A 72,089-nucleotide genomic window follows, 5' to 3' on the forward strand; every position below is an offset into this window, starting at 1 on the left:
AGCATGAGATGTTGGATGCAAATATGCAGATGATGTTATGCAATGCAAAGGCATGTCAATCAGAATTGATAGATCCGCTTGAACATCTGTCAGGTTGCACTTCCTGGAGAGAAATTCACTGAGGAATATAATACAAGACCAAAACTCTGCTCCAGAAAATCGGGTTGGTTGGAGGTTAAGGTTTCCTGAATTTAGCCCACCCCTCACTGGTAGGTTCTAAGAACAGAAGGTCGTCAGCTTCAGCCCTTCAGTCGCGAATAATACGTTTACCACTGAAGGTTTGGCATTATTACGGGATAAAAGACCTCCACTGACTCCCCTCAACAGGACATCCTAAAGCAAGTTCCCAGTCTCGGGGTCCTCGGATTGATCAGCGAGAATGCGCCCACCAGAGCTAACATAATCACGTCTCGAAGGAGAGGCCTCGACTGAGTTCTCGGGAAATGGTCACCAGAGTCGACGATTTCTAAAGGAACATCATGTCGTTACGGAACATCCGTAGGACATAATATATCCAAGAGAAACCTCGTCTGGGTGTGGTTCTTCACGAACGACTTAACGTAGCAACATGCCACGCAAGCCTCATGATCATCCACTCTAAAACCTGTGTGTACACTCAAGCCTGGGTAATGGGCTTATCTCTCATAGAACATCCCATCCCAACAAACAAACAAACAGATCCAATAGATACAACAGATGCATGCAATCAGGTAAGCAAATAAATGTACAAAAGCATGAACACCCAATAAACAAGAAATCACACAAGCTAGGAGGGACTCGCTTAGGGAAGATGGACCAGCAAGAGGTCAACTTCTTAGTCCCCAGCAGAGTCGCCAGCTGTCGCAACCTGAAAAATACAGTGCGCGAAAAAACAACCGGCGAAAGAAAATGACAGAAGAGTCGCCACCGTGCGTTATTCATCCCAAAGGAGGGAAATGAAACGCTCGAAGTAAACCTGAAAAAGGAAAGGACAAGACGGGGTCTCGCAACCAAATCTTGGGTTCGGGAGTCGGTTATGCGAAGGGAAGGTATTAGCACCCCTACGCATCCGTAGTACTCTACGGGATCCACTTTTGTAGTTTTCGTCTAAAGGGTGTGGGTTTACCTAATGTGCTTATTTACTAAAAAGGTTAAGAGAAATGACTCGCGCGGATGTCGCATCCACTGCATACGTATCTCATTTGAATGTGAGAATCAGAGTCTTCGTAGCTCGGCTGACCTATGGGTTGGGGGATGTGTGCTCGCTAAGACATCGCGTCTTATGCCTACGTATCTCATCTGGCCTGAGAATCAGAGCAAAACATAGTTCGGCTAACTACGGGGTTATGGAGTGGGTTTTGGATGAACGACGTTACTACGCAATCTATCGGATGCTCGACCTTTGGAAACTTACTCGCCTGTAGTAGAAGGAGTAAACATGTGTTATGGAGAAGAAAAATCAATGAAGGGTTTGTTTGCATTGTAGGAACGCGCATGCAAAAGGGTAATGAGGATAAGACCTCATAGCTCTTAACCCTGGACAAAGGAACCTGCATAAAGTAAACACAAAAACATTGCCTCCTATCGAGGTCTTCCAGCTAGGAAAGCAGTAAAATGCGGGAAAAATGTAAAAGTACCACGCGGATAAAGATCCGAAGTAACAGCAATTAGAGGAATGGGAAACCCTGAGATCCTTCCAAGCTAACATCATCAAAGAAAGTGGGTCAGTACAGGTAATCAGAATGAACCTCCAGGGGTTATCCCACAAATAAAGTGGGAAACCACGCAAGTTATCCCTGCAAAAGTCATGTGAGCCCTCACAAAAACTCAACAAAAGGGTTAGTGAAACACCATAAGCATTTTTTTCATGGATAACAGTATGGTTTCAGAAACCTCAAACCCTGTGGCATACACTTCAGAAATCATGTGATTAAACATTCAAGGCATAGGTTTCACCCATTCATAATACATCACACATTTAGAATATTCAAAGTGAAGGCGTAAAATAATGGGAATAGGGCAAACCTGATTGGAGAGCTTGATTGAAATTGGGTTGCACCCGTGAGGCCCTTCAGGGTTTGGAGGCTGCTCTGAGTTCTCTGTCAGGTTTCTCTTCAGGTTTTGTCCAGGGTTTTGTTCCAAGGAAACCTCAGAGTATTTTGCTTCTCTTCCTTTTTCTCAAGTGAAGCCTTGGTATTTATAGACTGAATTTCATGGTTTTGTGGGCTTAAATGAGAGAGACCCAAGTCCAGAATTTTTTTATTATATTTTATTTATTTTTTTATTATTATTTTTATTTATTTATTTATTTTTGTAAAAAATTATGTTTATTTTTATTTTTATTTTTTTTCGTTTTATTTTTTTCATTTTTTTTCCTTTTTTTTTTCCGGATCTAATTCTGATTGACATGATGAAATGCAATATGAAATGCTAAATGAATGCATGAATGAGGAGGGCAAATTTTGGGGTGTTACAGGAGGCAAGATGCAGGGCCATCAAATAGGAAGAATCCATATCAGAACTTTAATCAGAGTCCTCCACAACCAAATAGAACTTTAAAGATTGGAAGACACCTTGAATCAGTTTATGAAAATGTCTATTGCAAATCAGAAAAACACAAATGCATCGATCAAAAATCTAGAAACGCAAGTGAGGCAAATTGTAAAACAACTGGATGATCAACAAGGAGGAACATTCACCACCAACACTCAGACAAATCCCAAAGAACATTGTAAGTAAATTACAATAAGAAGTGGGAGAGTTATTGAGGCCGAAGTCGGTGAATATCTAGAAAAAGAAAGAGTCGTGGTTGAAACACAAGAGGGAGATATAAAAGAAAGCGAGGAGGAGGTAGAAGAACAAAATAACAAGGAAACATTAGTTGAAAATAAAAAAATAAGAGAATGAGAAAAAAGTCAGTGGTGAGCGAAAATAGAAAAATCTAGAAAACGGAAAAAGAAAAGATGAAGAGTATGTTAGTGCAACATCTTTCGTATCCTCGTGCTCCTAACATGAAAGACAAGGAACATCGGTATGTTGGGTTTTTGGATATTTTGAATCGATTAAAAATCAATATTTCGTTTGCGGAAGCTTTAGAATATATGCCAAAATACGCCAAGTTCATGAAATAGATTCTTGCAAAAAAAAGTTATACAAATAAGGAGACCGTTCACTTAGATGCAAGTTATAGTGCAATTATTCATAGAACACTTCCATAAAAGAAAAAAGATCATGGTCATGTCACGATACATATCACCATAGGAAGCGTGAACGTAGGAAAAGCACCTACTAATCTTGGTTCAAGTATAAACCTGATACCATTATGAGTAATCAAGCAGATATGTGATCTGGAGATGAAGAATGCAAAGATGACACTACAGCTGGCCAAAAAACCCATCACACATCCATCTGGTATATCTGAAGATATTTTAGTAAAGGTAGACACATTTTTGTTTCCTATTGACTTTGTGGTGATGGATATTGAAGAGGGTGATGATGTTCCTTTAATATTGGGTCAACCATTCATGAAAACTGCATAAATGATGATTGATGTTGATGATGGAGTAATGAAGGTTCGAGTCCAAGATGAAGAAGTAAGTTTCAGCTTGTTTGAAGCCCTACAAAATTCAAAAGAAAAAGGAGGTTTCTTTAACATGGATGCCACTGGTGAAACAATCAAAGATTGGCAAAAGAAAAATTATCCACCAAAACAAGTTCCTTTTCTTATAGATAAATCAAAAAAGTTGAAACATAAAGCAAAAAAGTCCTCAAGCAAATTACCAAGGGGTTCTCCAACTTTAAAGGAGGATTGGAATTTCAAGGTACAAAAATCAAGACAATGTCTAGGTGGTGAGATTGAGCATCCCACCATAACAACTTCAACAGATCTATGAATTGCAATAACAGGCGTCGAGCTAACGATGTTAAACAAGCGCTTGTTAGGAGGCAACCCAACTTTTTAAGTATTGTAAGTTTCTTACATAATATGTTAGTAAGAGTGGTAAATGGCATAAAAGTTATGCTTTCAACCTTCTGAATAAAAAGTTGATTCTGCTAGGCTCGCTAAGCGGACGCATTCTCGCTTAGCCATATTTTTGTTCCCAGTTTGCTAAGCGAGCCCTCCATCTTGTTAAGAGAGAATATCTGAAGTCAATCAAAATAGCTTTAATTTCCATTTACTTCTAATAACCACCATCCACCATTTTTTTATTTTTTTATGCATGTGTTTTACTGTAAAATAGGGGCACTTTTCAAAACATTCATTTTGCATCGTTCCTAGTACTTTTTTAGTATTTTCTATCACAAACCTTAGCCCCTCTTGCACACCCATCATCGTAACTCTCTTTCAAGCTTCCATTTTTCAGTTTATTTCTCTTCAAATCTGCAACTTAGGTATGAATTTCTTGTTCTTATCTTTATTTGGATTGAAATAAATGGGTGATTTTGTTGGAATATGATTCTCGCTAAGCCATATTTTTGTTCCCAGTTTGCTAAGCGAGACCTCCATCTTGTTAAGAGAGAATATCTGAAGTCAATCAAAATAGCTTTAATTTCCATTTACTTCTAATAACCACCATCCACCATTTTTTTTCTTTTTCTATGCATGTGTTTTACTGTAAAATAGGGGCACTTTTCAAAACATTCATTTTGCATCATTCCTAGTACTTTTTTAGTATTTTCTATCACAAACCCTAGCCCCTCTTGCACACCCATCATCGTAGATCTCTTTCAAGCTTCCATTTTTCAGTTTATTTCTCTTCAAATCTGCAACTTAGGTATGAATTTCTTATTCTTATCTTTATTTGGATTGAAACAAATGGGTGATTTTGTTGGAATATGATTGATATGTGCAATGTTTGTGTTGATTAAATGTTCAAAACTTATGAGTAGAAAATGGTATAATATGCATTAACTATTTCCCTGTAACTTCACTTTTGTTAATTTCGTTATGGAAATTTCAAGATTATGAGCATCTCGCTTAGCGAAATCTCGCTTGAGCTCCTTACAACTCGCTAAGCAAGAATAGCAGAATGCACAATATATTTTTATTTGTCTGTTCTGACTTTTATTCTGAAATTTTACCATACTTGAGAAAATGTCTATAACCTTGCATTCATATGCTTAACAAATTTTCAGGAATGGATCCCCAAAAGAATTTGTCATCAAATAAGCAAATAACAAATGCAACCAACACCTCTAGGACCCAAGTGTGTTTTGATAACTCAAGATTCTTAGGTGCTGAGCAGGAGGAAAGGTTTAAGGAACTAGAAAGTAGGGGGATTTGGGCTGAGAAGAGATTTTCCATAAATTGGGAAGGAGACCACAGATTAATAGCTCAACAGTTGGAAATGAGGAAATTAGGGACTTTGATCAACCCACATTAAAATTTGAATTATGATGTGATTCGGGAATTCTATGTGAATTATATGCCTTTTGAAGGTGAAGACTTCTCGTTGACACCAATGGTAAGAGGGAGAATCATTCAATTCAACATAAACTCAATTAGTGAATATTTTGGAAATCCTATGATTGTAAGGGAATGTGGTTTATATCCATATGGTAAATCTCTCCACATTAAATTTAACATTGAAGATATATATACAACCATCTTGATTGAAGGTCGAAGTGTTCAGCTGAATGCTTTAGGTGTACCCATTAGATATCAGAGTGATAACCTATCTCCAGTTGCTTAAGTTTTCCTTATTCTAATCCAGCATAATATCATACCTAAAAGTCATGTTTCGACCTTCACAATGGATACTGCAAACCTCCTTTTCCACCTTGTCAAGGGAAGGCATGTGGATGTGGCTCATAGTATATTTGATGAACTCAAAATGGTGGTGGAAAGTGGTCGTCAACCAGGTAAGCACCTACAAATCCTCCAGCCCCAACTGACCTTAGTTATGGTGATTGAAACCCAAGGATAAGAGCTGTTTTTTCTCATACTTGGGACTAAAATGAGTCCAACCATAGAGTTATTATCTTTATGCAAGACTCTATGTACATACTTCAATTGTAGATAGGGAGACCTGGGGAGGCAAGCCATCAGGTGATGGAGCCATGAGCTTTCCGTACACACATTAACTAGCCTGAGGTCAGACCATTTTACCAAGGGGAGGTAGCACCTGCTGGTGATGAAGAAGAAGCTGAGGATGAAGAAGAATAATCTGAGGAAACATAGACAGGATCAAGTGAAGAATCAGATTAGGATATGGAAGACTGAAAAGCTCGCCATAACTGAGTGATATTTTTAAAAGCTTCCAGTCATTTGCATTATATCTCTTATTGCTTTCTATTCATTTTATCTTGTAATGATCAAACTGTTTATTTTGATGTGGGATATTTTGATGGTGTTTACACCATGACTTTTGGATAATGGTTATGTGTAATTAGTTTGTTTAATTAGGTTTATTTAAGTATTGCAACTAGTATGATTTCTAAAATTTGCAACAAATATTTTGTGTTTGTTTACAAGTTGGTCTTTTAATTTGCTTAAATAAGCAAAGAAGACTTAATCAAGTCTCAATTAAATCAACAAAATGCAATGGTAATGATGATAACTTTGGATGAATTGCACACAAGCAAGGTACATGCTTATTTATTTCTAGATTGTTAGCATGAATTTGAAATTTGTTCTTTATACAAAATCATTTCATGCATCATTTTTCAATAACATGTTTCAAGCTTGAATCACTTAGGTCTAAACCAGAAATTGTGAGGAAACCTTCCATTATTCACTAATATTCTCAGGATGACAAATAATTCTTGTTTTAACTCGTTTGATTCATGTTAAATCTTGCATTTGTTTTGAAATATGTGAAAGCATAGAAAGAATCAAGGCAACCTTTGATGTTGAGCAAAATCACCAAACCAAAAATAGCCTCATCTTACCTGGTGAATGAGTGAGAATCTGTAAACCCATTTTGAGCCAAATGTCATGAATGAATCAATTATAAACTCAAACAAATCACTAAGTAAACTACTTGGTGAATTTGTTATCTTTCATCCAAAAAAATCAAAAAGTTCATGATTGATCCATTCTAATTTTTAATTTGGAAGTCAAACCCTAAAATAATCATGATTAATGTCCATTTCCAAGAATGAAGAAGTTTTTATAAAAAAAGAAAGAAAGTTAGAATTGTTCAAGTTGGGGAGAGGTTGCTTCATGAACAAGAAAAAGAAGAAAAATGAAAAGGGAAAGAAATGAAAAGAAAAAAGAAAAAGAAAGAAAGAAGTGAAAGAAAAGAAAATAAAATGAATGATGAAATTGTTGCATCAAAAGATCTTGAGGGGTGGAAAGTAAGTAAGAAAATTTAAGTGTGAACATATGAATTTGTGTGATGCTCTTCATTAACTTTGGCCATTTGTGTTTCAATATCCTTATAAATGGCCATACTTTTGAAACTCGGCCAAATTACAACCTTTGAAAGTCATTTGTGATATATGCTTTTGTAATTTAAAGATGAATTGATTGGATGAATGCATGAATTGATATGGATGTTAGAAAGGTTATTGGATGCGAGTTCATTTCCCACATGTTTGCCATACCCTAAATTTTACCCTAAGTTTTCACTTGCATCAGCATATCATAAATCAATCCATTTTATTGTGCATTTTTATCAGTTAAAAAAACATTCATCAGGGTTCAGATAAAATGTTAGGAGCTCTGGCATTTTATTGGTCTTGATGACACTCATTCAGTTATCAGTTGATTGAGAAGTCAAAAGACTTGATTTCTAAGTCTCGATGCATCATTTATTTCCATTACATCATGTCTGAGAGGTTTAGAGGGTGACAATCAAGAGTATTGTCGTCATCTGAATCTTTGTAGGTTTTAATTGTGATGGAGAATCATAAGTAAATGGTCCAAGAACGATTCATTTGCATCTGTCAGTTCATTTACAATACGTTTTCATTGTGTACTCATCATATCATGCATTTTGTTTTGCATAATACTTAAAATATCAGCTAGATAATTTTTTCGGATCTACAGACAAATCGGTGGAATCGTTTCTCAATTGTACATCAATTTAGCGGGTGAATAATTCCAAAATTGAGCTTGATGGCGTAAGTATTCTTAATCTACGTTTTGCGTAGTTTAATCTGGCGTGCTTGTCATATTTTTTTGAAAAAATTTCGGTTGCGTTTCGGTCAGCCTAAGCCTTTTTTAGCCGATCATTTTTATTTCAAAATATGATCAAAACCTGTATGTTTCCGAAAAGTTTATTTTGTAGTGATCATTTTAATGTGTTCAATTTATTTTTTCGAATATTTTGGCGGCTGGTTTTTATTCTTTTTTTTGCCCAATTGTTTTTCATCTTTTACTAAAATAATCGAAACAATTATTTAGAATTATCTATGCTTTTGATTTAATTTGTATCCATGTTTATGCATTTTAAATTTAATTAGTAAAAAATGAAAAGATTATTTGTTTTTTAATTAGAATGCACCAATCACCACTCAATAATTGTCATTATTTTATTTTTTAAATTAATTAATTTTGAAACATCTGAAAATTGACACTTGGCTTTACTTAAGATATTTTTTTCCTTTTCTCTTTCTTTCCCTCCTCCCACGTGATCTTTTATTTCTCTCCATATCATATCTTTTTTCCTCTCCTTATCTTTGATAATATCTCTATTTTTTCTTGTCACTTGAAAAAGACAATATAAACATTATTTTTCCTACTTTTTCCTCTCTCTTGCTTGCTCTCTCTTTCCATATAATATCTTCATGCCATCAAATATCATCACACAAAAAAATCTAAACAAAAACTTCACTTTTTTTTCTCTCTCTCACACACAAGTCTCAAGTGAAAAAGGAAAGAGATATTTTTTCCTCTCACACAGTATTCTGGATAAACTTCATCATCCAATATCATCTCCACTCTTTTTTTTCTAAAAGACAAAAAATCATACATACACATTTTCTATTTTCACTCTTCATCCTCATAAACATAAGTTATCACTGAGTAACACAACCTCCATTATCATCAATAAGAATATCATCAAAAAACCACCATATATCAATACCATAACAACCTCATCAGCCTCAAACAAAATCTATTCCCCCTTTTTTTTAAAAAAAATTGGTAACAGAAAGTTATCTTTGTTTTATTTTATTGTTGTTTTGATTTTCTTTAAATTCATAGGAGAAACAAAAGGTTTTTTGTCCGGTAGTTTGTGGCTGAAAAAATGGAGGGGGTGGAGAGGTTTTGTACCTCTGTTAGGGTTACTTAAACTCATGAAGGAAGATATTTAAAATCTTTTGCTATTTTCCTCCCTTTAAATGTCTAACATGTCTAGATCTAAGTGGAAAAAAAATTATTTACAAAAATTCTCCTCATCCTGCTATCAACCATAGTCCATCGCCAGCCTTCATTTTGTCTCTTTCAATTTTTGTTTTTGTTGTTTTAGTCTCATTTCATATAATATATTATTATTATTATTATTATTATTATTGTTATTATTATTATTATTTTATTATTACTATTATTACCTTTTTATGATTTAATGTTATGCACTGTCAGTGTAAGAAGTTCTACACTGTCAATGGCATCACAATCATCCGCTTGTATTACTTTTTAAGTGGTTAAAATAAAAGTCAAATATTTTAAATAAATCAATGGTTGTGATTAACTGACAGTGTAAAAAAAATTACACTGCCAGTGTATATCAATTAAATTCATAATTATTATATATTATTTTTATATATTATCATTATCATTATCATTATCATTATCATTATTATTATTATTATTATTATTATTATTATTATTATTATTATATTTATTCATTTGTTATTTTATCATAATTGGTATTATTGTTGTTTGATTATTTATTAATATTGATTATTAATATTGTTATTGATTATTGTTAGTTTTATTATTATTACTATTGATTAATTATTCTTCAATTATTATTATCGTTGTTAATATTTGTTATTCTTGTTTGTTTATTATTATTATTGTTAATATTGAATTTTTTTGTTTGTTTATTATTATTTATTTTTATTATTTTTATTAATTATTAATTTTGTTTGCTTATTATTGTTATTTATTAATATTGTTGTTAAATATCATTACATTTTATTATTATTAATGTTAATTATTTTTATTATTGCTAATTATTGATTATTGATATTGCTAATCATCATTTATTATTATTATTATTATTATTATTATTATTATTATTATTTATTATTATTATTTAAATTGTTTATCATTATTGTTAGATTTATTTATTGATTAATTACTTTTTTGTTTTTAAACATTAAAAAAGAATTGATTTATTGATCCGTCGGTTTTCCACAGATGCGTAGCAATCTTAAAGTTAAAAATTCAATTTAACTTTAGAAATTACTTACACGCATAGAGTCTTGTTGATCGGCCTCAGATAAGGTGATTCCTACATGAATTACTTTACGATTGCTTAACACAATGTTAATTATGTAGTTCAATTTTTTTATTTTTACTTAGAGTCCCTTGGCTTTCTCTTGGGCCTTCTTACAACGAGATTCTTTTATTTTTTCAACTGTCTTTCAAAGCTTATATCATTTAATTATCGTATTGTATCCTCATTCGATAAATTGTACCCCCATTCTCGAAAATGTGTAATAAATTTACTACTACTTTATTGTATTAGTTGATTGTTAATTCAAATATTAAAATCAACATTTTGTAGAAAAGAACAAAAACAAATACTTGATCCAGCGTCGAGTAATTTTCACAAAAGTTAGAACTATGTCCATATCCACTTCTCTGATATTTTCAAAACCCTTAAATCATTCCATCTGTTTCAAATCAAAATGCAAATATAAAAACCTCAATCCAACATCGAGTGTGTTTTCCCTAATCAAATCTAAAAAACTTAATCATACTCAGACACTATTTCATTAAAGGTGAAAAGGGAGATGATCTTGAGCCTTCGATTCTTCTCCTTAATTACTTGGATACGAGTAGACTTACTCGATCATTCGAGCAATTGTCATATATTAAAAACTTCTAAACCCCCGCCACATCCAATCTATTTTCATAATCAAACTTTAAGTCAAACTCATTTTCATAACAAACTTAGACTAAAAAGGAGATGGTCTAGAGCCTTCTATTCCTCTCCTCGAGTACTTGGATACGAGTAGCCTTACTCGGACATTCGAGTAATTGTCATCCAATAAAATATGTTTTCCGCCCTTGTGCGACCCCGAAAACATTTCCAGAAAAGAGTATGCAACATCCATTTTGATGTGAAACTAACAAAAACTTCAGCCTCCAAGAGCGAGCAGCAAGTAAAGGTTTAATCGCTCAAATGTGATCCAAGCATCACTCTCTTTAAAAGCAATTCACACAGTAGTTCTCTTTGGGTAGAATTATGTATGCCTTGAGTTCTTCATAGCACCTGAAGATACGTAGGAGCAGGATTGCAAAATCTTGTCAGGCACATTAATATTAAAAACCCCAAGTCTCTCTTTTCTTCCTTTCTTTTTCTCACTCAGTAAGTAGAAGATAACAATTAAGATTAGCTAACACTCTATCATAAATCTAACTAAGTGGTTCCCGTTGAGTACAATGGATGTGAGGGATGTTAATACCTTCTCCTTGCATAATCGACTCTCAAACCTAATTTGGTTGCGAAGACCATTTTCTTTTTTGTTGTTTTTCGTGGGTTTTATCGATATTTTCCCTTTCCTCTTTTGGAATAAATAAAGTTCGGTGGCGAATCTGTTCGAACATCTTTTCCGCGAGCGTGCGAGCGCCTCGCGAAGGATTACGTTTTTTAAGATGCGACAATTGGTGACTTTGCTGGGGATTATACATGGCTTCATGCTAGAGACAGTCAAGCCTAACTTAGTTTAATTTGTGTTTGAGTGTTAGTTTTGTTAATTTATTTATTTTCTATCTTCTGTTGTTGTTATCTCATTGTGTTATTAATATATGTTATTTGTTGTGGTCCATTGGTATCATTAGGACTCTCAAATTATTGACACTTTATGAGATAGGCTCTCTACCCGAATCTGAGAAAAACCTTAGATTTAAGATGGTGGTTGTGTAGTATTGGACTGCAAGGAGCCTTCCTCGTTGGGACAATATGAAGAGCCCACCTAGAGTAGATTCTCTTGGAGATGTTATTGTCCGATGAGTCTTCGTCATGGTGATAATGTTTTCAAGTTGGATCGATGACTCTAGGGATCTTTTAGAACCTATTTTATCTTTGGTGGTTTTGTAATATTGGATGATGAGGAGCCTTCCTCGTTGGGACAATACAAAAAACCCGCCTAGAGTAGATTCTCTTGGAGATGTTATTGTCCGACGAGCCTTCGTCATGGAGATAAGGTTTTTAAGTTGGATCAATGACTCTAGGAACCCTTTTTTCTAAACTCTTAGAGCTAACCTGATGAGTGGGTTTCATGGGTACATAAAACTTAGAACTACCCCAATGTAGGAGGTCTACCTAAATTAGGTTGTTTTGTCATTCCTAGTGTTACCCCATATCGTTATCTACACATGACATTTCATTGCATCCATACGTGGCATGGCATTGCATTTTTGCATATCAAAAACAAAATTATGCATTTGCATATCATTTTCATCCAATATGCATCATGCATGTCATTGAACAAACAAAAGTTCATTCTACCTTATGTTCATAACCAGCCAGCTGATTACCCGGCACTTGCTCAAACTTGAAGCATGTCTCCAAGAGCTATAGAGGAACTCCAACAAGGTCAGAATTTGTTAAGAGAGCAGGTTAACCAGTTGAAAAGTAAGATGAGCCTGGTCATTGATATCCTATAAGCTTTGTTAGGAAAGGAAGGCAACCATGCAACCTCTGCTGCAACAACATTGGTTACTTCTCTACGTTCGTCTGGTGTCATCACTAATCAAAGGCAACCACGGGAAACCAATTTTCTAGTTCAAGACTATCTTCTTGGATGCCGTCCTCATCCCTTTCTCCTAAGGTCTCCTCATCAACATTCATTACCTATTCCCCAACCAAATCATAGGAATTAGGTTCAGAACCAGAAGCAGGCTCAGATCAAAACTCAAGTTGATCCAGAAAGAAAGCGCCCAAACGTTGAGTTCATACTTGTTACATACAGCCAGTTTCTACCTCATTTGATTCGAAGTGGGATGGTAGTACCTAGATTTTTGCCACTGATGCCTACGCCACACAAGCCATGGTACGATGAGAATGCTAGATGTGAGTTTCACGATGGGTCAGAAGGACATAACACTGAGAATTACATAGACTTTCAAAAGTTAGTACAAGAATTAATTAATGGCAAGGTTTTGACTTTCAAGAAGAACGACCCAAGCATGGACATCTTGATTACAAGGTCAGATAATGACGATGTCAAGGGAACCCAAAGACCCTTGAAAACTCTACCTATCAGATGGATGTCAAAACTCTGAAGGCTAGCATTGAGGACATTGGGGTCGTCATTAGTTCATCTCAAAATGGTCAAGTGATCACTACAAGAAAACTCAAAGAAGAAATAAGGTCCTCAAGAAGGAAGGAGATTCCAGAGTCTAGCAAGGGGCAACCACCTGAATTTTCGGTTCACTATCATCTGTCATAATCTTCTAAGCATTCGCAACAATAGCCTTTGTTTATTCCTCCTCCAATTGAGAATCAAAGTTACAATCGCCATCGGACAGGTCCCCTAAGGCCACCCCGGTTTGATCCAATTTCAATGGCGTACACTGAATTGCTTCCTTATTTGATTCAAAAATCTTTGGTGTTCCCCAGGAAGCTTAACCAGTTGGTGACGTACCCACCTAACTTTAAACACAATGCTATATGTGTGTACCATGATGGATCGTCAGGGCATACCACTGAGAACTATAAGGCCTTCAGGTACAGGGTACAAGAGTTGATTAATCAAAAGATATTGTCATTTGCAGATTCTACGAATGCGCTGAACAAACCCACACCATGGAGCTACAACATCACCACTAACATAAGAGGAAACACAAAAGAAGCAGGGAATGAATTCGAAGAGGTTGCAACTAATGAAGAATCTGAGAAAGAGGACTCAAAGGATTGTCACATCGATTCTGAAGAGCATGATAACCCCAACCTGTGGGTCGGGAAAGTTCGGTAGTTAATGAAGAAAGCAAGGAAGCTCATCCTTAACGCTAACAAAACATTTTGTTGCTTCATTTTATTTTATAATTTCCTTTGCATGTTGAATGATTATTTGCTTTTAAGTATTATTGCTTTCTTTCAATGGTAATATTAATGAAATGGTCATGCATTTTCTGAATCAATCATGTCGTATTCACTCATTTTTTTCATTTATATAAAAAAAACACAAAAAATATTTCTCCCATTCACTTTTCTTTATCAAACTTTTCTTTTAGCAAAATTTTAAGGGAGGATGATGAAAACAAAATACCCAAAATTACTGACAAGTATGCTTTCGAATAGAACTTTGTTGATGATGTAAGGTATTGTTTCAACTCCCAAACACCGAAGATACAAGGAAGATAATCCCTTGTCAGCCCCCTTGAGCCTAGAAGTTGGTGTTTCTTTCAAAATGAGAAAAACCCTTTATTCTGAACCTAGGGCAAGGTAGTTTTTAGTTAATTTGGCTATGCATTCAAAGTTCAAGAGAATAATGTTGAACACCTAGGAGGTGTAACCACATACTTGTCTTCACACACATCAAAGAAGTGTCCAAGCAATAAGAAAATCCAAAGGCATAATGGTTATTCCTCAGTAACCAAGGACATGGCATTCATAATCTTCCAAAGAAGAAAAAGAAAAATAAAAAAGTTTGCTAAGTTAAACACCAAGAAGGTGACTTAGGAAAAAATTAGGGCATCCCGATGGACTGAGAGTTCAAAATAACCAATCTAGGGAAAAGAAGAAAAAAAATAAAAAAAATTGAAAATAGGTGACCATCAAATCAAGAACCAAAGAGTCACTCAAAATTCCTGAACAAAATCAAATTTCTGTGATTACCAAAGACAGGTGATTGCCACCTCAAATGAATGATCGTCATTGAATCTTAAGCCAGCAGGTTCACACTTTCAAACTCTCTTGGAAGTTTAATGTGTTTGTCAAATTAACTGAATGTAAGACTGGAGATCATCATGAAGAAGGGGTGGGTTAAAATTAAATTTTGAGCCTCATATCCTTTTGTTCAAAACCATGAACCAAACCACATTACAACCCTCAAAAGACCTAATTGAAGCAAGGTATCTTTTGAAAGCATACTTAACAAGGTTGTGTTAACCTGACTCCTTCATGTTTGCTAATCATTTGTATTAGTATCATATCCCATTGTCTTTCGCTTTATGAATAAACCAGTGATTCATTCACTGTATATCACATTCATTTAGAATATGATTGATTTCAAAATTTGCATGAGCATTGCGTTAAAATTACCATTTTTTAATGAACAATTTTATTTGCAAATCGGAATTTAGCATCAAGGAAATTCTTCCAAAGAGAAGTCAACTTGGTGCAAGTCATTTCAAGATTCAGTGAATCTGGGGAAATCACTTCGAGACGCATCAGGTCTCTCATAGGCTTATACTGGGGCAAGCCATTTCCATAGTACAGTGAAGCTCGCCACTCCAAAATTCAGTCACTCAGGGGAATTCTGTTGTAGGATTTACAATACTGGGGGCACCATCTTACGGTAAGATTTTGGAAAGCAACTGTCAATTTCTTTTTCAAAGGCCCAACAGACAGAGGCATGATAAGTTCACAAGATGTGAAACATCTCAATGATCACTATGATCTGAGAAAGTCAGATTTCTCTATTCTTCGAAAGACAAGAGTTTCCAATTGAACCCTCCAGGCGGCAAAGCAGAAATCAAAGTTTTGCAAACCATCTTCATGGTGTCAAAACTATTCAAAGCCATTGGTGTCGGGGAATCAGAGCTTGATACCCAAAATGCATAAACTAATATATTCATGCATTCACATTCATTTTGCATATCATGTATAAAACAGATCATGCATAAACCTCATCCGAATTCAGCAACCTCTCAAAGAAGTTCAGTATAATCCTCAGCAGACTAAGATGCAAGAGATGTTCTCAAGAGTAGAATGGTTATTCTTGTCAGTACTACAGTATGTTCAGAAAACCATCAATATTGGTGATGTTTATCAAGATGGGGTTTCTTCACCAACAAGGTGATTGATGGTCTCCCATTAGAACTCTAGTGTCAACGGAATTTCTGCTTGGTTTCCCCAGTAGATATCTCCCTACAGAGTTTCTCCAACATTGTATTTTCTCAAGCAAAATTTCATAAACTCCCCAAGCGAGTTTCATACCAGCAGGATTCCTTAAGCAAGGGATCCCCGACAACTTTATCTTCAACAAGTCTCTTTGAAGTAGCTGTCTAAGATGGACATCTCTTCATAAGTTAGAAATCTCCCCAATGAGTCTAATGGACAAGAGTTCCATGATAGATAAGCTCTACTGAATATTTCTCAGTATATCTCCAGCGATTCTCCTGTGTGTCTATTTCCCAGAGACTCTCTTGTATTCCCCAATAGGTTGCTTCAATCAATCCTCGAAAGAGTTAGTGTTCCATGTTGATCTACTATGCGATGGAGCATTGGATTGGACCTGTCAGTTCGATATTTAAGAGTAATGTTAATCCTTTTGGATATCATTAATTTTTCATCCCTAACAAGTCTTTGGGATCTTCTCATTCCTCAAAAGAGTCTTCTGTCAGCCAAGAGCAGCTGAATATGTGGTTATTCCCCAAAGAAATTATTTTGTTTATTTCCCAACAATTTGCATCAACCAAGAGCAACTGAATGCATTAGTTTCAGCCAAGAGCAGCTGAATACTATTTATTTTCTAGATATTTTCTTCAACCAAGAGCAGTTGAATGCATTAGTTTCATCCAAGAGAAGTTGAATACTATTTTCTTTTCCAGCAGTTTGCTTCAACCAAGAGCAGTTGAATGCATTAGTTTCAGCCAAGAGTAGCTGAACACTATTTTATTTATGCAGTTTGCTTCAACAAAGAGAAGTTGAATGCAGTAGTTTCAGTCAAGAGCAGCTGAATACTATTTTATTTTCCAACAATTTGCTTCAACCAAGAGCAGTTGAATGTATTAGTTTCAGCCAAGAGCAGTTGAATACTATTTTATTTTCCAGCAATTTGCTCCAACCAAGAGCAGTTGAATGCATTAGTTTCAGCCAAGAGCAGTTGAATACTTTTTTATTTTCCAGAAGTTTGCTTCAACCAAGAGCAGTTGAATGCATTAGTTTCAGCCAAGAGCAGCTGAATACTATTTTATTTTCCAGCAGTTTTGCTTCAACCAAGAGCAGTTAAATGCAATAGTTTCAGCCAAGAGCAGATGGACACCATTTTATTTTATGCAGTTTACATCAACTAAGAGCATTTGAATGCAATGGTTTCAGCCAAAAGCAGTTGGGCACCATTTTATTTTATGTAGTTTGCATCAACCAAGAGCAGTTGAATTTTATTTTTTATTTTACAGTTTTTGCTTCAACCAAGAGCAGTTGAATGCATCAGTTTCAGCCAAGAGTTGCTGAATATGACATCTTTAGCCAAGAGCAGCTGAATATGATAATTTGTTCTCCCAGCAGTGTCTACCTTCAGCAAAGAATGTCTGAAGACCAATTGAGCATGTTACTTTGTAACAAATTCATCCCTGGAGATCTATCATCAATCAAGAGCAACTGAACATGATTCTCTCATCCCTAGTCATTTACATATCATCTGAGAAGTCAAGAGCATTTCTCAGTACATTTACATTCTGTTGGTGTAAGCCCTAGAGGCCAATACTTTTGGTACTTGTATCGAATTATTTATTAATAATAAAAGGCATTTTCTTTATTATGGTTGATTAATAAAGTCCCTGCAATAGATAGTCCGTTTAATGTATTAAGTGTGACTTAATCATGAGAACACATTAAACATAAGGACATTATTCTTAAAGTATCCGTAGTCGAGCTTTAGTGTGAAGTGGGATAACATTAAAGAATTAAGACTATTATGTTTGTAGACTGATGATCACATCTCATGGGTCATGGATAAAGAGTTATCAAGTCTTAAACATAGGTATGAATATTAGGAGTAATATTCATACCGGATTGACCCGCTATGAGAATACTATATAGAAAGTTATGCAAAGTGTCATAAGTTATTCTCATGGTGATAATAGTGTATACCACTCTTCGACCTGAAACCACTATGGACCCTAGATGTAGAGTCGAGTGCTTTGTTGCTGGTCCAACGTTGTCCGTAACTGGATGACCATAAAGACAGTTGATGGGTACTCCACAAAGCATGCTGAGGGACATGAGTGTCCTAGATGGAATTTGCCAATCCTGCATAACAGGATAAATGTCTATGGGCCCAATATTGAACTGGACAAGGGTGACACGGTCTATATCTTGTGTTCAATATAGACATAAGGGCAAAGGGGTAATTATACACATAATTATTATCACAGGAGGTTTTGTCAGATCACATGACATTTTCGTGACTTGGGTAGCAGTGATGTGTTGCTAGATACCGCTCACTGTTTATTATGTTAAATGTGTGATTTAATATAATTGCCAACGTCGCGAAAACCTACAGGGTCACACACAAAGGACGGATTGATGAGAAATAGAGTAACTAAGGAACACCTTAAGGTACGGTGCACTTAAGTGGGAGACGAAATATGGTAAGGTACCAAATACTTAAGTGATTTTGGCATATTATGAGATATGGGCCAAAATACACTTAAGTGGGCTTTTTAGCTTGAAGCCCACACAAGTGGTTCTATAAATAGAACCCCTTGGGTAGAAGCATCGTCACTCCACTGAGACTGAAACTCAAGTAGAGACTTGGAATTTCGTTTCCCTCTCTCTCTCACTCAAAGCCTTCATTCGTACCAGCTAGCACTGAGATTGAAGGAATCCGTTCGTGTGGACTGAGTAGAGACGTTGTCATCGTTCAACGTTCGTGATCGCCCCGTGGATCTGTATCCAAGGTTTTGATCGTTACAAGGAATCTGAACCAAAGGTTTGAATCGCCACAAGAGGTAACGATTCTATCACTGATCATGCCCATTCGTAAGGATCATTAAAGGAGAAATTTTTATATTCCGCTGCGCCTTGGATGGCAATTCTCCTTCAGTGGTATCAGAGCCACTTACGAAACCATGAATCTGATAACTATTTTTGTTCTGTAATAATATGATTAAAGACAGAATGAATCAAAAATTAAATTGAGATCGATCAAGTTACATATATATGATATATGTAATCCTTATGCAAAATACATTATATATGATATAGTGTTCTCGTTTCGTTCATTCAAACACTCAATGATTGTTTTCCTTTGAGCGATCAATGGTCGTTTGCTTCTTGATCCGACATTAGTATGGTGAAGCAATGACGTGTTGATCAATCATACTGAATTAACAATCGAGATGTGTTTGAAGGTCTGAAATTGGTGCATCAGGGTTAGTGAAGGCACAAGGGTTGTGTTGTCAGAAAGTTATGCGATTGGGGTTTGACTGCACAAGAGTTGTGCTTTCTAAACACTTTTTAGAACAGTGTTAACCGGTTAACGCATATGGTTAATCGGTTAACGCAATACGAAATAAATATTTTTGAGTTTTCAAACAGTGTTAACCGGTTAACGCTTTTGGTTAACCGGTTAACGCAAGGCGGAAAACAGTTTTCCAAGACATTTTCAAACAGTGTTAACCGGTTAACGCATTTGGTTAACCGGTTAACGCAAGGCAGAAAAGAATTTTCTAACAGTTTTTCAAACAGTGTTAACCGGTTAACGCATATGGTTAACCGGTTAACGCAAGGCAAAATTGACCAGTTCGGCTAACTCAATGCTTTAAAAGTATCAAGTGTTGATGCGAAAAGCGACATCGATTTTAAATGAATTGTTCATTAAAATGTGATGATCGGTCGTCGAGATTTAATTTGATTTTAATTAATTAAAGGAATTAATAATAATAATAATAATAATAATAATAATAATAATAATAATAATAAAGTGTTTATTATTGTCTTGTGGTGATCGGTTATGGCCTTAGTTTTCCTTTATTCTGCTTTGGGTTTTAAAATACGACCTGCGTGTCGTGCCTCTCTCTTTATCTCCCAAATGTAACTTCTTTTCTCATCTCACTCACTCGTATGTAAAACGAGTTTCTTTTTGTAATGTAATGATATGAAGAAAGCAAAGAAGTCAGTGCCAAAGGAGGACAACCTTGAAGATCTTGCTTGGAGAAGCTTAGATCGTTGTAGGTTAGCTTAGGTTCTCTTATTGGCTTTGGAGAACAATTGCACTTGGGGCCATAACTGTTTCATTATGTATGTATGTATGTTGATGCATGTGAATGTATGTTGATGCATGTGAGAGGAGATTTATATGATAAATAAGCCGGTGAGATCCGAAAAATTCTAATTCCCTCAAATTAAATATTAAGTTTATGCTTTCCAAGTTTTAACACTCATCAAGACTAGTATCGAATAATGTAGGTTTCGCCTACGCGAGGTGCATGTTCTATATTAGTAAGGTGCGATGGGATAATTGTAATATCCAACTGTTAAAGCAATGGGTCAAACTTAACTAAACAAATTATAATAAGATTATATATATGTTTAGAAGCAAGAGTTGGGAATGATCCATATGATGGATTGGAATAAGGAGTTATTCACCCAACTGAAATTTTCGAGAGTTGTATGAGATACAATTGGAAGGAGTTCCTACCTAAATAACCTAGTTTTGTGTAATCCGCCTACGCGGACTTAGAACGAAGTGAAATATGGATCTCGACCCACTAGAAAATCTTCCAACGGGATTTTTCGAATCAAATGATGAGGGTCATTTGTTTTGAATAAAATAGTGGGAGCATGTTTAATTAAAGGCCTAATTAAATATGTCCATGATACTTATATTTCCATTAATCCTTATGTAGATTACCATGACAACAAACACCTCTAACAACATATTGCGATCAAACCTTGAGAAGGAAAAATTGTCTGGGACAAATTTTCTGGATTGGTACCGAAACATGAGGATTGTCCTCAAACATGATAAAGGGAAAGGCAAGGAAGTTGCCAAACCCAAACCCACTATTGCTGCTTTGAAGCCTAGTGGAAGCATAGAAAAAGAAGGCACCTGCTTCCATTGCGGTAAGACCGCACACTAGAAGAGGAACTGCCCAAAGTACCTGGAAGATAGGAAGAATGGAGTAGAGACTCCAACTTCAATTATTTTTATTATTGAAATAAATTTATCTACTTCTGCATCATGGGTATTAGATACTGGATGCGGTTCTCACATTTGTACAAATGTGCATGGACTAAAAAGAAGTAGAGATTTGACAAAAGGTGAAGTTGACCTACGAGTTGGTAATGGAGCAAAGGTTGTTGCCTTAGCCGTAGGAACTTATGAATTGACTTTACCTAGTGATTTAATAATCCAGTTAGAGAACTGTTATTATGTACCAGCAATTAGCAGGAATATTATTTCCGTTTCTTGTTTGGACAAGTTCGGTTTTTCATTCATAATAAAGAACAATTATTGTTCAATTTATTTGAATGATATATTCTATGCTACTGCTCAAATGAACAATGGATTATATATCCTTGATCTTGAAATGCCAGTTTATAACATTAATACTAAAAGGATGAAACCTAATGAGTTAAATCCAACTTACCTTTGGCATTGTCGATTAGGCCACATAAATGAGAAACACATTTCCAAACTCCATAAAGATGGACTCTTGGACTCTTTTGATTATGAATCATATGAGACATGCAGATCTTGTTTAATTGGAAAGATGACAAAGTCTCCATTCACAGGAAAAGGTGAAAGAGCTAATGATCTTTTGGCCCTCATACATACTGATGTATGTGGACCACTGAACATACCAGCCAGAGGAAGTTTTCAGTACTTCATCACATTCACTGATGATTTCAGTAGATATGGTTATGTGTATTTAATGAAACACAAATCAGAGTCCTTTGAAAAGTTCAAAGAATTCAAGCACGAAGTACAAAACCAACTAGGTAAGAATATTAAAGCTCTTCGATCAGATCGAGGTGGTGAATATTTAAGCCTAGAGTTTGATGACCATCTGAAAGAGTGTGGGATCTTATCACAACTCACTCCTCCTGGAACACCCCAATGGAATGGTGTATCTGAGAGAAGAAATCGAACCCTGTTGGACATGGTCCGATCCATGACGAGTCACGCCGATCTTCCAAACTCCTTTTGGGGACATGCGTTGTTGACAGCAGCTTACACACTTAACCGTGTTCCATCCAAAAAGGTTGAGAAGACACCATATGAGATATGGAGTGGTGAGAAACCACATATGTCTTACATGAAGATTTGGGGTTGCGAAGTTTATGTGAAACGACAAATTTCAACTAAGCTTGAGCCCAAATCTGACAGATGCTTATTTGTGGGGTATCCTAAAAAAACAAGAGGGTATTACTTCTACAATCCTTTTGAGGGCAAAGTGTTTGTCGCTCGAACTGGAGTTTTCCTAGAAAAGGATTTTATTTCCAAAGGAACCAGTGGGAGGAAAGTAGAGCTTGAAGAAATTCAAGAATCACAAAGCATCGATACACCTATGGAGGAATTAGAGCAGGAAACACAAGTGGTTGTGGAAGAGCAACATGCTCAAGTAGAACAAGACCAACGTAGATCAAGCAGGATACGTCACCTACCTGAGAGATATGGATATCTCATAACAGATCAAGGTGATGTATTACTCATGGATCAAGATGAGCCTGTGACCTACCAAGAGGCCATAACTGGTCCCGAGTCTGAGAAGTGGCTAGAAGCCATGAAATCTGAAAATGGATTCCATGTACACGAACCAAGTTTGGACCTTGGTAGAGCCTCCTGTAGGAGTTAATCCTATAGGATGCAAATGAGTCTTTAAAAAGAAGACTGACATGGATGGTAAGGTACATACCTATAAAGCAAGACTGGTTGCAAAAGGATATAAACAAATTCATGGTGTTGACTATGATGAAACCTTTTCACCAGTTGCAATGCTTAAATCTGTTCGGTTTAATGTGTTCAGTTTATTTTTTCGAATATTTTGGCGACCGGTTTTTATTCATTTTTTTTGTCATTATTCAATGTTCGTGATCGCCTCGTGGATCTGTATCCAAGGTTTTGATTGTTACAAGGAATCTGCACCAAAGGTTTGAATCGCCACAAGAGGTAACGATTCTATCACTGATCATGCTCATTCGTAAGGATCAGTGATCATTTTAATGTGTTCAGTTTATTTTTTCGAATATTTTGGCGACCGGTTTTTATTCATTTTTTTTGTCCAATTATTTTTCATCTTTTACTAAAATAAATGAAACAATTATTTAGAATTATCTATGATTTCGATTTAATTTTTATCCATGTTTATGCATTTTAAATTTAATTTGTAAAAAATGAAAAAACTATTTGTTTTTTAATTAGAATGCACCACTCACCACTCAACAATTGTCATTATTTTATTTTTTAAATTAACTAATTTTGAAACATCTGAAAATTGACACTTGGCTTTACTTAAGATATTTTTTTCCTTTTCTCTTCCTTTCCCTCCTCCCATGTGATCTTTCCTTTCTCTCCATATCAGATCTTTTTTCTTCTCTTTATCTTTGATAATATCTCTATTTTTTCTTGTCACTTGGAAAAGACAATATAAACATTATTTTTCCTACTTCTTTTTCCTCTCTCTTGCTTGCTCTCTCTTTCTCTCCATATAATATCTGCATGTCATCAAACATCATCACACAAAAAAAATCTAAACAAAATCTTCACTTTTTTTTTCTCTCTCAGACAAGTCTCAAGTGAAAAAGGAAAGAGATATTTTTTCTCTCACACAGTATTCTGGATAAACTTCATCACCCAATATCATCTTCATTCTTCTTTTTCTAAAAGACAAAAAATCATACATACACACTTTCTATTTTCACACTTCATCCTCATCAACATAAGTTATCACTAAATAACACAACCTCCATTATCATCAATAACAATATCATCAAAAAACCACCATATATCGACACCATAACAACCTCATCAGCCTCAAACAAAATCTATTCCCTTTTAAAAAAAAATTGGTAACAGAAAGTTGTCTTTTTTTATTTTATTCTTGTTTTGATTTTCTTTGAATTCATAGGAGAAACAAAAAGTTTTTTCGGTAGTTTGTGGCTGAAAAAATGGAGGGGTGGGGAGGTTTTATACCTATGTTAGTGTTACTTAAACTCATGAAGGGAGATATTTAAAATCTCTTGCTATTTTCCTCCCTTTAAATGTCTAACATATCTAGATCTAAGTGAAAAAAAATTATTTACAAAAATTTTCCTCATCCTGCCATCAACCATAGTCCACCGTCGACCTTCTTTTTGTTTCTTTCAATATTTGTTTTTGTTGTTTTAGTCTCATTTCATATTATTATTATTATTATTATTGTTATTATTATTATTTTATTATTACCACTATTACCATTTTATAATTTAATAAATAATTATTATATATTATTACTATATATTATCATTATCATTATTATTATTATTATTATTATTATTATATTTATTCACTTATTATTTTATCATAATTGGTACTATTGTTGTTTGATTATTTATTAATATTGATTATTAATATTGTTATTGATTATTGATAGTTTTATTATTATTAATGTTGATTAATTATTCTTCAATTGTTATTATCATTGTTAATATTTGTTATTCTTGTTTATTTATTATTATTATTGATAATATTTAATATTTTTTGTTTGTTTATTATTATTTATTGTTATTATTGTTATTAATTATTAATTTTTGTGCTTATTATTGTTATTTATTAATATTGTTGCTAACTATCATTACGTTTTATTATTATTAATGTTAATTATTTTTATTATTGCTAATTATTAATTATTGATATTGCTAATCATCATTTATTATTATTATTATTATTATTATTATTATTATTATTATTTATTTAAATTATTTATCATTATTGTTAGATTTATTTATTGATTAATTACTTTGTTGTTTTTAAACATTAAAAAAAATTGATTTATTGACCCATCGTTTTTACATAGATGCCTAGCAATCTTAAAGTTAAAAATTCAATTTAACTTTAGAAATTGCTTACACGCATAGAGTTTTGTTGATCAGCCTCAGATAAGGTGATTCCTACGTGAATTACTTTACGATGGTTTAACACAATGCTAATTATGTAGTTCAATTTTTTGATTTTTACTTAGAGTCCCTTGGCTTTCTCTTGGGCCTTCTTACAACGAGATTCTTTTATTTTTTTCAACTGTCTTTCAAAGCTTATATCATTTAATTATCGTATTGTATCCTCATTCGATAAATTGTACCCCCATTCCCGAAAATGTGTAATAAATTTACTACTACTTTATTGTATTAGTTGATTGTTAACTCAAATATTAAAATCAACATTTTTTAGAAAAGAACAAAAACAAATACTTAATCCAACGTCGAGTAATTTTCACAAAAGTTAGAACTATGTCCATATCCACTTCTCTGATATTTTCAAAATCCTTAAATCATTCCATCTGTTTAAAATCAAAATGCAAATATAAAAACCTCGATCCAACGTCGAGTGTGTTTTCCCTAATCAAATCTAAAAAACTTAATCATACTCAGACACTATTTCATTAAAGGTGAAAAGGGAGATGGTCTCGAGCCTTCGATTCCTCTCCTTAATTACTTGGATACGAGTAGCCTTACTCGGTCATTCAAGCAATTGTCATCTATTAAAAACTTCTAAACCCCCGCCACATCCAATCTATTTACATCAAACTTTAAGTCAAACTCATTTTCATAACAATCTTAGACGAAAAAAGAGGTGGTCTGGAGCCTTCTATTCCCTTCCCCGAATACTTGGATACGAGTAACCTTACTCGGTCATTCGAGTATTTGTCATCTGTCCAAAATACATTAACCTTATTTAAATATTTTTGCAAATAAGGGTGAAAAGGGATATGGTCTAGAGCATTCTATTCTTCTCCTCGAGTACTTGGATATGAGTAGCCTTACTCGGACATTCGAGTAATCATCATCCAATAAAATCTTTTTTCCACCCTTGTGCGACCCTGAAAACATTGTCAGAAAAGAGTATGCAACATCCATTTTGATGTGAATCAAACAAAGACTTCATCCTCCAAGAGCGAGCAGCAAGTAAAGGTTTAATTGCTCAAATGTGATCCAAGCATCACTCTCTTTAAAAGCAATCCACCCAGTAGTTCTCTTTGGGTAGAACTACGTATGCCTTGAGTTCTTCATAGCACCTGAAGATACGTAGGAGCGGGATTGCAAAATCTTGTCAGACACATTAATATTAAAAACCCTAAGTCTCTCTTTTCTTCCTTTCTTTTTCTCACTTAGTAAGTAGAAGATAACAATTAACATTAGCTAACACTCTATCACAAATCTAACTAAGTGGTTCCCGTTGAGTACAACGGATGTGAGGGATGCTAATACCTTCTTCTTGCATAATCGACTCTCGAACCTAATTTGGTTGCGACGACCATTTTCTTTTTTGTTGTTTTTCATGGGTTTTATCGATATTTTCCCTTTCCTCTTTTGGAGTAAATAAAGTTCGATGGCGGCTCTGTTCGAACATCTTTTCCGCGAGCGTGCGAACGCCTCGCGAAGGATCGCGTTTTTCGAGATGCGACAATGTTGAATTTCAATTCTTCATCCATTTTGTGAAGAAGTGTGTTAGGAAGATTCAAGAATGATTATGTTATTGCTTTAGAATGTATGAAATTAAATTTTTGTTTAGAACTTATTTCATATTCATGTTTTAATTCTAGAATGGTAATAAGCATAACCTTCACATGTTCATTCTACACTTGAACCATGCATTTTTTTCATATGTTTAAAAAGTATTATTTATCATGGAACTTGGTGAAACCTTCTTGCATTTGAAAATCTATTGAAGAATTTGATTTGAGGAAAAATAAAGAATTAAGTTGCGGAGAGTTGATAAATGCCAAAAATATGGTATTTGATCACATTGAGTATTGACACTTATTGACTCGGTTACTGTTTTCTACCGTCAAAACCTTAATTTGTGAGTAGAATTGAATATTGAAAAGGATAGTTTAAAGATAATATTGTTGCATTTGAATTCTCTGCTATTATGCAGGAATTTCATGCTTAGACCAAGATTGGAACACAAAGCAAGAGAGAAAAGAATTTGCAAGCTCGCCAGGAGAGCCTCCTGCAAGCATCCAACGAGAAGAAACATAATGTTTTTCCCAAATCAAAACTTGGCTCTCTCGCTACAGCGAGCCTTAGCGAGCATCCAACGAGACTTGATAGAAAGTTTCAAATATCAAGATTCAGAAAGCTCGTTGCAGCGCACCCTAGCGAGGCGGAAGTGAGAAATACTCTTGCTAAGCAAAACATGAAGGTTTGGTCAAGGCAGTTTGAGAAGACTTAAGGGTGAAGTAAGGTCACATCGTTAAGCGAGACCAGTAGAAGTCATAGTCTATAAATAGGCATCAGAAAAACAACATTGGGGAGCTTTTGATTAGAGGACTTTATCGGAAACTCGGAAAGAACACATTTTAGAGACAGAAAGAGAACAGAGAGAGTGAAGGTCAAGCTGGATACGCACCAACTGTCAAGATATAGCCATTGATGTTAATTCATCTTAATTCTTCTCTTTTGTATCAAGCTACCATGACAGTGAGTAGCTAAATCTTCTTTCTTGTTGGGATTAGATGTAGTTCACCATAAAAGTATGTATTTATTATGATCATGACATTATATATGAATTAGTTGTTTATTGATATTGAGGTTATCCTTGTTTACTTGTTTACCTTATAGATTCGAACTGTTATTGAGAAATATTCTTCGAATATCGATCTAGGATAATCATATATTAGATGTTAAATTCTAGAGATAGATTTAGGTTTAACATTCACCATAGTCTCAAACCTTAATGTTGTTGTATTGTTTAATAGGCTGAGAAATCATTGATTAAATAATATGGTTAAACTCTCGTTGGGGTTTAGACATAAATACTATCGGAGAGCGATACATGATAATATTGATCAAACAATTAATCTTTGTATAACTGATCATAAAAATATGTGTGTAATCGGTGGATGAACCCCAATCCCAGCAAGCTGTCATATCTCTGATATTTTAATCAATTACCGTCTTTACTTTTATTTCACTGTATACAATCAAACAACTTCATTAATTCTTACTTAAAACTATTTTAATTATTGAGCGTAATTAATATCGCACTAGTCCCTGTGGATGCAATAAACAAATACTTATTTTTGATGTTGAATACTACAACCATCAGGAACTCAACCAAGTCTCGTCGGGAAGACTCAACTAAGTCTCGTCTAAGGAAATCAACTAAGTCTCGTCGGAAAGACTCAACTAATTCTCGTCTGAGGGACTCAACTAAGTCTCATCAGAAAGTCTCAACTAAGTCTCACCTGAGGGGCTCAACTAAGTCTCGCCAGGAAGTCTCAACTAAGTCTCGCTTGATGGACTCAACTAAGTCTCGCCTAAGGGACTCAACTAAGTCTCATTAGGAAGACTAAACTAAAGTCTCATTTGAGAGACTCAACTAAGTTTCGCTTGAGGGAATCAACTAAGACTCTTCAGGATGACTTAACTAAGTCTCGTATGAAGGGCTCAACTATGTCTCGTTAAGAAAACTAGAGTCACGCATAAAATATTGATAAGGCCCCTCCGAGACACCCAAGGGTGTGGAAGGAAACTAAAACACTTTGGCCTCTAGAAACTCTTGTCCATTAGGGACTACGCAGTTGTATAATGGAAAGGGCTCGTAGAAGGCATGGAGAAGGTATGTGTTTCGCCTATCGACCCTGCAAGGTCGCCCATTTCATGGTTCAAGTGTCTGTTTGTGGGATATGACGCCCATTCTTCAGATACGTCGTTTGAATCCTCCATATTTAATCCATATTGCATGATCGTAGGGATGACGTGTGTTTTGTTCCACAACGATGCAGGATCGTGGGAACTAACCATGCTCTTTGAGTATCAAAAATCAACTATTCATTCCTAGAAAGTTGCTATTTTCAAGGAGGCCTTGATATTAAGGTCGGGGGTTATAAATACCTTGACATCATAGATGAGGAAGGGAGAACATAACTTCAACACATGAATACATAGAAACAAAGTTTTTCATCCCAAGTGATCTAATTCTTAACCTCACAACAAACCTTAAAGTCTCTTAGAGCTCTTAATCACTAAGAGTTGTCACGCATTTCTACTTTTAGCATGTAAAAATCATGGGATTTTGATAGTCTAATTTGTTAAACATGCTCAAATCTATGTATGGAGATATGTATCTTTTATGAGTTAGATTCCACATTTTTCTTCTCAAGTCTAGAATAGCTTTTTTTTCCTTCTTAAATTTAATCTTCATATATGTTAGTATATAATCATGATTTAAATCCTCTCGTTATTTTTTCTTTCATGTTATCCGTCCTGTCCAATCTTAGTCATTCATCTATCTTTTTAAAAACATTTACAATGACATTTGTATATAAATTAAATCTTTTTTTTCTTTAATCTTTGCGCCAACCGTCTACTTTTTACAATTAATAAAACAGTTTTCTTCTAATCATAAATTCAGAATTTGGTTTGGTTTGGTACTAGGACGTCACAATCACATTGAAACACATAGTCAAGTTATAATACAGATAATCACTAGGTTACAATAAACTGCAGTATTAGATCATGTTGAACATTTCAATACATCATAGTGCCCATAACCATCATACATAACTCTAATAGGCTTCTCTTTTCCATACTCTTGACCATACTCAGCTATAATTTTAAGGCTATTGGAATTCATATCCTGCATCACCACTGTTATAGGCATCCTAAAACCATAACACACATCATCATTAAAACATTAGTAAATAATTTTGTCATAACATTGGACAAATATGACATGTATATGAAAATTAACTTAACTGTAAAACATGTGATGACATGAGAAGTTCAGGCTCTCCTCCCCATACTTGAGACTTTCTCATTTGCATTGTATAGGTGTTGAAGTCACCCTCAAGAAACCTACACAATATATAAATAAAATACAAAAATGAATGTCTAATATATCAAAACATTTTCCTCAAGATAATTAACTTACCATTCAGTGTCTGTTCTTCTCTTGATGAATTCATCCACAACCTACAAACAATTTGTCATAACAACAACTAGTAATAAAGAGAAAATAGAAACGCAAATGACAAACAAAGGACACGCGCGTCTCTTTACACAGTTAAACAAAACGTGCTTACATCTGTGACTATAAAATAATTGTAGTATTATTACAAGCGATATATATATAATACTACGGTTTAGATCACAAAAATACGAGTGAACCATATCGTGGTAGAATATAATTTTTTTTAGTTTCATGAAAAATAAAAAATAAAAATAGTATGTTACTTTAGCTCTGAGTTCATCTGCAAGTTCTTTTTGCTTGGTGAGACTTGGAGGTTGGTCTCCTGTTCTGAGGCAGGCGCCATAGACCACTGATCTGAACATACATCTACCATCACCTGGTATTCCTACAATAAATAATTTAACATTTCAAGTTATAGTAACTCGCCTTCATTTGAAATTGGATTTATAGGTTTATGCAGAATAATCATGAAGAAGTAAAATGAAATGATCAAGACATACGAATTATCGGAAGGTTGCTATGGGGCGATCTTTCTGATTTCAGCATCACTTGAACCATAAAACTATAGCAAAATCAAGCACAACATGAATTAAGAAGAAGAAGAATAACCATGTATATTGCTCTTGTTTTTAGAGCCTGAACTTGGACTAAGATTTCATTTAGGATATTTATTACTTTTTAAGTTATAAATAGATTCTTAAGAAATTAATAGTCTTGGTTTAGATTAGCTACATATTCTGCTTCACACTTTCTCCAAACTTTTAATCTTTTCTTTTGGTTGAGTTGTGCTGTAAACTTAAGCACTGAATAACGAATCAGATGCTTATTTTCTTTTTAGCATTTCATTCTGCCAAACTTATAAACTGTTTCATAAATCAATTTTTGTGTATATAATACAAAGAAACTGCAGTTACTCTAGTCGGAAACCTATGTAACATTTGCCGAATTTTTATGGTTTAAATGACAAGACACGCAATGAAAGGAGGGTCGATCAATCAAATTCATGGGACCTCAGTCCCCACAACAAATTGTGGACAGACAGCTAGATATTCAAGAATGTAATGAATGAATATTAGAATCCTACCATTTCCTTCTCGGAAGGAATTGGTTCTTTCACCTTTGTTCTTTGGCCCAAATAGCTGTAATTTTGGACTTCATGTTCACACTTCTCTTTTGTTCCAATACCATTAATGCGACAAGTAGTGTTCCTTAAAAACTGAAGCAATAATGTCCTCTCTTTCTAATTATGATTTTTTATGATTTTTTTTAGTCATTTTCACTATTTAGTTATATAAGGTGTTACAAGCATTTTATGTCTCTAAACCTATCATAAACTCCTCAAATACGTAGATAGAAAAAAAGAATAACAAAAAAAAAAGTAGAAAAGATATGCTGTTTAGTTCTCTCTTTACAAGCTAAGTAAGAATTATGAATCTCCAATAATTAACCTTCATAAAGTAAATCTAACCCAAATAAATTACACGTGCCTGTACAACTCAACTCTTCTTCAATTTGGAATCCAAAAAATAAGCAACAATTTACATGAGAGGATGATAAAAAGCAAGGCCCCCAGAAGAGTTAAGAATCAAACAAAGATTTAATTACATGGAACCTAACACTAACACTGGTATACAGAGTAACTCTTGCTTTTCCATAGAAAACTTAAAGCTTTCCCAACTTTTCTTCTAGATATTGATTTACATAGCGGTTTCGTTTCTTGAGGAGGCATGGACAAATCACCAACTTCAGGTGAGCAGAGTTGAGCCTTAGCAGGTGAATGATCTCGTTGTCGCTGCTCTCGGAAGAGCATCAAGAGTTTCTGAGCTTTCTCTCTTCCTCTTGAGGTTCCATTTACCGATATTGACACCAATGCAGGTATAGCGCCTTCTTGCAGGACCATCTCACAACATTTCTCACTCCTGTTACATAATATTAGAAGACAAGACACAGCTTGTTCCTGCTCAAGGGATTCACCGGTATCAAGTATAGAAGCCAATGTGCTTATGAGTTCAGGATTCAACATCATTTCCTCTCTTCCAGCTTGAGAAATGGCCAAATTAACTAAAACAGCTATGCATTTTTCTGTCCATGTGCAATCGGCCTGGCCTACAAGAATGGATTGTAGGCCACTGATGATGCCAGATGTGAGAAGGTTTGGAATATTTGAGGGTACGGTAGAAATATTATAGATTGCATGGAGGGCATCTAGCTTGCACTGGACTTCTGTTTTAGTTTGAAGCATCTGGATAAGGAACTGTGCGGCCTGACTTGTGCCAATCATTTGCTTGGCTTCTTCAAGGCAAGAAAGATTCAAATAAAGTGCAGTTGCACAACCGTACGAGTTGGTGTTTGAAATCATTTCCTCCAACAACGATAAGATTCCTGCTGATATCATAAGTTCCTTATTTCTGTTGAAGAAAAAGAGATCAAGTTTATGTTGATGAATTGCACAAAAGAAAAGAAAGAACAAGATAAATTAAACAGTAACCACTGATAATTCAGAAAAAATTAGTGGAACTGAATTATACTAGGAACAATTAACCATTTAAAATTTTGATCATATACAAAGTAAATTCATGTTTCTGTTCAAATCTAAGAACAGTAATTCCTACCTGTTGTTATTCACAGCCAGGTTGAACAGAGCCATAGCTCCATTTTCCTGAGCCACCGCATTCCCTTCACGCACAGCTGATTGCAGAAACTGAAAAAGTGCTTCAACAAATCCATTAGCCCCCATAAAAATCCTAGCTTCCTCATCATCCCGCAACAAAAGCCTTAACCGCTCTACTATTTTACTCTTTCTCTTCCAATTGTTCCCTTTGGTCAATAATTTCACATAACTAAGATACTTTTCACTGTCTTCCTCTTCTTGTGCTGGCAAACTTTCAGTTACATTTCCCTCGGTTTGCTCTAAGATAACATTCTCTTCAAGTGGAACAACTTTGACACCCTTCAATTTGCAAGAGTTGACACTGTTTACGGATCTTGAATTTGTGGAATCGGAATCTGATAACGCCAATCTCCAGTAGTTAAAATCAAGAGATTCGGGAGGGCCTTCAGGAATAGGAATTCCATTCTGTTCACACCAACTAGCCACGAGACCCTTGACACAGTAATTAGGAGTCAAAGAAAGATGTGCAAGCTTCTGTTGAGTCTTTGGACAGGTGTTGTGCCCATCATTGAACCATTTTTCTATACAAGCTCTTTCATAAGTCTGCCCAGAAGCAATTATAACAGGATCACTCATAAGTTGCAGAGAGATTGGACACCTTAACTCTTCTGGAGGAAGAGGCATCTGCCCCGATTTCTTATTGTTTGGATTAAAATTAAAAGAACCAAGTTTTGATATTTGTCTATCAAATGCTTGAAAATGACTACCAGGAACACAGTTCACGGGAGGTTTGTGGACGGTGGGAGAACAAGGTTGAGAATCATTATCATCAGAGAACTCATTTCTAAATATCTTGGAGTATTTCCTCATAAGGTGTAGAAGATACGCAATAATTGATTCTTTCCTCTTGTCTTCCTCGCCCCGAGCCCTTTCAATGAGCTTTTTCAGAGCTCTTCTTTCAGTGAGAGCTGCTCTGGAAGATGTGATTCCAAGTCTAGTAGCAGCCATATGGAAACACTCAAGTTCACTACAGTCATTAGAGTCGCTAAACTTTCTATCCTGCTGGAGCAATGCAATTAAATCATCCCCGACTTGCTTCTCTGATGGATCAAGCGCAAACACTATACCAGCAATTTCATTTACAATTTCATCAATCTGAACACAGGTAAATTCACAAGAGTAAAAATCAAACTCTGACAAACCTTAACAATGGCAATGAGAAGAAAAGAATAAATTATGCAGATGAAATAGGTTCCCTTGCGCAAATATCCAAAAGGAAACTAACAAGGCTGAGATATACACTTCCAATAATTGAACAGGATCATAAACTTAGAATCAAATATAAATGAAATTTAAAATCAAAAAAGAGAAACTATAAAACCATATTGTTGAAAGTTATCACCTGACACCCAATGGATTGGGAAACAATATCTTCCACTAGCTTAAGACTATCTACAAGAGCACACTTGGCCTTCTCAAATTTTACAAGAACAGAATCCCCAGTTATAGCCTGCATCATAAGTGAAGTTATATTTAAGATACTTTAGAAGAGTATTTTAGATTAAATAACCTCACCAACCAACAGAAGAATAAAAGTGTGAGAGACAAAATCATACCAAGTAAATTAAATACATAATAAGAGACAAAATCATAAAATATAAGTAAAACCAGACTAAAATAATCATACCAAGTAAAGTTTACTAGACTCCGAGCAGTGCTGAAGTACATTCTTCGCCTTCTCTAACGCTACATGCAGCGAACATAATGCCTGAATTCCAGATTTGCTCCTCGGCTTAGCTGCCTCTAAGGCAGGAAAAAGGGACAATATTTTACAATATATTGCAGATAGACGTCTGCACATTTCTGCATGTAACTGCATAATCACAGAGTCACAAAATTCATTAAATAAAACATCAACAGAATGTGAATCTTTCAAAACATTTCTTGCAATAATTAAAGATATATCACCATACCTTGGCATCACTTGCTGCAAAGAAACTTTCTTCAACCTCAGAAACATCCATCATTAACATCCGCTGTATAAACCTAGGTACTAAATTATCTCAACTGTATCCAACGCTAACCAGGATCAAAAGCCGAAAAGATATCAACGTATTATAGTGTGGAGGTGCTAAGCAAACCTCTTCAGCCTGTTTAAAAGAAGAATAAAATTGCATCAGCCCATATCACTGATATATGTACACATTTACATTTTTATATTTTATCAAAACCCTAAAAAAGTAGCATAATTTAGATATTCACATATCTTAAAAAAAACATGAAATCTCATGTTAATTTAACCAAATATTAATTAACAGCAACTAAAAAGGAAATATAAACAAATCAAATCGAGCATTTTCCATTACATGAAGGAATTAACATTTATAGAAAGAAAAGTTCCTAACAAACAAATTGAACCAAAACATTTCTATCAAATAGCCTCATGATTACAACAAAATATGAACATAATTCCCAGCTAAAAGCCAACAAGATAAATAAATACCTTAATAAACAAGAGAGAAATGCGACTCAGATTTCAGAAGCAAAACGAAGTTGAACGAGAATGTAGTAATTAGGGTTTTGAAGAACCACAATCATAACATATCAAATTACGCAAATGAAAACCAAACTCACAAAACAATGGCAGTTACGAAAATCTGTTAAAGAAAATCATGAAAATGTTCGATCCTAGAGATTTGGGATTTAACTTCAGAAACAGAGAGGCATTGAGGTTAGAAGTTAGAACCGAACAACGAATTATTGAGAGGACAGAGAGGACAGAGAGGAAGGGAGAGGAAGAAAGAATGTAGATTTGTTTTCTACCACTCCCTTCTTCGTTATAGCGTTAAATCTTACACACAAAAAAACTATATATTATATTGAATTTGATTAAAAATGTGATTAAATTAATTAATTAAGAGATTAGTAGATTAATTAATTAATATATTAAATGAGGGAGAAAATTTGAATTTTAAGAATTTAAGAATGAAATCAATGTTGATTTAATTTATCTCTTTCTCCCGGTTCACCGGCCGACAGTTGCCGACCTCCTTTTTTGTCGCTTAGTGGACCTGTCAAAATCATTAATAGTTACTTCCTGACAAAATTGTCCTTTTCAATATTTTTCATTTTATTTTAAAAAATATATATAATTTAAGATTTGCCCGACAATTACTTATTTTTTTGACGATTAAGTGATTGATTACTATAAGTGCTTGATTAAATAATCGTTAAAAATAGGAATCATATGTTACTCTAGTGATACGTAGTTTGCAATCCAACGTGGTGGTGGTGATGAATTGGACTACAAGGTCACATGGAAAAGCATATGGGTTCAATTAAAAATGATGTAGATTCATGTGCTTTGTTAAACAAAAAAGTGGGTTCATGTGCTTCGAATATTAAACCTCATATTTTATTTTGAAAATTCAAACTCATTTATACTATTTTGGTAAGATTTTTTTATGCATTAATGCTAGATTATGTTTCAAATACATTGGCAAAATTAAAAATTACATCCAAAACTGAAGAGTGTCGAAAAAGCTTCACAAAAATCATACCGTGGGTTTACCTAATTTTCTGCAAATTGGTAGTAGTTCACAAAAATCATGGCGGGAGGAAAATAACACCAATAAAGTTAGATCTCGGATCTAGGTAACATTAAAAATAATGAATAATTTATTAGAAATTTTTAGGTAAATACTAGTAATAGAATAATTAATGAGTAGAACAAAAGGAGTTTTTTGAAGGTAGAAATTTCCAGCTTTGTAGGGTGTGATTCATGGGATATTGTTGTGTTGGTGGGGGCGAGTAGAGAAACTAGGTTTAGTTTTGATTGGCAGTGCAACAGTGACATTGATGTTTGTATTGGCAATGGATGTGTCCACATAGTTGTACGGAAAACAGGATTTGACATAAATTAAAATTAGTATTTATAGTTGAATAAATGTGGGACCCGAAACAATCAATGTTGTGTTTTAAACCTCAAATATCAGCTGACCTTTGACTCCGGCCGTAATCATGCTACCCCACGGCGTCCGTAATTTTAGGATGGATGGATATCCTTCATTGACGGTGATAAAGAAGCTTCATTGACGGTGGTAAGGGATTTCGTTTCTCTAAAATGGAGCTCGAGGAGGATTTTACCTATCATCAGTTCTTTTATACTTTGGCATTCCATTTTATTTGATAATTTTAAAAATGTTTTCTTGAATTGTGAATATAAAATTTTCTATAAGTCATTCAAAATTTACGGGACAATCATATTTTTTTGATAATGTATTTATAATTTTTGATATAAATTAATTTTGAAATTTAAATATTTTTGGTATGTTTGAAATTTTACTAGTATTTTTAAAAGATATTATTGTTCTTACTAAAAAATATTAAGATGTTGATTTCTTTGTTTTCAGATAAGGAAAGCCTAAAATAAATTGTTAGAGTGTGCTAAGTGTATTTGTCTCATTTTTTGTCCATATTATCCTTCAAATATCCTCCTATTTATAGATCTACATCCCTTGTTTGACTCTCCAATTTCTTCATAAATACTTATATCAATAACGTATGACGTCTTTATAATTGTCATGTAACGTCAGTCTCTTCACTAAGTATAATTCCCCCGCCATAACGTGTCATCGTGTAATCGTTTCTTATGACCCTTTAGATGACATTTTAATTGTGTCGTCGGATCCGACTTGCACTAACCGGATTATTCCCAATTTATAGGATAGACTTCGTCTTGTTTATTATGATACCTTAACCAGTTTTCGGTTAGTGGATGACAGCTTGACAATCCAGTCTGCTAATCTTACCATACTCGGTTTCATGCCAACTCGGACTCAAAGAACTCATGTGCTCGAATAGGCTTCGTCAATCTCATACCTCGGTTGGTCAACTAATTTTTTGGGATGTACAAAAGTCCCTCGAGCATGAGATCCAAAAGGTTGAAATGTTCAGACAAAAGAAGCCCGAAAATTTAGCCTTTTAAGTTTTCCCCAATCCACTTACGTTGTGACGTGTTTTTAAAGCATGACAACCTATCTTTATCAGATTTTCTCCCTCCTTAGTAATGATGACTTTTTATAGGATTTTAATCTCTCTCGATGATTCGAAGCGTTTCACATTTTTTAAGTCTTTTTAAGAAGATTTCCTCCTAATTAAAGTCATCTTTTTGTCTTTTGGCGCATCATTTGTTGGAAGAAATCTTTCTTCTTTTTCAAGCAACCCTCAGAGTTCTCGTTCGTTCCTCAATATCGGGTATATTTTCTTTTCGCTTTTGCATTCTTTTATTCAATGACTATTGTTAATGCATGTGACGAGAATACAAAAGCATTACGAACCTTAAGCGCACGCGAAATAAAAGATCTTTGGGATTTTTATGTGAGAGGATATAGAGATACTCTAACCCAAGATGACTTTGATCGTATTGTAAAGAAGGCTTACTGCAACATTTATGCCTCTTTTAGCGATTTTGATTCTGACTCTTCTTCATTAGGTTCATCAGTAGAGGTGTTGATGGAGATTATTGAGTCATTTGATCAAGAAGTAATGAGTTACGATCATAACTCCCTAGACGAGGTGGAGATATCTAAACATCGGTCTTCGAAGAATGTATCTGCTATTGGGAACAAAGACGATGTTATTTTGGATCCCTGTATTCCAGGGGAATGTGTTTGCATAACTTGTCCTAGGGGAGTTAAAGATGAATACTTCCATTTCTATGTCGGGGTATTGGAAGATTTTAATATCCATCTTCCCTTTACCGATTTTGAATTCGATCTACAAAAAACCCTAAATATTGCCCCTTCTCAACTTCACCCCAATAGTTTGGGGTTTATCAAGGCTTTCGAAATAGTTTGTGAGGCCATATATATAGAGCCCGCCATAGGCTTACTTTTCTCCTTTTTTAAAATCAAATATGTTGAAAAGGGTGGATGGGTGACCATTAGTGGCCTTCTCGATAAGAGTTTTCTCTAAGCTTATACCATAAACTATAAAGGTTTCAAAGACCTATTTCTTCGAATTATATGTGGACCAAGATTTCCTCAAGTAATATACTCGATAGACGGGTCTTATCATTTTCCCATCTATTGGATCGGGAATCCTCTTTCGATATCCGGTTTTGACTTTGACAAATTAAAAGACCAGGAGGTTAGATCCTTGGCCATATTAGATTCCTTTCGTATGATGAAGGTCTGAGATCTATCATCTCTAGCAGAAGACCAAATTCTTTCTTTATTGGGTAATGATCATTTATTTTCTTTACGGACCACTCGAGGTACCATCCTGTATATCACTAACTTCTTTTCTTATTTTATCTTCAGGAAAAATGACTGACATATCTGTGAAGGAACGGAAAAACTGATGTCGGAAGCTAGGGCAACGAGGAGAGTAACCAGCCAAAATGTTGCTAAAGCGGACTTGTCTAGTTTAGAAACCTGGTTACTGAAGAAAAGAAAGGCATCCCCCTAACAAATCAATCCTCAATGTCTCAGAGCCTCAACCTTCGACTCTTTCACCATTGAATAATTTTTGTCTGAGTTCTCCAAAGAAGATGAAAACTTTGATGAGTGACGAAGTCTGCAGGGTCGATTGAGAAATTTCATCTTTGATGTGTGAGAACGGTGGGAGTGATCAAACTAGATCATCCAATGAATTCAAGTTCTAGAGTAACAATTTTGACGGACTGAAATTCCTTTACGATCATTTGAATGCCACAGAAGACGTAATAAGGTAAATACCATAAGGTGACAGAAACTAACCCAAAACATCAGTTCTTATATGATGAGATGTGTTGTTTTAACCCATGGGTTGTTTGAACCTGGGGATGATTGCGAACAGAACGAGATAAAACTGAACCAAGAGATTAATCAACTGAAGGAGCAACGAAAAGCGCAATCGGTTAGACTATCTGACCTGGAGAAGCAATTATTAGAGGAGAAGACCAGAAGGGAGAACTCAGAGGCTATGAATCAGGATTTGAAATCTATTGTTAACAAATAGTCCAAGGAAATTAAATCACTTCAAGATTTAAATGTCCAATTGCAAATCTCTTTGCATTAAGCTCAAATTGATGTTCTCGGCGCAGGTGATGCTGCCTTTGATAGGGCAAAGGCTCAAGCCTTATGTCTATATCCCGATCATGATGCTGAATGAGGCTAGAGGTTGGATGACACCTATCATTCTGTATTTATTTTAAAATGAACTACCTGAAGAAGAAAGAGAAGCCTGGCGTATTAGAAGGATATTTGCGAGGTACCTCATCGTGGCTGATTACATGTATAAAATGGGTAGATCGACTCCTATATTGAGGTGCATCTCGGAGGAAGACTCTGTTTTTGTCATTGAGGAGTTTGTGGAAGTCACATCGATGGAAGGGCATTATCAGGAAAGATATTGAGAACGGGATATTACTGACCAAGCATGTTGCAGGATTATGCATAATTTGTAAGCCGGTGTGAAAAGTGCCAGATGTTTGTTCAGTTTATTCATTCTCCTATAGAAGTGTTGCATTCAATGTTGTCATATTGGCCATTTTATCAATGGGAGACAGATATCTTAGGTCCACTTCATGTGGCATCTGGACAACTAAAATTCTTAATAGTGGTCGTAAATTACTTCACTAAAATGGGTGGAGGCAGAAGTCGTGGCACGAATCATAACGGAAGGGTACGCCAGTTCTATTGGCGAAACATCATATGTCGCTTTGGTCTGCATTGAGTTATAGTATCTAACAATGGTGCTCAATTCACTAACACCTCGGTTGTTGAATTTTGCAAAGACCTGGGAATACAAAATCAGTTCATTTTGGTAGAGCATCCTCAAGCCAAGGCTCAGGCAGAAGCAATAAACAAAATTATTTTTCGGGGATGAAGAAGAATTTAGACGAAGCCAAAGGATTGTGGGTCGAGTACCTGCATGAAATTTTACGGTCTTACCATACTCCGTCACATTCAACTACTCGGGAGACTCCTTTCATGATGGTTTACAATACTGATGCAACTATACCAGTTAAGATCAATACACCGACATAGAGACGTCTAACTTTTGATGAAAGCGTTGTAGCGATAAAAAATTTGAGATTAAGTTATTGATTAACTTAACTTGTAAATCAAGAGTCTCCACCGCGCTTTTATTGTTTCAAAAGGAAAATGGAAAAAGTACGAACAAAACTCAAAGAAGTTTTTAAAATAAAACTAATAAAAAAAAGAACAAGGGTCTGGGGGTTAGTTATGCAAAGGGAAGGTATTAGCACCCTAAACATACATGGTACTCCATGGGAACCTCTTTGAAAATATGTACATTTTGATTTGAAAAATGGTTTCGTTAGTTAAAAGATTGGAGAGATGGGAAAAGAAGTATATCTTCCTTATTTTTATGTTTGCCAAGACTTTTGAAGTCTCGTGCCTACATACCAACAAGGTGCAATGAAGGATCAAAACCTCGTAGTTCATGGTAAAAATAACAAAGGGAGTTTGTTTTGATTCATTTTTATGGAAAATACATTTATTTTATTTTAAGGAGAATACTCAACTAGTCACTCACAAGTATGAGGACTTTGCATTATCATGAGAAGGGCTCCAACTTGGATAAGGATCAACAAGTATGCCACTAGCTCTCATAAATTGAAAAGAATTATCATTGTTTGCTATGGGGATATGAGAATTATATCTCAACTATGGAAATGACTCATGTCTAATACATTAAGAAAAGTTTTAAAAGGAAAATTGCACAAAGTGTACAAAATGGTTTGAATGGGTTATGCATTTTTTAGTCTTTTGAAATTTGTCTGAATATGCTTAAGATAAATTAGCACTTATTAGGAAAATGTTTTGAAAATCACTTGACAAGAGTCAAGGTTTATTGAGAAAGTAGTTCAAGCTTATAAATAAGAAGGTTTTGAAAAAGAGAGAAGATTTTAAAATTTTAAGAATGGGGAAGGAGAAGAAGAGACTATCCTAAAGCATAAAGTAAAAGCTAGGGAGGAAAGATCTAACCAAGAAAATAGCAAGTTTTATGACATAAAATTCCAAAGTCTTCACAGATGAAACCAAAGTAACCAAACCAAGTCTTCACAGAAAAGTCCAAAGTCATAGGTATCAGATGAATTCCAAGGACCCAAGTCACTAGTCCTAAAGCAAAGGTTAAGATCATAATTATAAGTCCATAACTCCACAATGATATCAAGGATAGTAACCACAAGTCCATGAGTTAGGTGAAACAAGTTTCTTTTTAGGTTTTTTTTTCTTACTAATGTCTTCTTTACAATGATATCAAAAGAAAGGTCCAAATCAACACAGAACAAAATGACATAATCACAAATGATATGATATGAAATGCTAAACATAAATTGTAAAGTAAATGACATAGAATAAAGGCATAAAGTAAATGACATTGAAATAAAAGTTAATATAAGTGAAGAGTTAGTAAAGAATATTAGTGAGATGAAAAGATGTTTTGGCCATTTTTTGCAGAATACTCAACTATCCACTCACAAGCATGAAAATATGAACCTATACATCATTTATGAGAAGGGCTCCAACTTGGATAAAATCAACAAGTATGTCACTAGCTCTCACAAATAGAAAAGGAGCAATATTTTCACACAATACCATGATGAATATGAGACTTACAATCTCACTTATAAAAATGTCTTTGCTTTTGGGACAAAATTAGTGTTATGTTAAGCAATCGTAATTGGACTTATGTAGAAGTCACAACTATCTGAGGTCGGTCAATAATAATGTTTTTGTTAATACATGCTAGAGAAATGATATGTAAATCATTCTCTTAAAGCCACGCCACAAAAAAAAGGGATGATCAAGCACAAAGGCTATGAGGATGGTTCATTACTTCAATTCACGCTTCATGATATTTAGGACAAACTTATGCATCAATCTAAAGTACCTTAAATGATCCATGATCATTTAGAAGGTAGATTTGAAATGATGAAAGTTCATCAAGTAACAATCCACACATCATGAATAATATGGACATAAGTCATCCAATTGATCAAAGGGAAAAAAGGAGATGAAAAAGAAGGAATCAAGATAAGTCACAACCAAATTGGATCAAAAGTTTGATCAAGTCATCATCAAAACCAATCATCCATTTGGGTGGATTAAGGTTTTCACCCCATCAACACTCAAGATCCATTGAGTTTGATGAGACTTGAAGTCCAAACCATCATGATCCAAGGTCAGCAGAAGTTCACAAGGTCACACAAATATAAAATGCAATTAAATGAAATAAAAATACATCAAAGGTATTTTTAAATGAATTTTAAAATAGAAATAAAATTGAAAATCCATAAAGTTCTTCAAAACACCAAATAAATGGCCAAGAAAATTATGGAACGTTGGAAATAAAATAAGAAACATATAATAAAATTTTCAGAAATGTAAAATGCAGAAAAATAATTTTTAACCAATTAAAACAAAAGAGAAAAGAGAAAATTCATGAAAAATAGAAAATCGGTGAAATAAAATGTGGAAAAATAAAAAACAGATGAAGAAAAATAAAAGAGAATTTTAGAATTTATTTTTGGATTTTTTGGATAAAAAAGGAAATTACTATGAACTTTTAAAGAAAAAGCAAATAAAAATAATAAAAGAAAAAGAGTTAAAATCAGAAGAAAAAAATACTGAGCGTTGGATCACGCCTCATTAATTGACGTGGCAGATCCAACACTCCAAAGGTTATGATGCATGGTGGAACGTGCTGCAAGCCAAACACATGATCCAGTTAAAATCCAATCAATCAAAACATTTCAAGTTGCCAACGTGTTTGATTCAAACTCAGACAAGCTGAGAAAGCTCTGGTCGTCTTCTCCGGTGAGCTCTCACCGGAGTTTCATTGTTTGGTAAATTCAAGACACGGGACCACCACCATTGTGATCCTCTTCTCATTCTGAAATCAACCTTATACTCCAAATTCATTTATGCGAATTAAGCAAAGAGAGTTTCAGAGAAGTTTCAAAAACAAGAAAACCATGAAAAATAAAATTAAATGATAAACACAATTAATCAGCATCAGATAAGTTAGGGGAAAGCATCACAGAGTGAAGGACCGCATTGTGGTAACTTGTTTGAGTTCAAATGATGCTTAGAACTACCTTGTCCATATGGTGACCAGGATTTGATGAAGCTCGATCTGGTTAGAGAAATTCAGGAGGTCTCGGAGCTTGGGAATTGTTGCAAAAGTTTCAGAGGATGCCGAAGATGCTAATTGAATCAAGAAATTGGATTGAAACTCAAAACATGATAGTTGAATTTTCTTGAAAATTTTCAAGTTGCAGCAGGGGTTTCTTGGCTCTCCAAAGCTTGCAAATGAAGGAAATAACTTCCTCTATTTATAGGGAATGTGTTTTGATCCAAATACGTGTGAAATGACGCAGAACTCGTGCAAAATGAATTTGATCAGAGTGTGTGAAAATGTGACTTGAAACTCATCAAAACCCGGCCAAATGATGCGTTTAAAGGGTGAATTAACTTATGGAGACTTGGTTAAACATGTTTAGGATCAAAACACTTGCTAATTTGGCTTGGAATTGATATTAGTGATGTGCAAATTTCGGGCAATGGTGATTTCTTCAGTTCCAATCACCATGTTTAACTCAATGAGGCATCCTACTCAAGAGGCTTTTTGATCCCATTCTTTTTACAATGTGTTAACATCATGGCCAAGATTACAATGTGCCAAGAAAGGTTGCATTTGGATGTTTGAGCATAAAGTTATGGCAAGTTGAAGTTGGCATGAAAAACTGGTTACATAACTTAGAAAAGTTTGAGTGCTTCATGGTTGAAAATGACCTATAATGTCTCAATGAACTCCATGGCCTTCCAAGCATATTCTGACATTGATCCTTGAAGAAAACTTGCAGATGAAATCATAAATGACATTGTGCAAAAAAAAAGCAGTCTCATATATTAAAAATTGAAGAAGTTACGATCTTTGAAAGTTGGGGAAAAGTCACTTAAAAATAGGTCAAATTTCACTAAGTCCACAATTGACCTATAATGTCTCCAAACTTTTGATGATCCTCCAAGCATAATTGGCTCTTGTCATGTGAAGAAATGTTGTAGAGGATGTTAATAAGAGTCATATGAAAAAAGAATCATTAAAAAATGTTGAGAATTGAAGGAGTTATGATCTTTGGAAATTTGACTTCAAAATGTTGACTTTTAAGTTAAACCCCATGGAACAAGCTTGTGTATTTGGACTTTTATTTCATTTCAAAGAACATAGGTGATTATATGAACTCAAAATAAGGTGTCCTTGATTATCTCTTGATTAAATTTCTCAAAGCTTGAAGTTGCTTGTTTGTAGAAGGCATGGAAATAAACACATGAACCTTTGACTTTCCTTGAGAAGTAAGCAACTAAACTTTGAGATGCTCTTGATTTGAAAAGCCCTACCTTGCACCATAAAATTAATGGAAACAAGATATATCTTTGGTATTTTGATTAATGGTTAGATAAGTAATGAATCAAATAGACACAAAGGTAAAATAAATAGGTGTTTGGTGATCCCTGTAAGAAGCAAACCAAAAGATGGATAAAGGGGAAGGACCAAAATGTGACCTTGCTTGTATGCAAAAATGAAAATGAGATGTGGGATCTTAGGGTTAAAAATTAGAGGTATGACAGATGCCCCTATTTAACTTTCTTCAATTTGGAGATATGAAGATTGAAATCTTCGTCTCGACGAGATTGGAGAGACTTAAATACAAAATACCCAATTTTTGGTCCTAAGATACCGCAAGATGTTTATGATATGATATGAATACAAGCCAGGATCTCTGTGGGGAATATAGCACCACGAGAGACAAAGAACTATTAGAGAAAAGAGGAGACTGAAATTCCGCAGGGGAATGACAAATCCCAAAAGGGGGACCCGGCTGAGGACAAACAACATTCTGTATGGGCAAAGGAAAAAACTCGAGAATAACCGATGAACAATTAGAAAATGAACTAAAGATCCAATGGGGAAAACTTATCAAAGCAAGACTTCGTCGGGGAAAAGAAACCAACAAAAGAGGAAAACCCTGACTTCAATAGGAGAGGAATATCACCTAACTATTAGTTGAGTGATAGCTTAGCAAAGGTAATAAACAAAAGGGAATGATTACCAACTACCAGCCAAGTGATAGATTAACAAAGGTAACCAATCAATGGTAAAAGGAATATTACCTACTATCAGTCGAGTGATATCTTAACAAAGGTAATAAGCTCAAAAGGAATGATTACCAACTACCAGTCAAGTGATAACTTAACAAAGATAATTGTCATACCCCAAAATTTGCCCGTTAATCTTGCAAGACATTTTTCAAGGCACTTCAATTCATTTTTTAAGACACTGATCTTAAAGGAACAAAGACCCGGCACACAGGTGGCCAAATCCAGAAAATGGCTTAAAATGGCTTGCTCGCTAGGCGAGCAAAATCCTTCGCCTAGCGAACCCTTCGCTACACCACTCGCCTAGCGAAGCTTGCGAATACCAGAAATTTTGGGCTTCATTCTGAGCCTATTAGGTCACAAAAAATCATTATAAATACCACAACTTCAGTCAGAAGAAAAAAAAAGGGAGTCAGACGGACGGAGACAGAAAGAAGGAACAGCAAACCTTGGAGGCTAACCCAGAAAATTCAGAGCAACCCTAAAGGAAACCCTGAAGGAAACTCATCTGCACAAAGGTTACCTCCGCCCAACTCAATCCGGCACCAACCCTAAGAGTGATATGCCAATTCAACGTTGCAATTCAACTGCCAACAGGTTTGCACTACCACTACCGCTTTATGCTTCCAATTTACATGTGGTATTATGATTGAATTTATAAATATATCTTAAGTTTTGCATGTGGATTTAAATATGTATGGATATCTTGAATGTTTAACCATAAAATTTCTGTAATGGATGCCATAGGGTGTGGAGCTTGCTGAAATCGTACTGTTCTTAAATTCAAAACCCGCAGCCGTTCGCTAGCACATCGCTAAGCGAACATGTAGCGAGGGTTCGCCAGGCCCTCGCTAGGCGAGGCAGCAGCGAACATGACAGTCACTGATTTTTCTATTCTGATTTTTGCTAATCTGACATGTTTTATTGTAACCATGCATGGTTTACCTGACATTATTACTGTTGTGGTTCCTTTTGGTTTGGTGCAACTCTCGATTGCACCCTGATTTGGTATTCTGACCTGTTTGCTGAATATTGTAAGGGCTCACATACTCCTGGAAAAGGTAGCTTGCTAGGTATTCCACTTTATTTGTGGGATACCCCGGTGGAGATTCATCCTAATTACCTAATTGATTATAATGTGGAGATGCATCCTAATTACCTAATTGATTATAATGTGGAGATTCATCCTAATTACCTAACTGATTACAAATATTGCCTTTGAATACATGATATTGGACCTCTCTTTGTTGCCTTACGGTATTACGGTATTACGGTCATGTCCCGCGAATGTGGGGATGCACTCAACAAAGACCCTTCGGTTAAATCATCATGTCCCTATAAGATAAATCATAGTCCCTCGGATGTTGCCTGCGAATATATGATTTTTGTCCCTCGATGACCCGTCGTTGTAGCCTACGATTAAATGATGATCGTCCCTTCGAATGCTAAGGTATCCTTACAACTATTGCTTTCAATGACCAATCGATAACCCTACGATGTCCCTTTACATCCAAAGGATAAAACTACTTACTTCTCAATAGTAAGGACAGTTTTACCCTCATAAGGATAGGAAATACCCCTAAAGACCTTGGGTAGGTATAACTCTTGAATGCTTACTCACAAATTTTAAATACTTTTCACACCTCACACCTTTCAAAACATCTTTTAGAAAATCACCACTTGGTATACATTCGTACTAGAATCATTCCCGAGTTATATCGTTCTAAACCACTTTCAAAGTTAAACGAGATAAACACTTTGTATACATTCGTACAAGAATCATTACAAAGTTAAACTCTCTTTTCAAAACATTTTCTAAACACTCCTCAAACACTTTTTCAAACAAGAAAAACATAAGTGATTAAGCAATTAAGAGCCCATGGATAACCATGGATACAAAGGGTGTTAACACCTTCCCTTTGTATAATGTACCTCCCGAATCCAAAATCTAATCAAGGTTTTCCTGTTCTTTTCCTCCTTTCCTTATTGGATAAAAAAAAGTCGGTGGCGACTCTTGCTATCCGCGACATTTGCTTTCCAAAGCAGAAACACACAAAGTCAGTTCACCGTATGACAGAACTGGCGACTCTGTTGGGGAGATTTGAAAAGAGAGGTTACCTTAAAAAAAAACAAGATCACTTATGTATTCGAATTGTCCGATTTACTTTTAAGGGATTGTTTGGGTATTTTATGCTTGAGTGAAAGATCCTACACCCGGATCTAGTGTACCTTAGGTAAGTAGCAAGAAATCATCGCGACTATCCGGCGTATACTGGAATGGTTAAAATGATGGCTACGGTTAACGTGACACTTTGGATGTCCTGATGTTCCTCATGTTTACTTGAGGAAAAATTTGGCGTCCGCGTGGTGTCATCAAAGCGTTAACCAGACCTTTAGAACCCTAGTTGACTCATCCTAGCCATTAGAAAGTAGTGAGATAACTGACTTCGGTTCCGACTGGGGTTGGTTGAGACTCGATACTACACTCTTTGAGATTGGACTTTAGGGAAGCTTTGGTCAACCACTTGGTGTTGCACTGAAGTGGACTTAAGGAAAGGTCAATGATTTGAGATCCTTCTAGAACCCGGTTACTATTCTAGGACAGGTTGAACCAACCAAACTTCAGTGGGGAGGGTACTTACATATGGAACTCATGCAGGCCTTAAAACTTAGGAATGATTGTTGTGTGACTTTCCTGTGCTCGTTATTTACTTAACATCATAACATCATAACATCATAACATCATGGCATCATGACATCATGACATTGTACTAACCATTTCAAGGACTTAGGGATTTAGCTTTGCTCTGTTAAACAGGTTATGGCTGCCAGGAAGACCATCCGGATCAATCTTGTAGCGATCTCTCCTCAACTCAAGGATTTAGTGTCAGAGCTTCCCGATCATGCTCAGTTCATCAAGAAACATGGTTTTATCCTCAATTTAGTTACCGCCGGTTTCAAAGAAGATATGATGAGAGTTCTATTCCAGTTCTTCGATCCTAAACATCATTGCTTCACCTTCCCAGATTATCAGTTGGTACCCACATTAGAAGAATTTTCCAGGCTGCTTGGGATACCTATCCTTGATCAAACACCTTTCAGTGGTTTAGAAAAGATTCTGAAGTCTGAAGAAGTTGCCGCGGCTTTACACATGACAAAGTCCGACATTGAAACTAATTGGGTAACAAGAAGTGGAGTTAAGGGTTTACTTGCCAAATTTCTGATAATTAAGGCCCGAGAATTCCTAAAAGTTATGAATGTCCATGCTTTCGAAGAGGTTCTAGCACTACTAATCTATGGTTTGGTGCTATTTCCTAACCCGGATCAATTCATAGACATGAATGCTATTAAGATATTTCTCACTCATAACCCTGTGCCTACCTTGCTTGGAGACATTTTGCATTCCCTTCACACTCGTACTATGAAAAGGCAAGGAACCCTCATGTGTTGTGTACCTTTATTATCTAGGTGGTTTATTTCGCACCTTCCTCAATCAGTCTTGAAGAATGAGCAAAATTTGAAATGGTCTCAACGGATAATGTCGCTCTCCCATTCAGACATCCATTGGTGTCCTCAACCCAAAGAAAATGTTATCATCATTGACCGTTGCGGAGAATTCTCTAACGTACCACTCCTGGGGATAAGAGGAGGTATTACTTATAATCCTGCTTTAGTCCTACGTCAGTTTGGTTATGCTCGAAGAGACGGTCCACATGAAATAATTATTCAAGGCACTGTGTTTGACTATGACAACGACTCCCAAGGTCTCCATCAAAAGTTTGTACGAGCTTGGGGCATGGTGAAAAGAGGTACTTTAGGACAGAGGAACTCTATTCCTATGGAACCTTATCTCAGATGGGTACGCGCCAGAGCTCGTGAGCTTACCATGCCATATCTTGCAATCGGACCTCTGACTGTCGAACCAGGAGTTGAAGGAGGTACTCCTCAGATCATTCCTTATCCGGATATGCCTACCAATGTTGAAGAATTGAAGAAATCCTGGATCCAGTTGAGAGAGGAAAGGGATACTTTTGAAACTCAGTTCGGTGCAGAAAGGAAGAAAGTATTAGAGCTCACCAGCCAGCTTAATGAGGAACGAAGACTCAATGCATATCTTCGCCCAAAAAGAAGCCGTCCCTGGGAGACTTGAGCTTTCATTGTATTTTTATTATTTTTTGTAATGAACATTGATTAAAGAAATTATTAATGAAAGTTTCCCTCTTTTTACGCAAAGTTAAAATCCAAAAGTCCTTGGAAACATTTCATACATTGCATAGCATAGCATAACATCGCATAACAGGTATTCTAAAGGATCAATGTTCTCACGGTCTTCCTTCTAAACAGATGGCTCTCGAACAAACTGTCAAAGATCTCCAGGCTCAGAATGCTCAATTCCAGGAGATGATCTTGAACTTATCCAAGGGGCAGGAGGAGCTGAAGGCTCTCTTGCTCGAGAAGAAGAAAGACAAGAAATCTGTGAGTTACATTAACCCGGGAAGAAGGCTTAAAGGACAGGCCACAGGAGTCAAGATTGGAATTCTGAAGGACAAAGAAGATGAGACAGAAAATGATTCGGAGGATGAGAATGTTGATCCCTTCAACCCTGAGGACGACGATGAAGATTATGAAAATGAGCAGTACTCTCCAAAAGATGATAAGTATAAGTTGCTGGAAGAACGCATGCTAGCTATGGAGGGTCAGAAGGCGCCCGGTCTGGATTTCGAAGGCTTAGGTCTGGTCTCTGATGTGGTCATTCCCCGCAAATTCAAGGTCCCCGCTTTCACTAAGTATGATGGTGCGTCTTGTCCTCAGATGCATCTGAGAGCTTATGTGAGAAAGATTCAGCCGTATACCACTGATAGGAAGCTATGGATCCATTTCTTCCAAGAGAGTCTGTCTGGCACACAGTTAGACTGGTATTATCAGCTCGAAAGCTCTAACATCCGCACCTGGACTGATTTAGCGACAGCTTTCTACAAGCACTACCAGTATAATTCTGAATTGGCGCCTACTCGGCTACAGTTGCAGAATATGACTATGGGATCTAAAGAAAGCTTCAAAGAATATGCTCAAAAATGGAGAGATTTGGCTGGCCAAGTCAAACCCCCTATGACTGATTGAGAATTAGTGGACATGTTCATGGGTACACTGACTGGCCCATTCTACAACCATCTATTGGGAAGTTCCTCATCGGGTTTCACTGAACTTATATTGACGGGTGAACGTGTTGAAAGCGGCATTCGAAGTGGAAAGATACAGGTGGCTACCTCTGCAAGCACCAAAAAGTCCTACCAGGGGAGGAACGAGTCAAATGCTGTGTACGGTCAAAGGGGTCATAACAAGAAAAATCGTGACCATACTATTGGAGCAGTTACGATTGCAGCACCGTCATCTCAAAACTTCCAACACAGACAGGACAGACCAAGAAGGCAGTTTACGAAGATCAATATGACTTTAGCGCAAGCACTGCAGGGTATGCTAAAAGCAAATTTGATTACCCTCAGAGATCCTCCTGCAAATCCCAACACTACTTCCCCTCGTTATAATCCCAATGCCAGGTGTGCATATCACTCCGATAGCCCCGGGCATGATACAAACGATTGTTGGTTGTTGAAGAATAAGATTCAGGATATGATCGACGCTGGAGAAATTGAATTTGATCCTCCAGAGACCCCTAATATCATCACTGCTCCTATGCCTAATCATGACAAGACTGTTAATGCTGTGGATGATAATTCTCACATTTCTAATGTAGCTGACTTAGCATCTCCTCTCTTGACCATCAAGAAGAAGTTGTTGCAAGCTGGTTTATTTCTAGGTTGTGCTGAAAATTGCGATCTCTGTGTACCCCGACCCAATGATTGCTTGAAGATGAGGAGTGGTATTCAACGGCTGATCGATGATCGCACAATTCTCTTCGAAAAGATTCCTAAGGTGGAAAACCCTATTGAAGATAAATCTGTGATTGCTAGGTCCAAAGTTCCGATGAAGATTACCGCTACTAGAGTGCCTGTGAAGATCACTGCTGAGCCCAAGATAGCTCCCCTAATTATTACTGCACCTGGCCCAGTACCGTATTCCTCAAGCAAAGCCATTCCGTGGAATTATGGAGGTGATGTTTACATCCACGGCATAAAGCAAGATGATAATTCTGCTAATCCTAATAACGTTGACATTGTTGGGACTAGTAAAATTACTCAAAGCGGAAGGATCTTTTTTCCAGAAATCTCACCTCCCGTCCCTGAAACTCGAGGAAAGGAACCAGTAATCAATACTTCTCAGTCAAGGACACCAGTCGAAGTTACTACCGAAGATGTTGCCAAACAGGAAATGGAAGAAATGTTGAAAATCATCCGCAAGAGTGATTTTGATGTGGTAGAACAGTTGGGGCATACTCCGTCTAAAATTTCGATGTTATCCTTGTTGTTATCTTCTGAATCTCATGCCAATGCATTGATTAAATTCTTGAAGACCGCTCATGTACCTCAGGAGACATCTGTCGATCAGTTCGAAAATTATGTTGCTAACTTGGTTGTTGACAATGGCCTAGGCTTTTCCGATGCTGACCTGAAACCAGTGGGAAAGAATCACAATAAAGCTCTGCATATCTCCATTGAGTGTAAGGGGATCACCTTGTCTCATGTGTTGATCGATAATGGCTCTTCTTTGAATGTGCTACCGAAAGCTGTGCTCGATAAACTTGACTGTAAAGGCATTGAACTGAAACCTAGTGACGTTGTGGTGCGTGCTTACGATGGTGCGAAGAGTGTTTTCCATGGTGAAGTGGTTTTCCCTATCAAGATAGGACCTCAGGTCTTCAACACTACCTTTCACGTAATGAACATTCGTCCTGCCTATTCCTGCTTGCTGGGACGCCCTTGGATCCATGGGGCAAGTGTTGTAGCTTCGTCTCTCCATCAAAAGCTGAGGTATCCAATAGAGGGTAAGATTGTCACTGTGTGTGGAGAAGAAGAGTATATTTTCAGTAGTGTGCATACCTTCAGATACGTCGAGATGGATGGTGAATTCTTTGAGACTCCTTCTCAGTCATTTGAAGTAGTTCCTCCGACCAGTCTTGTCCTTAAGCCAACTTCCCGTGTGCCCGAGGTTATTCGTGCTCCTCCTGCTATGATTTCTCTGAAAGATGCTCAAGCCGTGGTTGAAGATGGTGGTCGTACTGGCTGGGGTCAACTGATCGAGGTACCGTACAAGTCTGATAAATTTGGCCTGGGGTTTAGCTCTGAAAACATAGTCAAAGATCAGATTAATGCTGTAGAAGATGCTGACAGCGATTGCGACTTGGATAACTGGATTTTCCCAACGATTGGTGACGGACTCAATAATTGGAAGGCTGAAGACACTATCCCGATCTCCTTTAGTCAGGAGTAATTGTTATTGCTTATTTTAGTGTTTCAAATTTTGTAATTTTTATTGAACTTCTTAAAGCATTGTGTCTATGCCCGGGGCACAATAGCTAATTTGTTAAGGGTTTTGTCATTTTCATAAGCATATTCACATTCAATGAATCAATAGACCTTTTGCATTCAAATATTGCGCTCTTTATCTTTCCTGTCATCTTTTAAACAAGCTATGTATTCTTACACACACTCACGTAACAAATTGCAGATCCATATCCACTCTGGATCCTGTTGATAATAATTCTGCTACTGTTCATTATGACTTTGAAAATCCGATCTACCAAGCCGAGGATGGAAGTGAGGAAGATTTTGAAGTACCTGGAGAGCTTGCCAGACTGTTACTGCAAGAGGAAAAGACTATACAGCCGGATGAGGAATCAATTGAGACTGTAAATCTGGGTACCGAAGTAGACAAGAAAGAAGTCAAAATAGGAGCAGGCTTGGAAAACAGCGTCAAAGAAAGATTGATTCAGATGTTACATGACTATATAGAGATTTTTGCTTGGTCTTATGAAGACATGCCAGGATTGGATACTGATGTAGTAGTGCATCGTTTGCCAATGAAGGAAGATTGTCGTCCTGTTAAGCAAAAGGTTCGTCGCATGCGTCCTGAAATGTCTGAGAAAATCAAAGTCGAGGTTATGAAACAGTTCGATGCAGGTTTTCTGGCTGTTACTTCTTATCCTCAATGGGTTGCTAATGTGGTACCAGTGCCAAAGAAGGGTGGTAAGGTGCGAATGTGTGTAGATTACAGAGATTTGAATAAAGCGAGTCCCAAAGATGACTTTCCACTTCCGCACATTGATGTTCTGGTAGATAACACCACTCAACACAAGGTATTCTCATTCATGGATGGATTCTCAGGTTATAACCAGATTAAGATGACACCTGAGGACATGGAGAAAACTACGTTTGTGACGCAATGGGGCACTTTCTGTTACAAAGTAATGCCATTCGGTTTAAAGAATGCAGGGGCAACATACCAGCGTGCTATGGTGGTTTTGTTCCATGATATGATCCATCATGAAATAGAGGTATATGTGGATGACATGATAGCCAGATCTCATACTGAAGAAGAACATCTCGATCATTTATACAAACTGTTTGAGAGGTTGAAGAAATACAAGTTGAGATTGAACCCGAACAAATGCACTTTTGGAGTAAGATCCGGTAAACTCTTGGGCTTTATTGTCAGTGGTAAAGGAATTGAGGTTGACCCGGCTAAGGTCAGAGCTATTCAAGAAATGCCGGTTCCCCGTACAGATAAAGAAGTCAGAGGTTTCTTGGGACGCTTGAATTACATTGCCCGATCTATCTCCCATTTGACTGCTACCTGCAAACCCATCTTCAAATTACTGAGGAAAAATCAAGAGATGATATGGAATGATGAATGTCAAGAAGCTTTTGACAAAATCAAGAAGTATCTCCAAGAACCTCCAATTTTGATGCCACCAGTTGAAGGAAGACCTCTAATCATGTATTTGACCGTGTTAGAAAATTCAATGGTGTGTGTTGGGGCAACATGACGAGTCTGGTCGAAAAGAGCATGCCATATACTACCTTAGCAAAAAGTTTACCGACTGTGAAACAAGATACTCACTGCTTGAGAAAACTTGCTGCGCTTTGGCTTGGGCTGCTCGCCGACTAAGACAGTATATGTTGAATCATACCACTTTATTGATTTCTAAGATGGATCCTATCAAATATATATTTGAGAAACCTGCCCTCTCCGGAAGAATAGCAAGACGGCAAATGATTTTAACAGAATATGATATCCAATATACTACTCAGAAAGCAATCAAAGGAAGCGTGTTAGCTAATCATTTGGCTCATCAAGCAGTTGGTGATTACCAATCTATGAATTTTGAGTTCCCAGATGAGGATGTCATGCTTGTTACTGATTATGAAGAACCTGGACCAGATGAAGGACCCGAACTGGGATCCCGATGGACTATGGTTTTTGACGGATCTTCTAATGCGTTGGGCAATGGTGTTGGTGTTGTAATTATTTCTCCCAAGGGTTGCCATACGCCTTTCACTGCTAGACTATGTTTTGATTGTACCAATAATACGGCTGAGTATGAAGCATGTATTTTGGGACTCAGAGCTGCTATAGACCTAAGAATCAAGTTTTTGAGTGTGTACGGAGACTCAACATTAGTAATCAGTCAGATCAAAGGAGAATGGGACACTAAACATCCGAATCTCATCCCTTATCGAGAGCGGGTGATGACATTAATCCCATGCTTTGAAGAGATTACATTCAAACATATTCCCCGAGAAGAGGATCAGTTGGCAGACGCATTGGCTACCATGTCATCTATGTTCAGAGTCAGATGGGATGATAAAGCTCCCAGGATCACCATTGAACGATTAGATGAACCAGCCTATTGTTATGAGCTTAATGCTGATGAAGTAGAAGAGAATCCTTGGTTCCACGAAGTAAAAAGATATTTAGAAACTCAGGAATACCCTGAAGGGGCATCCATCAATGACAGGAAATTTCTGAGGAAGTTCTCCGCTAAATTCTTTTTGAGTAATGGAGTATCATACAAACGTAATCATGATTCGACTTTGCTTCGCTGTGTGGATAAAAAGGAATCAGAAAAGATTATGGAAGACATACATGACGGTATTTTTGGGACTCATTCTAGTGGACATACGATGGCCAAGAAGATTCTGAGATCAGGGTATTATTGGTCTACCATGGAAGCTGATTGCCACCATCACTCCAGAACTTGTCACAAGTGCCAGATCTATGCGGATAAAGTACATGTGCCTCCTGCTCCATTAAACGTGTGGACAGCCCCTTGGCCCTTTGCAATGTGGGGCATTGATATGATTGGAGAGATTAAACCTACTGCTTCTAATGGACATCGTTTCATTCTTGTTGCTATTGATTATTTTACGAAGTGGGTAGAGGCAGCCTCATTTGCTTTTGTCACCAAGAATATGGCGGCACGGTTCATTAAGAATAGTCTTATTTGTCGATATGGCATCCCTGAAAGAGTTATCACTGACAATGGCACTAATTTGAACAACAAGATGATTACGGAACTCTGCACGCAGTTCAAAATAAGACACCATAACTCTTCTCCGTACCGGCCAAAGATGAATGGCGCCGTGGAAGCTGCTAATAAGAATATTAAGAAGATTATACAAAAGATGACAGTAACATACAAAGACTGGCATGAGATGTTACCATTTGCTCTTCATGGTTATCGCACTTCAGTACGAACTTCGACAGGGGCAACTCCTTTCTCTTTAGTCTACGGAATGGAAGCCGTGTTACCAGTGGAAGTTCAGATTCCCTCTCTAAGAATCGTGAAAGAGGCAGGCTTAGATGAGGATGAATGGATTCAGACTCGACTCGATCAGATAAATTTGATTAATGAAAAGAGACTTGCGGCTGTTTGTTATGGGCAGATATATCAGAAGCGCATGACCCAGGCATTTAACAAAAAGGTCAAGAGACAGGTGTATCAAATTGGCGACTTGGTGATCAAACGTATCATTCTACCGCAAGGTGATCCCAGAGGCAAATGGACTCCCACATACGAAGGGCCATTTGTGGTTAAGAAGGTATTCTCTGGTGGAGCCATGATACTTGCTACAATGGACAGCGAAGACTTCCCACATCCCGTGAACGCAAACATAGTTAAAAGATACTACGCATAAAAGAGACCCGCTAGGTCGACGTATCTAGGCAAAAGTAAGGGCATCCCGGCGAACCAAAAGGGTTCGAGCAAAATTAGGGATAAACATATAAGAAGGTACACCCGGCAAGTCGAAAACCTGAAAAGGCGGCTTGGGCAAAAAAGGGTATCCTGGTGGACTGAAAACCTGAAAAGGCGGTCCAGGCAAAAATTAGGGATTAAAGCGTATGACTATGTCCTATTCTCGGTCAGCTTCACCCAAATCAAAGGGACTGAACAAGCCAATCACTTTTATCCGACAGCAGGAGATGAGAGGCTTGAAGACATAATGATAATAGTGGAATTAAAATCGATGGGACTTTTTTTGCATAGCTTTGTCTTTGTTTTCTTGACAACTTCCTCTTACTAGGATTTCTGTCTCCCTGTACACAAAATTGCCTATTTATAGGCCCTCTGTCAAAATCGATACAATTTTATTTCCAAAAAGATGCTTTTGTTTTACTTTCTCTGTTTTGTTTGCATAAACGTCCATTGATTTTATTCGAATGAGTATATGCGTTTGAACATGATTGATGTTTACCGAAAATACATGCATAAAATAGCAATAGCAGTTACTAAAAGACTTTAGGGTCGAGGATAAGGTTTAACCATGCTTTCCAACAAGTCCAGTTACAAATCCTTTCCCCAGCAAAAACCAGTTATTCCCCAGAAGAAATGGGTATCACCAGACAGACTGGTCATCTCTTCCATCCCCAGCCAGGCTCTGTTGAATATTTCTATCATCAGACAGAAATCAAGTATTCCCAGCTAAGAAAGGGTCATCAATACAAATATCTCCAACCAGAATATGGGGATTTATTTTCCCCTGGCAAAAATTTTCAGACGCATAATTCATTCATGCATCATTTCGCATCATATACATGCATGCAATGTTCGCATTTATTTTCACGAGCATAAAACATCTCATGCATCATGACATGGCATGAAGCTAACTTTATTTTTCAGATTAATTATCCTCCTGATACAGTCAAAATAAAAATCCATTCAGACAGACATCTTTATCGATTACATTCAAGATTCAAATACATCTTTCAGATATAATCCATATGAACATTCATTCGGATAAGCACTCTGATATCCTCCTAATGGTGGCATCTTTAAGCCCATCCCAGACGTTTATTGCAAATACAACATATACAAATGTTATCAGATATAGCCTAGCGTACGGTTCATTCTGATTCAGCCCAACATATGATTCCTTCAACTATTCCTATACGGTCTAATGTACGACCCATCTGGATGTTCATTTCCTCAGATACTACCTAGCGTACGGTACATTCCGAGGTGTAGTCTAGTGTACGACTACCTTTTTTCGTCAGATACAGCCTAACGTACGGCTCATTCCGCAACTCAGATACGATCTAGCGTACGATCCATTCTGATTCTTACTTCGTCAGATACAGCCTAACGTACGGCTTATTCTGCAACTCAGATACGATCTAGCATACGATCCATTCTGATTCTTACTTCGTCAGATACATCCTAACGTACGACTCATTCCGCAACTCAGATACAATCTAGCGTACGATCCATTCTGATTCTTACTTCGTCAGATACAGCCTAACGTACGGCTTATTCTGCAACTCAGATACGATCTAGCGTATGATCCATCCTGATCTTTCATCCCCAGCGAAGTCACCCGCCTAATGGATAACTCATTCTGCTACTCAGATACGATCTAGCGTACGATCCATTATGATCTTTACCTCTCCAGAGGCAGCCTAATAGACGGTTCATACTGCAATTCAGATATGATCCAGCGTCACCAGCAGCGTATGATCCGTTCTGATCTTTCATCATCAAACTTCCTGGATGGCATCTTTAAGCCCATCTCCATCAAGACTAATTAACAAGTGCAAATTTTCGGGGCATTCTAAGTGTTCAATAATCTTCCACCTCCTGACCACGAATGGCGTACATACCATTCTAACTCTCTCGGTCTAAGAATATTGAACAGGGGCAGCTGTCATACCCCAAAATTTGCCCGTTAATCTTGCAAGACATTTTTCAAGGCACTTCAATTCATTTTTTTAAGACACTGATCTTAAAGGAACAAAGACCCAGCACACAGGTGGCCAAATCCAGAAAATGGCTTAAAATGGCTTGCTCGCTAGGCGAGCAAAATCCTTCGCTTAGCGAACCCTTCGCTACACCACTCGCCTAGCGAAGCTTGCGAATACCAGAAATTTTGGGCTTCATTCTGAGCCCATTAGGTCACAAAAAATCATTATAAATACCACAACTTCAGTAACAAAAAAAGAGGGAGTCAGACGGACGGAGACAGAAAGAAGGAACAGCAAACCCTGGAGGCTAACCCAGAGAATTCAGAGCAACCCTAAAGGAAACCCTGAAGGAAACTCATCTGCACAAAGGTTACCTCCGCCCAACTCAATCTGGCACCAACCCTAAGAGTGATCTGCCAATTCAACGTTGCAATTCAATTGCCAACAGGTTTGCACCACCACTACCGCTTTATGCTTCCAATTTACATGTGGTATTATGATTGAATTTATAAATATATATTAGGTTTTGCATGTGGATTTAAATATGTATGGATATCTTGAATGTTTAACCATAAAATTTCTGTAATGGATGCCATAGGGTGTGGAGCTTGCTGAAATCGTACTGTTCTTAAATTCAAAACCCGCAGCCGTTCGCTAGCACATCGCTAAGCGAACATGTAGCGAGGGTTCGCCAGGCCCTCGCTAGGCGAGGCAGCAGCGAACATGACAGACGCTGATTTTTCTGTTCTGATTTTTGCTAATATGACATGTTTTATTGTAACCATGCATGGTTTACCTGACATTATTACTGTTGTGGTTCCTTTTGGTTTGGTGCAACTCTCGATTGCACCCTGATTTGGTATTCTGACCTGTTTGCTGAATATTGTAAGGGCTCACATACTCCTGGAAAAGGTAGCTTGCTAGGTATTCCACTTTATTTGTGGGATACTCCGGTGGAGATTCATCCTAATTACCTAATTGATTATAATGTGGAGATGCATCCTAATTACCTAATTGATTATAATGTGGAGATTCATCCTAATTACCTAACTGATTACAAATATTGCCTTTGAATACATGATCTTGGACCTCTCTTTGTTGCCTTACGGTATTACGGTCATGTCCCGCGAATGTGGGGATGCTGTAGCGGTGTATTCGTCGCTATATGATTTATCGATTAAACCATAAGCAAAGCATACAATGAATTCGAGTCGCCACCGCAATTTTATTTATCCAAAGGACTGGCTAAAAAGCGAACAAAAGCCTAAGAAGTTTTACGCGTAGAAAACTAATGAAAAGATCAGAGAGTCTGGGTAAGGGGTAAATTACACAATGGGAAGGTGTTAGGCACCCATCACGTCCTAGGTACTCCTAGGGAGCCCTTTTCACACTTGTTGTACTAAATTGTTATTTGTTATGAAATATTTATTGTGCAAACATGATTGGGATGATGAGAAAAAAATATACAATTTTTATTGTTTTTGTGTTCGAACGGATGAACCCGTTGCCTACGTACCTTCCATCAAAGGTAAGGATCAAAACGCCGTAGTTCGGCTAAAAGATTTCCAAAAGTTAGTGGATTCAATTTTAAACAATAGCACTTGAGGCTTTTCATTATCAATGGGAGAAAACTCGACCAAGACCAACATCCACCATGCGAGGATAGCTTCGACGTACTAGAGGGGTTAACCCTGTTTTCAGTACGGAAGTCTTATAGTCGACTCACTAAGGATAGGGTGAGGTTTACATCAACCACAATGATAATTGAAACCTATGGCTAATGCATGAAAACTTAGCAGGAATGGACAAAGCCAAAACAATTGAATGGGTGAAGTTAATTGATTATGAGTATTCATGAAAGTATGGTCAAAGTATGATTAAGATTGATTCAAAGAAGTATTATGAAAGGGAGTTTGAAAAAGTCAAGGACTTGGGTCCAGGTTTTTTATTTGAAAACATGAAGATGTCTGCACAATATCTATCTCAAGTTTGAAAGCAATGTGTGAAAAGGTTTAGGACATAATGGGGATGAATGGATGAAAATGGATTGTAAAACTTCCTAGAATGTTCACCTCTTGAAATCATATAGAAGATGACTCAAGTGTGTGTCCTTTGGAATAGACAATGAGCAATAACAAACAAGCAAAGGAAGAAAGTCAACAAAAGCGGATACCGGATGCCAATTATTGGACTTATACCAATCTCCTAAAATAGAACTGGATATCAGAGGCCACTCTATGGACTTATACTAATCTCCTCAACGAAGAAATGAAAGCGGATACCGGATGCCAATCTATCTGGGCTTATACCAATCTCCAACAACAAAGACAAAATTTGGATGTCAGATGCCAATTTATCTGGGCTTACTCTAACCTCCACAGTATGGTCCTAGGAATACAAATGCCAACTTGCAGGGACTTACAATTGCATCCTCACATACAACAAACAAATGCATTAAGCAAAGAGAAGATGAGTGGCCAATGAAATGGTCTTATACTCACTTCCATATCATAGGAACAATGGCCAATGAATGGTCTTACAATTGTCCTCAATGGGCAAACAACAAAGATATGTTACCAAGACAAAGGAAATGATTATGCACTAATGAGCAATTAATGATGATAAATGCATAAATCATACAAGCAAACATGTGCATATGAAATAAGCAATCAATCAATGAAGTCATTCAGCACACACTATAACCAAACAATCAGGCTCACACAAAGGGTTAGGCATTGAAGCCAACTGGAATAGGGTTAATGGTGCTCTTAACCTTGCCATTGAGGGGCTAAGGTGAAGCAGATGAAAAGGTATGAGGGGTGTGCCTCATTGCTCTTATCCCTGGCCAGGGAGAGCATTTGAATATCAGAAGGTGTGGGAGTTCAGAAAGTAGGAACTCTCTCCACAGATTATTGACTCGATAGATCTTGGGTTTTTACTCACTATGCATCAACACATGTGGTGTGAGCAAGGTGAGTGGCTCATAGAATAGTAGGAGATAGGTTGTATATCTCTTGGGTTCTACCAATTGCCTTATTTAAAGGACTTTTCCTGCTTGGGACAAATGTAAACACACACAAGCATTGCCTCTTAAGGAGGACTTCAGACAGTTGCCTGGCCAAGTAACAGGCCAGGTCTTCCAGACTACATGAAGAAAAGGGATTATACCTCAATGCAAATTGCTATTAAGCAAAGCAAAGCAAGTTCTTAAAAGAACTAAGCAACTAAAGGTACCTGAAACCAGTCAAACATAATCAGTACACAACTCAAAGTCAAACCAAAATAAGATAGGGATCACAGTCAACACAATCAGTTAGATGTGCAATGCACAAGGCCCAAAGCATGTGAGCCAAGTAACCTACAAAACAAACAAGTTAGTCGTGATAATCAATCAAGCTCAATCAATTTGTATTGATCTCTTTGGGTATTTGTTGCTCAACCTGAAACAACAAACTTAAACATGAGCAACATGACCACTAGGACAAGCCTAGGGTCAAAAAAGGATAAGAAAGCCAAAACAGCAAGTGACAAGTGTCCAAAATCAAGTTCAAACAATCAAGAAACAAACTCAATTGGTTTCATGTTCATATCATTCATCATTTCATAAGCAAATTAGGTCAAAGCATGGCATATAGAAGCTCAAAGAAGTCAACAGAATGATTTAGCTCAAAACCAATCTTAAACATTTCAAAAAAATATAAAATAATTCATGATCAAACATCATCCATAACATGATAAGCATATCAAATTTCAGCTCATTTGGATAAAGGGAGGTTGGTCAATGAAAATCAGAAATGCAAGGCAAGATCAAGCATGCTCAAAGAAGTCAACCAAACATGTACCAACTTCAATAAATCATAAAACAGTGACAACATATGAGAAATGAATGGGATCAAAACCATGACAAAGCTTAAGATGTCTACTAATCACATGTCAAATTTCATGTTCATCCAATTAAGTATGAGAATTTCACAAATCATATGAGAACATGTGTCACAAAAAGTCAACATATGACCAAACAGGGGAGAAAATCCCAAACAAATAGGAAATGCGATCAATAATTCCAGAAATATTCACATGTAAACTAGACATCCACAAGTATGTTCATGCAAAAATTCAAGCCAATTTGAGTTCAAGAAGCATGGTAATAAAAATCATGAAGTTGGACATCAATGGTGTGACACAAATTGTCACACCCTAATTCAAAAAATCATAACTCCACAACCATAAATGATAAATTCACAAACTCTACACCAAAATCACCATGAATGTGTCTAGTTTAAGCACAAAAAAATTCAAAGGCATTGGATAAAGCATCATCATTTCACAATTGATTTGGTAAAACATACATGAAATGAGCACATGTCACAAACCCTAGCACAATTAAAAATCCATTCATGCAAAAAATCTGGAAAAATCATGATAAAAAACTAGAGATCATACAGAGCATTTTGCAAAAAGTCCCATGAATTTTGGATAAAAATTGAGTGATCTATGATTTTTGTAAGTTGGTGATCAAAATGAAATAAATATTGTGAAATAACATGATTTAATGGGACAATTAGGCACGGCAGTGGCATTTTAGTAATATTGGAGGTCACTAAGTGAAACTCTGTGTTTCACTTAGTGACGTGTTGGGCAGTGATACGCTTCATGGTGATAAAACAGTGACAACATGCAGACAAAACCTTCAAAAGCCAAAATACGATTTTCTGGGTTTGCAATTAGGGTTTTGGTTAGCTACAGTACATCATCATCTTGTTCATCAATGGCTGATGAACTTTTCTCCCAGAACTGACAATTAAATACACCATTCGACTCAGCAAGCAACATACATTCATAATCTAACATCCATTTTCATTAAAACGAGCCAACAAAGAGGAATCATGCGAAAACATATTAGAACATCAAATTTCATTTCAGCATAACTTTCAAATTACTCAACCATTTTCAATGATTTAAAGTTCAATAGAATCAGCATGAAAAGATCTTCACAAAGCATAGCATGATTTAGTGAAATAAGAGAGTCGAATTCTTACCAAGTTGGAAGAGCAGTGTCGAAACAGATGTTGTTTGGCTGTACTGTGTAGAAACAGATGCACTACAAGCTTCCAGATGATGAATGAGTGAAGGAATTTGGCTCAACAATCCTTGAAATGGCTCAACTCGAAGACTGCCATGGAAGAGCTTTGATGAAGCAGAGCTGGAAAATGGCTTTACAGTTGAGATTTGAGGCTTGCTATAGCTTCCAAATGGTTGGTAAATGATGAAACCAACAAGCCCAGCTCGAGTTCTTTCAGATTTCAGCAAAAAAAATCAGATGAAAAAAAATGAGTGTTTTAGAGAGAATGAGATTTTTCTGTCTTGTGAGAGTGGCTAGGGTTTTCAGAGTGTAAATGATGAATATATAGTCTGTTTAAGGTTTGTGTTAGTTGGTTAATGGAAGTGTTAATCACAATTTGCAAAATGGAGTGTTTTTGCTAATTGGTGGAATTTACTCAAATGGCAAGGTGTATGTGCTGCAGTTGCGAATTTGGGCTTTGAGCATATCCAAAACATGATTTCTGAGCATTTTCAATTGGCAAAACATGTTGGAAAGGCTTAATTTGAAAACTCATTTTTCACCTCACTTAATTAATTCAAGTCACTTGGAAAAAGGCCATTTTGATTGGTGAGTTTTTGATGAATTGTGATGAAAGATTTGGATAGAGCACATCAAATAGGACTTGTAGCAAAAAACCCCACCCAATTTGGCCAAATGGTTTGGAAGATATGGCCTTTTGAAGTTCAAAAATTTTGAGAATGATTTGATCATAACTTGCCAACCATAAATGGGAATTGAGTGTTCTTGGACTTTTTGAAAATGGGAGAACAAGATCTTCAACTTTCATGTTGGGAAAAAATTCATTTGAAGCTTGTATGATGATGTAATGTTGAGGAGAAGAAGTTTCCATTTTTGGCAAATTCCAATTACAGGTCAACTTTCTATTTTTGGAAATTTCTTGTCTGACTTTATTTTCTTCACTGTGGATGTTTGAAATGTTGTATGAGGCTTATATGGACATGAATGAGACCTCTCAGACCAATTCCCACCATCAAATCACTGATTAAATGCACAGTTGACCAAGGTTGACTTCAGTTGACTTTGTTAGGGTTTTGCTTGACTGAACCATGTTCTGATGAATTCCAAGCCCCTACCACTTGATATCTTGATCCAAAATGATGTCACAACTCATATGAACTCTTGATGAATGATCATGGTGCCCACATTCTTCAGGAATGGCCACCATGCATTGCTCAATGGCTGATTTGACTGTTTGACCTAATTTGCTTCATCTGCAAGTAACATGGTTAGATGACAATATTTTGTACCTTTGGTTAATAGACGGATGAAAAGCAATGATATACAAATGCAATACATGCTTGGTGATCAAGAACCACACTCACAAGATACCCATCCACTAGGAGGGAAACTAGGGTGCACAAAGATCCTTGAGGCAATGATATGGTATGATATGATGCCATGAGGGATCTTAGGGCCAAAATTGGGGTCTTACAGATGCCCCTATTTAAGGTCATTCTAGCCGGAGAAGTGAGGTTTAGAAATCTTCATCTCGACGCGGTAGAATGGGCTTAAATAACAGTAATGAGACAAATTTTGGTTCCTAAGAGACCTCATGATGCAAATGTATATATGCAAAAGACACAAACTCTGTGGGGGATATGATTCACACAGAGGAAAAGACGATCCATCGGAGTAATACACTCACCAGGAACAGAGACTCTAACAAAACTCTTGTTGGGGATAGACAAAACTGACACAGCGTGAACAAGACACGACTCTGATTAGGGAAACAAAAATCAGACTGGAGACCTCACTGGGGAGTGAAGGACTCACACTGGGGAAAAGAAAATTCCAAAGGAGAACATCCATTGGAGAGACAAAAGCTGACTTCTGGGAAGAAGCAAAAGGAAATTCCACTGAGGAAGCACCAAAGAATGAGATGTTACCGGTATAAGGGTAACAAACTCAGGAAGAATGAATATCTAAGACCGGTATAAGGGTGAGAGATATCAATCAACCAAACATCTGAGAAAGACCTGGAAAAGGTACCTAAACTCAGGAAAATCTGACTCCACAGGGGACCGAAGTCATAATAGGGAGCAGAAAGGAAGGAACACCAGGGATACCGAGGTATATAATAGGTGACCGACCAAAGCGTGAATTGGTATATACGCCAAAACACTCATCATCCGAAAGGAGGGCTTGAAAAAGCAAATCGACTTACAGGATGGACATTCGAATCCACAACGGGAAAACGAATCTTACTCAACTGGGGACACAAACCCAAAGAGTGTATGAGATATAATATCCATTACCGGCAGACCGTGGATAAGAAAACTCGCATGAGATATATTATCTATTACCGTCAGAACGTAGATAATAAACTCGCATGGTAAGAAACACCAGAGATACCGAAGCATATAATAGGTGATCTACCGAAAACGTGGATTGGTATATATGCCAAAACACTCATCATCCGAAACACAAACTGGTTAACGAATGGATATTCAATTCTACAAAGAATACGAATCTTACTCAACTGGGGACACAAACCCAAAGAGTGCATGAGATATAATATCCATTACCGGCAGACCGTGGATAAGAATACTCGCATGAGATATATTATCTATTACCGTCAGAACGTGAATAATATACTCGAAAGGAAAAGACACCAGAGATACCGCAGTATATAATAGGTGACTAACCAAAGCGTGAATTGGTATATATGCCAAAACACTCATCATCCTGAAGAGAGCGAAAGCAAACTTGTTTATAGGATGGATATTTGATTCTACAAAGAATACGAATCTTGCTCAGCTGGGGAAAATCAACAAAGGATTCCAACTAAAGAGCGCATGAGAAATATTATTCATTACCGGCAGACCGTGAATAATATACTCGAAAGGAAAAGACACCAGAGATACCGAAGTATATAATAGGTGACTAACCAAAGCGTGAATTGGTGTGTGTTCCAAAACACTCATCATCCTGAAGAGAGCGAAAGCAAACTTGTTTATAGGATGGATATTTGATTCTATAAAGAATGCAAATCTTACTCAGTTGGGGAAACAAACAAAGTGTTCGACAAAAGAGTGCATGAGATATATTATCTATAGCCGTCAAAACATAGATAATGTACTCGCATGGAAAATTATCCTGAACCGGGTTGTAGGTTGTTTATAGGATAAGATCCGAAGACGTGAATTAGTTTGTGTTCCAAAACACTCATCATCCTGAAGAAAGCTAGAACAGCAGATTTGTTTATAGGATGGACATTCGATTCCACAAGGAATACGAAACTTACTCTGCGGAGAAAACAATCAAAAGATTGACCCAAGAGTGAACGAGATATAATATCCATTGCCGTCAGAACGTGGATAGAATACTCACATGGAAGATTATCCTGAACCGGGTTGTAGGTTGTTTATAGGATAAAATCCGAAGACGTGAATTGGTTTGTGTTCCAAAACACTTATCATCCTGAAGAGAGCTAGAACAGCAGACTTGTTTATAGGATGGATATTCGATTCCATAAGGAATACGAACCTTACTCGACTGGGGAAGATCAACAAAGGACTCCAACCAAAGAGCGCATGAGACATATTGTTCATTATCGGCAGACCGTGAATAATATACTCGGAAGGAAAAGACACCAGAGATACCGAAGTATATAATAGGTGACTAACCAAAAAGAGAGACAATCGATACCAAGCATACGGGTAAACGAAAGACAATCTCAAAGGATAAATTGCAAGCATCCGGCAATTATCCGACAACAAAGAAATATTCGATTCCGCAAAGGGAAAAAGCGAATCTTACTCGACCAGGGAAACACGAAAGGCTTCGACTGAAGAGTACATGAGATATATTATTCATAGCCGTCAAAACGCGAATAATAACCTCGCATGGAAGATTATCCTTAACCGGATTGTAGGTTGTTTATAGGATAAAATCCGAAAAGAAAGGCCTCGGGGTACCAAACTAGGTATATAATGATGACCAATCAAAGGGAGCAACAAACATTACCAACAAGAGGGTAAATGAAAGAAGGCTCACTGGGAATGCATTGATGAAAATCAATGATCCGGGGAACACAATTCACTGACAAAAGGTGAAAGGACCCGCTGGGGATAAAATTGCTAGCATACGGCAATTACCCACAAAAGACTTGCTAGGGATATAAGTGCTTATCTGAGCAACTTATCCAAGCGAAAGGAAGATCAACATCAAGTATTGAATGAAGATAACCACAAAGAGGGGATTGTCATCGGTTGGGATGAACAACAAAATTAACTCTGCAAGTGGAGAAAACAGGGTTTATGACTACCGGTTCGTAGGTAGAAAAACCGCAAAGATAGGACTTACGACTGCTGGTTTGTAGGCAGAGGGCCAAACTCTGGTGGGGATAACCACAAAATTAGGGTTTACATCTACCGAAAACGGGGTAGAAAACCAACAACTCCGCGTGGGGATAGAATAAATCAAAAATCCGCACGGGAAACCAAAATAGGGTTTATAACAAACCACAAACTGCCGGAGAGCAGGAAAATAGGATTTACAACTACCGACTGTTAGGTAGAAAACCAAAACTACTCCGCTGGGGAACAACCCACTGGGAAGCACAAGACTTTTGACAAATAGCCAGTTCGGGAATAATCCGAAAAGACAGACTGAATCAAGACATGTCCTAATGAGGATGTAACTCAAATAGGAAAATCCGTCCCAATATATGTGTTGGGAGGAAACGGAAGAAACCGTCATCCACGAGGATATATCTCAGTGGGGAACTGCAGAAGGACAGACAACAGACACTTTCTGCTTATGGGGCTGACTCTATATGGAGAGATTTAACACCCGACATCTGCTAGGGGAGATCTATTAGAGATCTGCATCACCCGTTGCAGGAGACACAACAATCAAAAAGATATATGGCAAGAAATGCAACATGAATATCTGAATGTTTATGATTATGCATGAATATGCGTGATTTATGTTTGATGAATGCTGACAAAACAGACAATTCTAACACAACCGGTCCAGGAATCAAACGCCCGGTATTATACTTCCAGGGGAAAACCAACTGGAAAGTCAATCTGCGGAGATCTATATGCTGAGAAGCAAAGATCTGCGGGTACTACTGAGGAAGCAGAGAATCAGAGATATCAGGAAACCAAATCTCTGAGTGACGAATCAGCAAATAACCCAATCAGGGTACAGAAAGTCACAACAGGCAAAACAGCCACCAAGACGAATCTGTTAGGGAACAAGAGAAAACCCAAGATATCTGCAGGGGATCCCAGTGTCAACTGAGAAACAAAAGGTGCATTGCACAAGCACGAACTGCTGTAGAAGCAACTCCACATAACTCCGCTGGGGAATAACCCACTGAGGGAGAATGTACCACACAAGTAGATTCTGCAACAAGCCACTCTACTTGGGGAGAATACACATAGCAAAACTGATTGTAACAAGTAGATTCTGCAATATAAGCCACTCTACTGGGGATCACAAGCAGTCAGGAAATCAATCCGTTCTCTGAATGCTAGAGCCATCATCCGACCATACTGGGGATTTGAAGGAGTATTCAACAGGCGAAACTGCCACAACAAACGTTCTGCAGACTATGTTGAGGAAAAGATGGTTGAAATACTGGGATGTCAACCCAATCAACCACTGAATAAGAAAATAAATCCTGCTCTGCTGAGGAGAACAAACACTCTGATAGAGAGACAGCAACAACTCTACAGACGACTTCGCCGGGGAAAAGGTAAAGTACCGGGTATCAAACCGCCGACTTACCGAGTCTTTTAAAAGGAAAACGACCGTGCTGAGGAAACAGATAACTCTGCTGGCACCTGCACTGGGGAGAGTGACAACAACTCTGCTTGCGAATGTGCTGAGGAGACAAATAAAGTCTGGGGATGTCGACCCATTGGAGAAAATGACGGGGCACCAAGATGACAAACCATCAATCGCCGAATCTTCTTCAAGAAGAGCACCCATGCTGGGGAAAACTGCTGCTGGAGAAAACGAAGCCTTCAACAACACTCTGCTTGGGGAACAACCCCATCAACAACTCTGTTTGAGGAACAACCCCAACAAAGATCTGAAGAAAGAAGATACAACCAAACCAGGAATATGAACAAATGTCTTACCTGTTGGAAATCATGCCACCCTCGGGAGAGCACTGAGATATTCTTGAGTATCCTTTCAATATTGTGAATGTTCACTTCGTTTAAAACAATATTTTTGAAAAATTTATTTGTTTAAAACAATGACATTTTATCAATTTAAAACATGCAAAACATTTGTTGAATTGAAACAAATAAGAGTGCAAATAATTGGATAAAAAGCTCAAATTGATTTGATGGAATGATAGCCTGCAAATGGCAAGACTCCATAGATCTGTACAAATTTGAAATCAGTGATATATATTGGAAGAGGGCTACATTGAACATAATGATCCTTTCTCTACCAATTTGAATCTCGATGTATCCGAAGCTTCGGTTGACGACGAATCGAGAATCTTCTGACGAAAAGACAGCTGTGGAACAGAAAGTCTTGTCAGGATGCAGTTACTTGCCAGATCCCTAATTTTTGCCTAGATTGCCCCAGAGTGAGGTACTCAATCAAGCGGGATGCAAATATTCTCTTTTTTTTCAAGTCTCTAATTTTTGCCTAGATTACCCTTGCGGGTTCTCCACCGAGACGCTCATTTTTGCCTAAGCCGCCCTTTCGGGTTTTCAACTTAGCGAGCCATTCTGTTTTTTCTTTTGCATATACCCTTTTTTTTAGGCAAAGTATCTCTTGACTGCATCTGAATTCACAGGACGAGTGAAATCCTCCCCGTCCATTGTTGTAAGCATCAAAGCTCCGCCTGAAAAAGGCTCTCTTAACAACATATGGACCCTCGTAGTTTGGAGTCCACTTGCCCCTGGAATCGGGCGCGAAAGACAAAACTTTCTTGAGCACAAGGTCACCTTCTCGGAGCACACGAGGCTTGACCTTCTTATCGAATGCTTTCTTCATTCTTTGCTGATATAACTGACCATGACACATGGCAGTTAACCGCTTCTCTTCAATCAAATTCAACTGGTCATAATGACTCTGAATCCATCCAGCATCAGTCAACTAGGGACTTGAGGGTATAATTTTTCTTTTTTCTTTCGAAGAAATTTTGAAAAAAACTTTCCCGATTTTTGATTTTTTCATCTTTTTTTTTTTTTTTTTTTTACCCTTTTTTTTCTTTTTTTTTTTTTTTGATTGATTTTTTTTACATTACATTTGTAATGCCCCAGTTTGACTGTTTTGCTGATTCTCATGATACAGCTGAATGAGCTCCTTTTGTGCTCAAGAAGTCGGGTAATCTCATCAGGAATCCCCTTCAACATCATCTTCTTCTGCCTCAAATACAAGGAATTCAAGATTGGGAGATGGCGTTGGATCATTATGTTCAATGGGTTTAGAAATCCCTGCATAATGATTCTGGATAATGAAAAGCTTTTGATATTTAAACAAGCAAATCATTTATGCAGATGAAAAGATTGTTTTCTTGTTTTTCAGGGTTTTTTGTGATCACTGATTTCATGCAAAAAGCAAAAAGTGAAAACAAATGTTTAACAATGCATTAATTGAATGAAAACATCATTGTATATATGCTTTGCCAACAATGTCATCACTTCTCCTTTTGGTATGGGAGAAGGGTTTCAAACGAAGTGAACAATTACTCTGATCTATGGATGACTGTAGGAACATCTACAGCGACCCAATTGTGGCAGACACCGCCAGGAATAACAAAATTGTCCACATCCCCTGCATCCTCTTCCAAGATAGCAGCAGCTTCTTCTTCAGGTTGATCATCATGGATGAATCCTCCACTTGTGAACAAACCTTGCTCCTTAAGTGCCCCAAAACAGTAGCCAATGCCAGC

The 72,089-nt window shown here is 36.7% G+C and overlaps 2 protein-coding genes across 2 annotated transcripts; both read right to left on the reverse strand.

Annotated features, from left to right (window-relative positions):
• Window positions 1–29,648: 29,648 nt before the first annotated feature.
• Window positions 29,649–30,951, reverse strand: LOC127083089 (OVARIAN TUMOR DOMAIN-containing deubiquitinating enzyme 4). The gene is made up of 5 exons (XM_051023325.1): window positions 30,672–30,951; window positions 30,435–30,556; window positions 30,133–30,173; window positions 29,958–30,056; window positions 29,649–29,863 (listed from the first exon to the last, which is right to left on the reverse strand). Exons 1-5 carry the CDS (start codon window positions 30,727–30,729, stop codon window positions 29,716–29,718), a joined length of 468 nt encoding a protein of 155 aa, XP_050879282.1. The 5' UTR covers window positions 30,730–30,951; the 3' UTR covers window positions 29,649–29,715.
• Window positions 30,952–31,597: 646 nt separating this feature from the next.
• On the reverse strand, window positions 31,598–35,648 carry LOC127083088 (U-box domain-containing protein 45). Its single transcript, XM_051023324.1, has 6 exons — window positions 35,286–35,648; window positions 34,756–34,932; window positions 34,470–34,655; window positions 34,185–34,292; window positions 32,784–33,937; window positions 31,598–32,579 (listed from the first exon to the last, which is right to left on the reverse strand). The coding sequence occupies exons 2-6, from the start codon at window positions 34,813–34,815 to the stop codon at window positions 31,790–31,792; spliced, it is 2,298 nt and encodes a 765-aa protein (XP_050879281.1). The 5' UTR covers window positions 34,816–34,932; window positions 35,286–35,648; the 3' UTR covers window positions 31,598–31,789.
• Between the last annotated feature and the right edge of the window lie 36,441 nt (window positions 35,649–72,089).

This window comes from Lathyrus oleraceus, chromosome 5, assembly GCF_024323335.1.
Source record: "Lathyrus oleraceus cultivar Zhongwan6 chromosome 5, CAAS_Psat_ZW6_1.0, whole genome shotgun sequence".
NCBI lineage: Eukaryota > Viridiplantae > Streptophyta > Magnoliopsida > Fabales > Fabaceae > Lathyrus > Lathyrus oleraceus.

Bases quoted from the DNA above. Each gene is read 5' to 3' on its own strand.
- LOC127083089 (XM_051023325.1), bottom strand. From the start codon at position 30,729: ATGGTTCAAGTGATGCTGAAATCAGAAAGATCGCCCCATAGCAACCTT. The intron at 30,557-30,671 runs GTATGTCTTGAT...TATTTATTGTAG, and splicing joins TAGCAACCTTCCGATAATTC to GAATACCAGGTGATGGTAGA. The intron at 30,174-30,434 runs GTAACATACTAT...AATTGTTTGTAG, and splicing joins CAGATGAACTCAGAGCTAAA to GTTGTGGATGAATTCATCAA.
- LOC127083088 (XM_051023324.1), bottom strand. From the start codon at position 34,815: ATGTTAATGATGGATGTTTCTGAGGTTGAAGAAAGTTTCTTTGCAGCA. The intron at 34,656-34,755 runs GTATGGTGATAT...GTGATTATGCAG, and splicing joins TTGCAGCAAGTGATGCCAAG to TTACATGCAGAAATGTGCAG. The intron at 33,938-34,184 runs GTGATAACTTTC...ACCTGTGTTCAG, and splicing joins CCCAATCCATTGGGTGTCAG to ATTGATGAAATTGTAAATGA.